The following is a 72,089-nucleotide window of genomic DNA, read 5'->3' on the forward strand; positions in this document are numbered from 1 at the left end:
GGAAATATAATTTATTGATTTCAATGATTTCATAAATATTCATATCGTGATCATTGCCATTCGACATATCCAAATGTACAGAATCATATTCCTGAATTGTGCATAGAATTTATTTCATAAAATTTTCGATTGCAGCTCTCCTCAAATAAAAAAGAAACAACAATAAAACGATAACATGTACCTATACGTAGCAATTATGGTTGTAACCACGGAAACGGCAGTATCCACTTTCTCCCGCCATTAGTGTTTCTGATGATCAGATAGTACGCCAAACACAGAGGCACAAAACGATAGACATTGCAAATTACCCAAAACTTAGTTTGCACACGAGTCGACGTATAATGATATCATAAGTTTAGATGGCCTGGCACAGGTAGCACTTGGGAACTATACGCAAAAATGTATGTCGATACTGACTTTTGATAGAACGATTTCAATGAAGTTGTCACGTGCAACAAATTATGCAGATAAACGAATGTACAAACAAATAGACAAACGCAGCATATGATTGCGTCGTTTTTCTCACATTCAATACACGAGCCCAAGAAATACGAATGCGTGAAGGTAATCCTATAGTTGTCAACGTCACTTCGTTGTGATTAGGCCGTATAAAAATGGTCTGAAATGAGGTTGTAATTGATACTCATTTCACAACCAGATTTTGAAATCTACGTAGACTTAGAACAGGAAGCAACCCTGCTGGAAAGAACTGAGTGTTCCACAGTGTGAGAAACACAGTGTGAACACATTGTGAAGACGGTGTGAATTCTCTTCACACTGTTAAATGTGAGTGTTTTAACACAGTGTGAACACTTGTGAATCATCAATTCACAGTGTGACACAGAACAATACCATGTGAACAATCTGTGAAAACCAAACCACAGTGTGAAATCATCTTCACACTGTCTTCTTTCCAGTACGAAAATGGTCAAGTTACATAAATGGTGAGGCCAACTAGAACATGTGCTTTTTGAAGCCAAGTATCATACGAGACAGAACAAATTTTACACTATAAACAAAGAACTTCTACCAATATTTTCCAACGCTTCAATCGAAATCATCGACCGTGTCGACTCGTATGACTATACTGACATGTGGTTCAACTGAATATAATGCAACAACAATAATAAACTTCTTGTTTGTGATAGTCTTTGGCACGATTGAACAGACATTGCTGAATCTTAAATAGGACAACACTCTTTCATGAATTGGAAATGCAACATAATCATTATATTCGGGAAAAATGGTCGGTTAGAAGTGGTGCAGACTAATATTTTAGAAATGAGGGTGTTTTAAAGCAGCTGAATAAAGTTGGCTACAAGATTTAAAATATTTTCAGTCGAGGAATAAGGCAGTCTTTGAAAAGGTAGGTAACAAGAATCTAAATCACCAAGTCTAACCATGAAATTGTGACGTCAGGAACATCGCCATCTTGGGGCAGCTCCACATGACTGTTTTCGTCTCTCTTACGTAGATCTGCTATTTTAAGTACATTATTCCATATAAATTTAATCTATAATAATTATACAAAAGCCAGTGTGGTCTGTAGTGTGTGAAAAACAGTTTTAAAAATTCTTCTTTTTTTAATGGAAAGCGAGAAATCGATGGATATCAAATTTAATATCAATATCCGTATCATACCCATACACTCAGAATACCTTATTCCGTCTATGGCTCTTCATGTAGGCCTGTCTGATTCTGACGAAATCTCGCTCGTATTGACAAGACAATGGAAATGAAAGACGCGTACGGCAAATTAAGAATTCCTATCTTACTGACACTCAACACATCTCTATTGGTTGATCAAAATCACGTGACTAGTTCACATAGTTATTTACGAAGACGGAAGATTTTCACTTTAAACCTAAAAACAGTTTTGCTCCAAGGACAACAGATATAGGCCCTACTCTGGAAATTAGCTTTGAAAAATTGATTGATTGATGATCAGCTGATGGTGATGTCGGTTAATTAAAGGATTATCACCTTCGTTTCGGGTTCTTGTTCTGCAGTGGAAAGACAGATTGCTTACACCTCTGATGAGAAGAACAATTAACCGCTTTAAAAGTACATCAACTGAAAAAAAAGGACAACTCTCTACAACGACCGTTTTTTTTTTTAAGAATAAAATACCATCCAGGAGAACTGGTCCATTCTAATACGGATCAATAAGGCCAAATCAACAGAATAATAAGTTGGTTTTCAAAATATGTAGAGTAGGGGCGGAAGTATGTGTGTGTGTGTGGGGGGGGGGGGGGTGTTCCCCAGCAAATGGTTCAAGCTTTTTAAGCACCATCAAAGAAAACATTACCGGATTCAACTCAAACCTTATTTCGGTTCCTCATACATGTCATATTAAATGTTTCAGAGTTGAAATGACTTGAATAAGTTCTATTTAAATTCTATTTAGATTAAATTAGTGAGTCTATTTAAACACATTAAGAAATGATAGAAAGAACACATGAATATATGAAATTTCTGATGTAATTACATTTTACATACACAGGAATACAAACGTGTTTATCAGTACGATCAAGACTTGTACAATCATATGAAAACAGTTTGCCTAAAAGTGGAATGTTTTAGCGTCATCAAAAATTAACAGAAACGATGATACAATCACTGGCAATTAAAACGTCTTGGTTTGTATTTCCAGAATTAGGCACATGGAAGGAAATTCACTCGTGTCAAAAGTGCAGCAATCAATGCGTTTTGCAGACCTTTACAGACAGACAGACATATAGACCAACAAACAGGTGGACAGACAACGCCCCAAACTTCAATGGACCATGCACGGGACAAGAAAAACTGATGAAGATTAATGCACTTTGGTTGCAACCTGCTTACGTCACTTTTCGTCGGTGGTTAAAGTCTGTCAAGCCTTAAGAAGATGACTATTCTCTGAATAATAATTGAAATATTTCTGATTACTATCCTATCAGAGTGTGTGTTTTTTTCCTAGTCAACAGAGCCTCTATATTCCAGTGATAAAAATAATTGCAGACCTACACTGTATGACAGCAATCCTATTTTTGCTACCTTATGTCACTACATTGATAGATTACTACTTTGTCAGCTGCAATAGTCTTAACCCATTCCCTACGAATATTCTGAATTTCCCACATACTTTGTAAATGGTCCACCAGATTCCAGAAAGGCAAAGGGTTAAATCGCTCTCTTTTAAAATGGTTTGGTCTACGTTGTGTAGAGGGTTTGTGCGCCTAAGTCAAACAGGGTCTTCTCTGAGGAGGCAGAAGGCGATGTGCTCAGTAACCACGCCGGAGTTACCGGGGCAGCGTACAGTGAGAGTACGATGCTCGTGTCCCGCTCGAACTGAAAACCAGAAGGAGACACGTAACACCTTACACGCGAGATGTTGCAGCTGTTGGAGCACCCCCAACAACATTCTATGACGCTGAAGTACTAATTCCCTAATTCTGTTGATAGTAAGTTTGCTCTAAGAGTGCGTTTGAGCGCTCTAAAGCGAACCAAAGCGAACTGAACCAAAGCGTACCGTACCGAACTGTGCCAGATTTGAAGCGTTCGAGCGCTCTGTCGAGAAAGCGTACCTCTCGAGTTGTTTTTAGAAAGGTCACGCATTTTTGTAGCAAGAATGTCATCAACCTGGCGATTGAACTACTTACAGCTGTCCCGAACAAAGAGAATGATGTCTTTGCATTGTGACGTATGCGCATGATACGCGCATGCTTTACAGCGAACTTTTGGTACGCTTTGGTACGCTTTTGGAGCACATCGGGAAGTGGTCCACTTTGGCTTGGTACAGTACGGTACACTTTAGGAGCGTTCGAGCGCTCCTCTGGCGCGGGTACGGTACGGTACAGTTCGCTTTTAATAGGAGAGCGCTCGAACGCACCCTACCTGAAATCAGTATACACATTCACAATCTCCTCCCAATGGTGATGATAGATAACTATCAGTGATGATATTGCACAACATAGAGCGTCCTGTTGATTTTTAATGTACTGTCAAATCATGGGAGTGAAGTCAAACTAATATATACACGCAACGAAAGATGCGTGCTTCTTATCAATCTAACTCCATCAGTATGCAAATTTTGCTCATTGAATGCCTGAGTAAATCTATTAAATTGAGCAAGAATACAGAATATATGGTACCGGCATTAAACGATAGCAATGTGGAGGGTTTCCGATAAACATTTTCGCTTTCATATCTCCATACTCAGAAATTTTCATGAGTAATTTTCGACAGAGAATAGCATGGTCATTAACGATTAATATTCTAAAGGATTTGACTGCGGCCTTCGCGAGTGAGTAGTAGTCAAATAGAAAACTTGCGCTTACGGCTATACATTATGTACCTCGAAAGTTAGAACTTTCGATAACGATGAGATTGTATGAGACTAAAACAATGTAGATGAAATGTCAACATACGAGCATTAAAACATTTTGGAAGATATAAAAAAGCACTAGGATTATGAGTGTTTATGTCCACAATGAAATAAGACAACAACAAAAAACTCCTGCCGTTCTTTATAAGACCAATACGGGAAACATAGCAAGCAATACTTGATAATCTAGAGCTAATCTGAATCTGAGTTTTGCAGATGTTGTTAAATCACTATCTCGTCAAATGTAATTTCATGCTGTAAACGTTGGATATAAAACGATATTTTTTTCCGATGGAAGTGTGGAATGCAATGTCTTTTGTTTTTCTATATACAAATAAAACACTACCCTGCGCTAGTTTTTACACATCTCCCGCTACACGTAAGGAACACAGACTTAGATATTAATCTGGAATATCCATTGACCAGGATATACATTTACATCTACATTTTTCTTTCTTTTGCACTGCCTGATGGCTGAAAGTCAAATAGTACAATTTGGAAAACATGTAGTATAAGATTCAGAAAATACTCTAGTCTTCATTCTCAAGTTATGACCGTAAGAATTCATATACTGTTTGCCTAGAATAATGCCGCAGACTTGGAATGCATTCGAGACCTAGAATCAAGAACAGCAGCCCACGGACAGGAAGGAAAAAATGAACATCTCAATTTACTTGGTCATGCTATTGCAGTACATACAATATCAAAAAAGTACTCTGAAAACAAGTTTTGAGTGCACAGGATTCAGGATTTAAACAACAGCAACAACAACAAAAACAACAACAACAACAATAAAAACCTCCTGTATAATACGACTATCCTGTCTGACCGTCAGAGATTTCTTTTTTCTATTTTCTATTGTTTAAGCAGAATGAGGTTTATGTTTATTGCTTTTGGTCAACGTTGGTTAAGGTAATTGAAGTCATAATATACGGAATGGTAGGCACAATGTAGCCTTAGATTATTTAATTGTTACTTTTTCTACGCATGATTATCACATTCAAAAGGCTTAATAGAAAAAAAAAAGCAAATTGAAATATATTAGTAAGTTCTGAGAGGTAGTATCCCTTATTTGCGAGCGAAGTACCGGGCGTTAGCAAGCTCTATAAGGCTTACCATCGGAAATGTAAACTGATATCTTGATTTAAGGTGACATTGGGTAGGAATAAAAAAAAATGAGATTTGCGTACTGAAAGGTGACTAGGTAGTTACCGTATATTATCATACCCTGATGAGCTAACGGCTAGAGCAAAGGTCAAAGCTTGTTCAAACCAATAATAAGGAAGAGAGAAGGGGGGGGGGGGCGGGAGAGGGACGTGGATGGAGCGGAGAGAGAGAATGAACACAGTTTAAGGAAAGAGATAAACAAAATCAGGATAAACAATTCGAGTTCTAACTGCCGCATTCTAGGAGGTAGATTTATCTACACAAGCCTAAGGAAAGCATCGTAATGAACTTTCCATATTCTTTCTTTGAAGTATTCATTCATTTCTCACATCTTGCCAGCTAAAGAGGAACAATGGATGCTACCTTTCAACAACAACAAAAAAAAACCTAAACACTGCGCAAAAAAAAAGTTTCATCACGAGCAATTACATCATACGTCAAGTCATTTATCAACACACACAAAAACGTGAAAGTCATCTCATCTGGTTTCATTGGTAAGGCATAAGGCAGTGCTCCCTTCGTGTGAAGAAAAAAAAAACACATTTGCTCATCATCGTGGTCGATGTCGAGCTCGTGTCTTCTGTCAATGCACCTTTGGTGAAAACATTTGACTTACTCTTCTGACAATCTCCTATATCATGAATGTAAGATTCCGAGTTGGTCCCCGCTCACTCACGCAGAAAATGGAATGATTGTTCTATTTTATCTTTCATCCTTGAAATATTATAGTTATTGATGTTTATACCTGCGGTGCGTTTTCGTCTACGTGGTCCTCCACGCGCGGGATTTCCGCGAGCTCCGCGCTGACCGTGGTCGGTGCGCTGTCGTCGTTCTTTTCTTCGTCGTCGCCGGGCGGCTTGTAGGTGACGAGGGCGAGGATGATGCAGAGGATGGAGAGGCCCTTGGCGGACTGGAGCATGATGAGGGTGTAGCGGCTGAACTCTTCGTTGTTGTAGAGCCAGCAGGTCCGGCTGTCGTCGCACTCCTCCTCCTCCCAGATGAGACAGGTGCGATCGATCAGCGAGCCGAAAATGATTGGGCCTGGAATGGAGCCTATAGTTTCCCACAGGAACGCAGGAATGAACGAAATGATAAAACAAGCCATTAGGGAAATCATGAAAACAAAACAAACAAACAACATACTATGCAACAATACATCAAAGACCCAAATACATACTTGTAATTATGCAAAGTCTATCTGATAAAAATTGTTTTTGCAATGGCCGAGATATAAAAAAAAAACAACAACAACAAAATAACAAAAGTGGTCTAATAAAAAGTAGGATCCATCTTTTATTAGGGGCCCTTTGTGGATCTGGATTATTTGAAAATCAATTTTCATCAAATAAACTTTGAATTCCTCTTAGGAGTGCATGCTCTTTATGCCATATAAGTGATTTCTAATTATCTCATGAAAAGTTCAAATCTAAATCCCAGTCTGGCTCAAAACCATGCCATCCCTTTTACGGCACGATCTATTGAATCTTAGGTCGCGTTTATAAGATTTTGCGTGCCGAGAATCACTGTTTTGAAACACTGATTCGGAACACTGATTTGAAACACGGTTTTTTTTCTCCCCCAGCGTGTTGGGGCTCTCGCTCAGACTGTGCCATTGCGCAACTCATTCTGCGCAATTTGTTCTTCAGCAAAAGGTCAAACAGGCCGCGCGCAAGGCAATGTGACGTCATTTAAACCGTGTTTGAGATCGCGGTCGCATATAAGACTTTTAAAACACTGTTTCTACAGAAACACTGTTTTGAAACGAACTGTTTTGTGCGTTTCAAAACAGTGTTTCAAAACACTGTTTCAAGTTACGGCTAGCGTTTCATAAGATTTTTTTTTTTCTTGCTAGGAACACTGTTTGGCCAGAAACAGTGTTTCAAAACACTGTTTCTGGCAAAAAAAAAAAAAAAAAAAAATTGATAAACGCACCCTAAGACTCACTGTTTGTAGAGATAGACCCCCTTGTGTGACCGACTCATAAACTTTGACTTACCTAAACACCTGTAAATGACGGACTGAACACCCAAGGCGAATGTCCTCTGTGAGGGCGCCACACATCTTTGAGAGAAACGCACAAACAGACAAACAGACGGGCAGAAAAAGAAAAACAAACGAAAGAAAGAAAACAAGAATGCATCAAAAAGCTGTCACAATTTCATGTAATTTCATCAGAAACAACCTTCCTAAGAATATATCATTTGTGTTTGATTAATTCGGTGCTTATTTACGTCGATGTATAGGGCAATTTGTCAATCAGTTGCAATAAACACAACTCGCCGAAAGAATTTCATAAGCTTGAATAATTGGCGTTATTGTTTTGTTTTTGTGTAGGTGCTGCGAGTGATCAAACATTATCATAAAATATCCACTGAAAAGTTTATTGACTGTCAATTGTAAAGAAACGATGGAGTGGCATTTATGTAATGATTTGGATTTCTTTTTGTCGTTATTTTTAAATGATAATAAAGCCTTGCGCTTGTCGTTATTTCTCCGCCACGGACGACGGAACGCGAATCCCTCCCCCCCCCCCCCCCACACACACACAATAAAGATTACATCAGGAATTATGGCTTACTGTATGAACAGAAATCGAGTTTGGCATTGCGAATCATTTGAGTGAGATTTTGATACAAACTACCATCGATCTAAACTCTCTAATTTATGAAGTGACTGATACGTTAAGGGGGAAGGAGGTTTCAGAGGCGTAATGGCCGTATACACCTTTTGCAAACGTCAGTAAATTTTGCATAGTTGACGAGTAATGTCTCCTAACATAGTGTATTCATCATAAAGGAGTTTCCAGTTTTATCATTCTAACGAAAGGTCTGATGAATTACCTATTTCTAAAATATACCGGCTTTTATGGAATCTAATTTTCATGGTTCGAAAAGGGACACACTTTAGTTGAGTGTGTGTGCTTACCTTAGCGTGGCGGTCAGTTGAGGAACAGCTATCATAGACGTGACTGTGATAAGAAGAAAGGCTATGACGACAAACATCGTTTGTGATTGGCAGCTGTATTCACACCGGCCCCCGGTCCCGTGGCCGTACCCGACCGTCTCGTTGGCGGCTGAAGGTATGCAAGCGCAGTCGTAGTATGTCTGTGAGATTTATCAAAAATGACGTGCAACATGGTCAAAGACGTTAGACACCACCACTATCACACACACACACACACAAATGAATAAATAAAAAATCATAACTACCACCACCACCACAACAACAACAACAACACCAAACAACAACAACAACAACAACAACAACAACAACAACAGCAGCAGCTGCAGCAACAACAACAATAATAACAAATCTACAGATAGGCTCGATACAGCATTCGAGTGCAAAAAAATAAATGAAGGGATCATCAGTGTGTCTCGATGTAGACAGTCCATGTCCCCCCCCCCCAAAAAAAAAAAAAATACAATCGGATTTTTGCATTGATAACACCCAATATATGATAATATGATAAAACTGTAAATGCTACTTCAGGGTCATAAAATATAACATCTCAGCTCTATTTTGCAGAAAAGCCCATTCAATTTGGTTAATCGGTCACAGAGAGATGTGGATTGTTGTAGAGCGCTTAGAGACATTTCATGTGATAACGCGCTATAGAAATGTTGTGAGCTATTATTATTATTATTATTAATATTATTATTATTATTATTATTATTATTATTATTATTATTATTAATATTATTATTATTATTATTATTATCATTATTATTATTATTATTATTATTATTATTATTATTATTATTATTATTATTATTATTATTATTATTATCATTATTATTATTAAAGCATGTCATGAGTCAGATTCTTCCAAGTTTCGCACTTGGATGCTCTGGAACTGCATATTAATGTGTAAGCAGAATATATAGACAGAACTTGGAGGGAAGGGATTCCTGACATGCTCTACAAAAATCATCATTTCTCTTTGACCACAGAAGCAAATTGAATGGGGTTTTGTCTTTTCTGTAAGATGTAGGCAATGAGTAATAGTTTCATACCCTGAAATTGTGCTTGCATTGAGTCACTATTTTTAAAGTTGACATACGGTAGAGTAAGAAATTTCCTACTTTTGTAAAATGATACAAAAATGTTTCCATGCAATTTTGGGCCATATTATGAAGGTAAGCTTATCGTCACGTTGAATAGACCGAGCATCGCGGAATACAAATTTATACTTGATCAGGTTTTTGTTTGCCGTATGAAACACTAACAGTGAGCGTTCAACATTAAAACAGACACAGCACCAAAGAACAGTCATGTGGGTATACTTGGACTCATCTGGGATAATTACAGTTGTTGTTGTCTTTGTTGTTTACTTTTTAAATCATGAAGGTGCTTACCACCAACGAGTCGTCTTGTGAGGAGTTTTTCAACGTGCATCCCGCGTGGCACGGGGAGTAGTACAACACGTCATCATGGCCACAGACGGGTTGGAAGTCTTGCATACATTTACAATCCTCATTGCAGGCATTGTCGACCTGGAAATCCTGACCGCCGGACCCGGGGCTGTTATGAGTGGAAACAGACAGACAGACACACACACACACACAGACACATAGAACATAACATGAAACAAGAGAGGAAGAAACCAAGTTAAACAGTTATAGTATACAGGAGGGAAGATGGAAAAATGGGATAAAATCAGATATCTTATCATTTATTGAAGTGGAATTAAGAAAACAAGTTTTTATAATCTCCATTTCAGACCTGAAATACCTTTTGGGATACAACTGAAGGTCTGGCTTTCAATGGTTATTCAACATTATTTCTCATCATCTTTGGAAACTATAAGTGAGTGTCCCAGTCAATGCGGACTTTCATCTGTTATTTTGTCCCTTTTCGTTGCTGTTATAGTGAAAAATTGCAAATGCACCTGTAATTAGATGGAATAATCATAATGTAAACAGTCAATGATTGCGAGGTTCTTGTTCGGTTTTCTGTCATGATTTTCATTGTCTGCTGGTTTCACCATCTAAAATAAACAGACATAACGGGTTATTGCAGCCCCCAAGTTTTACATAGAGTTGTCACTTGTCATCCACCTTGCTTTGAGTACTCCTCCAAGGTCCAATGTCCTTAATTTCCTGAAATGTGTTCACCTTTCCTTGTCACTTGTCATGACTGTTTGGATTTTGTCTTTCATCATAATTTTAATGAATTTGACGATATGACAAATTTAGAACGGCTCTGGTTCTGCAGTCGCAATAAAACCTACTTTGTTCTTTGATATCAAAAGTCGATAGTTAAGTCCATATCTTACGTAGATCTTCAATCTGTTGGAGACTTCAGAAAAATTGTCTTCTTTTTTTAATGGAGGGTATGCTTTGCCATTCTTAGTAATGGCTGATTTATTGCTGTTCTGAATCCCCCGTATTGTACTTAAAGAAAATTATTGTCTGTTGTTCAGTATTTCAAGTAAGCAGTGGACCTCAGTATAATCATATGCACGCATTGGTCATTAATACAAGGCGGATAAGAGAACTTCAAAAGGAAAATACATTACATCAATGAGCTTATGTAAAGGAGCATGCATGTCGCACATATTACTGCCCCGACGTTTAACGTATGAAAACTTTATGCTGGGATTACAAAGAACTAAAATCTCTGCGAGCAACCTCTTGACTAAAGGCAAAAGTACACTGAGCTTTGCCCATCTAACACTATGAAGTGGCATTAAACGCAAGAAAATTGCAAACTAAAGCATAAAAGGGATAGAAAAAGCTGGATAGAAAATTCTTTCCATTGATGAAGCGATGAGTCTACTTTCAAATGAAATAAAAAGTTGAAAAGCAAGATATTACTATCTCCCTTGACCCACAAAAACTGAATCACATAGGAGTAAAATCAGGCAAACAATGGTTACCTAATTTTGTAATCCACCGTAACTCCGGCAAAGTCGATGTTTGCACAGCTCATGAAGAAGACGAACTGAAGACCCAAACTACAGATGAGCACTCCAAGAGTAAACCTCAACATCCCTCTGTATTTCAGGTCAAATCTCTTCACCACCCAGCCACCGAAGAGGGCGCCTATGAAACTTGACGGAGTCACGATAATACCTGTGGGGAGTGGGGGGAGAGAGATATGGCTACATGATCCAAAATATTTGCCAGGAGAAAATAGGGACACAGGTCAGAGAAGGAAAAGACGGAGAACAAGAAGTAGGCAACTACTGAGCACTACAAGATTTATTATTCATATCCATCGCTGGAAACACTTATACATAATATAAATCCTAATTCACGACATTTTCTTCAACTGAATTGTCATCTTAATTGATGGTGATGCTGCAAAAATGTCGCCTATAGGGTAAAATATGCGAAGATTACTCTCAAAACACTGCAATCAATTTAACTCTCACAATGCAACAGACGATGGTTTTTTTGTTTTTTTTTAAACGGGAACGGTCCGAATTTGAACGTTTCAACCCTACGACGCGCAAAATGTCTTTTTTGGAGGATATTTTAGCCCCTTTGGAACGATCATTCTAAATATTCCGTCCAGTCCTTTTTAATGATGCACATCTTGTTAGGAGAACATTATGCTTTTATAATAAAGTTAACATAGGGAGCAAGCAAAATCAAATCAAATCAAATCAAATTAAAGTGCCCTGTCAGGAAATCAAATAAAAACGAATCAAATCAATATCAAACAATACAAAATACTGACATCGCAACGAGTTGAATTAAGTCGATTGAAATCACTATCGATATCCAGTCAGATTAGAGGAAATTATATCAAAATCACAATTACTCCGACCCCCTACCTACCTGCCAAAATGGCTGCCTGGCCCGACGTCAAGTTGAACTGCGACTCCATGTACTTTGGGCCGAAGACGCCCACGGCAACTAAGATGAAGGTCTCGCAGGCCGTGGAGATGTTGTTAAACATGTATGGCAGGTTCTTGATCAGCATCCACAAGGCGTGGGGAAACTGGGTGATGGACCCCCAGCCGGTCTTCGTCTCAAACTCCATCCCGCGTTGGGTCTCGTGCTTGCGCTGGGCGAAGACTTTTTTTCCGCCTTGTGGGTATTAAAAGAAGATTTGTTTTAATTATCATGATTATGTTAATAAGGTCATACCCAGGGTAGCCTCTTCAGTGTTGCCACTGTTCTACCAGAGGGCCCTGCCATTATTATCACCCTAGCGTTGACACGTACCCATGTATACACATGGGTCGAGAGAGACATAGTGGGTAAAAACATCTTGTCCAAAGACGTAAGCACTGGGAGGAAATCGAACTCGGGTCCTCATCGGGAGTCGGGAGTCATATAAATTGTATCCACTATGCCACAGCGCCCCCATAGTTTTTGAGCGGGGCAATGAGCATGAGGCTTTCGCAATGACTGCAAGCTGAATATCATCAGTCACTTCGAGCTTGTTTCTGTATTACGTGAGAACAAGCAGGGGGCAAGGATCGTTATCATTTAATGTGAAGACTAGATACTCTGTAGATCTCGATCTAGATCCTACATGAATTCTGTATTGGTCATTTTTAAATCAATTTTCGATATTCAAATCGCCGGCTTTGAGCCATGTTTCTTTCGGGGAACCTACTCCCCCAACCATCTGCTTTTATGTAGGTTCCTATGTCTGTATGTAGGTTTTTATTTATCCGTCCTGTATGTAGTGTACTTGAGAATGATTTCAATTGATTTTGTGCAATGTAAATGCTATTTGTATACAATGAAGTTAACAACTTATAATTTATGACTGATTGACAAATTGCCCTACATCGACGTAAATAAGCACTGAATTGATCAGTGTTTTAGTAGTAGCCATGATAAAAAATCATGGGCGTACATACTCGAGCAGGATTCGAACCTACGACCTCCTGATCACCGGACAGGCGTCGATGTAGGGCAATTTGTCAATCAGTTGCAATGAAAACATCTCGACGGAAGACTGATTTCATGAATTTGAATTATAATTTATGTGTTACTTTACATTGTCTTATGGATGGACGTTGTAAGCACAACTCTGTATAATTTGTGCGGAAACTTAATGAAAGGACATGGAAATGAAATGTTTGGGATATGCATGGGAGTGATCAACGCATACACGTACGTACTACATTATGTGTGCATAAATATGCGAATGTGAATTGCGAAACACGAAATATTGTGGCAATGACCTCGTTCACATAATGCGCGATATATTGCACGGTTGATTGACCAATCAAATCACAGAATCCAAAATCGCTGCTAATTCAATATCACCTCCAAGAGACAGACAACAGATCACTGAGCAAAAATACAATAAGATTATTAAAAACTATTGCCACTAATCAAACAGAGATTGCACGTCGCGTTCAGTAATAGTCTGGTTTTACTCATGACGGTGATACATTTTACTCACCCTTTTTCCTTCTCTCTCTCTCTTTCTCTTTCCCTCTCTCATCTATCCATCGATCAATCTATCTATCTATCTGTATACCAGTCATTATCTATCTATAAGATATATTTATCTATCTGTATCTATCTATCTACCTATCTATCTATCTATCTACCTATCTATCTATCTACCTATCTATCTATCTATCTTTCTATCTATCTATCTATCTATCTATCTATCTATCTATCTATCTATCCCTCTTTCTCGCTATCTAGATGTAGCCACTTTTTCTGTCTAACCAATCGCACTACTCTGCTAAAGTCATACTATATGTATCTGTACATACAGTACACACACACACACACACACACAAACACACACACACACACACACACCGATTGCATGAAATATTCCCTGTCGATTTCGTTTAGTCTAGAGTGCACAATAACAATCTCTGGTAAGAACGAAATTGTTGGATGGGTCGTCATGGCAACCAACCTGGAAGCGAACGCGGGAAGGCGAAGAAGGGGAACACGATTGAGAATGAGATTCCAGCAGCCACGATGAAGCCCAGCCACCACGCTCCGACCCAAGTTGGACTCGAAGGATCAATATCAAGTCTAACGTCATCACAGGATGACAGAATAAGAGAGAGAAAGAGAGTGTGTGTGTATCAGACAGACAGACCGACAGAGAGAACAGAGAAAAGAATGTTCCATTAAACAAAGATTTATGAACTTGGCATCATCGTTACTATCTCCATTATATTTCATTTGTTTTGTTTTTTATTTCGTTCTATTTCATTTCCAACCCATATGATTACTATATTTGAATACACAGAGATAACACAGTGCAATTGAAAACAAACTATGAACTGTGATTTACATTTTTTTTTAATTTCAAGACAAATACCGATAAATACATGCACCAAATGCAGATACCATAAAATACCAAAAAAAGTCATGAATATTATCTTCTTTCCTACTTCACTATCATAGTAATCATGACCATCTTCAGCTCATGCTATTGCAAGCCTTTGCGATTTAATCTCATTTACTTATTATTCATTTAATATTTTCATTAGTAACATGTTTTTAATATCATAGTTGAAATGACAGACGCACTTACTCGTTGGGGTCTTTTCGTATATCCACGTAAAAACCTAAAAATATTCCACCGATGATATAACCAGCCGCCGGACCAAGAATGGCCATAGATTTAAATATACCTGGAGTGAATCGGAGACAAAAAAAGAAGAAGAAAGAAATAACATGGAAACTTACTAACTTAGAAACACTAAAAGTGAATAGAGGAAAAAGCAAATCAGTTAACTATCGACAAGTGAAGGCCATACATGATCTTTATTTTTCTTCCAACACTTACACTAACATCAAATAATTACATCTGCATAGCAAATTAGTCTTTTAAAAAAATATTTGTGAAAACAGCAGCATCAGTTTTTTTTTTTTTTGTTTTTTTTTTTTGTTCTGGCGATCAGAATTTTGCCTTTTAATTGGACGCGTTTCTGATATCATCTGAAATCTACGCATTACACTGTTGTCAGTTCATATTGACCTACAATGCATTTGGAAGGCCAGGACTCATGGTTACACGTGCAATACGAAGACTTTTGTTTTATACACCTGATGAACGCCAGAAGTGTACCATAATTTGCCCATGCACAGCGGTGACATTGCTTGGACTTAAGAAATTATTTCTTAATCCGGCAACAATGAAATAACTGAAAACTTCGAAAGGAAAGTTTGCGTTACGGAAATGATTTACCTTCCCACTTACAAGGAAGATTACAAAAAAAAAAATAGTAAGTAAAGTGCTTCATTCTTCCATCTTTTTTTTTTCATCACGATTGTGACAATATCTTAATACATCAATCCTAAAGGTTCTGCCGACAGAGGGACTACAGAGGGCCTCCTCCCACCTTCAAAAAGGAGGAAATTGTCTTCCTACATACCTATGTAGATTCCGGATGCAGCCGAAGACACATTTTCGTCGATATACGTGATGCCGAGCGTGTAGAGGGGCGAGGCTCCGATCCCATGGAACACCTGGGCCAGAATGAAGACTCCGTAGTAGCTCGTGAGCCCCTCGTTAAGAGTGGACATATCCTCGCATCCACCGAAGTCTGGCCGGCTCGGGTCGCACATCTCAAAATCGGTGTTCTGTACTCAGGTGCAGAGGAGAATTCAAAGTAAAGGAAGGAAGAGGAGGAGGAGGACGATGAGGAGAAGGAGGAGGAGAAGAGAGAAGAAGAAGGAGGAGGAGGAGGAGGAGGAGGAGGAGAGGAAGAAGAAAAAGAAGAAGAAGAGAGAATAAGACAGATATTAGGAAGATGATGGTGGAGATGATGAGGAAGTGTACAAGAAGAAGGAGAATATGAGACCTCTACCGATATCAGATTCCTTCCATGTATGATGATTATACATATTACTAGATATAATTGAAACTGTCAATGTAACTCATATGAGCACCGGAGAGTCTATATCCACTGTGTAGTAACCTTTGGTATGAGCTTAAAAGGGAGCTTATATAGTTATGAAAAATAACAGTTCCCATTGAAATCTATGAAAAATGAAAGAGAAGGCATATCAACTTATATTTCAGAGTATGCCTATCTAGTTTAAGGCCGTGTCACACCTTTCCGGGCAAGCCTTGCGTACGACCTGCGAAGAACAATTTTTTACTACCCGGAGGTCCCCGGAGATGACCCGCACAAGACAGTTATACCTAGCACGTATCTCATCCGTAGACGCCCGGAGGTGCGCACGCAAATCTTTTTAACCGCAACTATGTTTAGGCCCTGTCACACCTTTCCGGGCAAGTTACGCGGGCTTGTTGAGTGTAGGGATTTTCCAGCATACCGGGCATTCCTGAGGGCGGACAAGGATTTGAGTGAGTCAGTGCATGTGTCTTACTTGCTGGATGCTTTCTGCTTAAATTCTACTTGCGAGTATACTGTGTGACCTTTGTACCAGTCGCCTGGGGGCTAACAACTCAGTGAAGGAATTCCTCTGAAGGAATGGCTGAAGTCACACAGAATGTCATTATCTTGGTTGCATACGGGACTGCGAAGTACCTGCGTGGGAGTTGCCTGCGAGGTGCTGTCGCTAAGGGCCTCCTACTGGCGTACTGCGTGGATCTCTCCGGGCATTCCCGCGACTCACGCGGAAAAAATTTTGGTCATGGTCAAAACTTGGCTGCGGTTAGATCGGACTTGCGTGCGCACCTCCGGGCAACTACAGGCGAGATACGTGCTAGGTACTGTCAGGTGCGGACTAAATACGGAGAGCTTCGAGTAGCAAATTCGTTTCCCCGCAAGTCAACCCGCAAAACTTCCCCAGATGTGGTATGACAAGGCCTTGAGCATGCTCAAAACTTGTTCCGAGTGAGTATTGGGGATTCGCTCGCAGAGGTACACGCAGAACACCAGTATGAGACCTTTACACCAGCAGCACCTCGCAGGCAACCCCAACGCAGGTACATCTCAGTACCTGTAAGTCGCTCGTAACAGAAAACGGATCGGTTTCAAAGCTCTCGCGCAGGTCACACGGAATACACGCAAGTAGAAGGTAAGTAGTACGTGTTTAGTAGGTAAGAAACAGGTGCGAAACACGCAAACATTCTTGTCCGCCCGCGGAAAATTCTCCTGCGTGCGGAAAATCCCTCCTCGCAACAAGCCCGGTTAGCTTGCCCGGAAAGGTGTGACACGGCCTTTAGTTCTTCAGATAATAGATGTAAGGACTGTCTGTTTCAACATGTATTGACATAAGATTTCTTCACGATTTTTCATACAGCCTAAGTTAATATTTCAGAGATAATTTTTTTCTTTGTACATTTTGTCTTCTTGGCAATTATAATTCAGCTGTTCTACTGACGTTCTTTCCATGATGGACCCACATTCTGCAAACTTTGTCATTTTAGTAGGTCTCTCCATTTTTCGCAGCATGCATATTGTTATTTCAGTTTCATCACTTTAGTTTTCATGACAACGTATAATTACTATAAGGTTCCAAAATTACTGTATACTCTTCTCATTTTGCTTTGTTTTGCTTATGGAACCTTGGGCTATTCTTTGTTACCAAAGAGAGTGAAATGTCTAAGTTCTCGTCGAAAAAGTGAAAATATGAATTGAATTGACAGGATTGAATTGAATTGAATTGAATTGAATTGAATTGAATTGAATTGAATTGAATTGAATTGAATTGAATTGAATTCAGTTCAATTCAATTCAATAGAATGCTAATGTCTCTTTGACTTAAGTCATCCTTGTTGACTTAAATCTTACCTGATACTGGTAGTCGCCCGTTATATAATGCGGAAGCGTGAATATGAGCGACCCTACACCGAAGATGAGTGCACCTATGCCCAGCCAGATGGGCTTGTGCGCCTTCTCGCCGAAGTACGTGACGAAGATGATGATGACCATGACGGTGAAATCGTAGCTGCTCGAGATCAGACCGCTCTTGACGCTGGGGAAGCCGAATCGCCGCTCGAGCGTGGTGATGACCACGTAGACGAGCCCGTTGACGGTCATGCCCTGGGCGATGACGAATACCGAGAGGAAGAACGTGTAACCGACGATGTTGTTGCAGCACTGCGGGAAAAAAATGGTGAGAGATTAAGAAAAGATTTCGTATTCACTATGAGCTGTATATGGATATATTAATTTATTACAGAATAAGAACATCCCGAATTGATATTATAAACAATACATGCGTGAATAAAATCACTAGTAGGGCAGATAATCACTACTATGTAGCAAAGATTGGTCGAGATGCTCATATCCGGCAGAGAGTATGGAGTTTTGCATATAGGGGTATTTTTGGGCGATGATTTCAACAACCGCCGGATCCAAGAGATCTGATCACTGGGTCGGCCGTCATTTTAAATTGAAATATGGCCGCCGTCCCGAGATATCTAACTATCCCTAACTTGGATTCTGTAGTGACCTGTTGCTCCTGTGTCGTACACACGTCGTACACACGCTCTTGTGTCGTACACACACGACACAAGAGCGTTACGACATGTGAAATTCAATGAGGGATTAAGTGTCTGACAAACATCGAATGACCGCCATTTTGAATTCCAATATGGCCCCCACGACGAAATGTTTGAAATCCCTATCTCGAGTTCTAAGTGACGAGTGACGCTGAAATTTGGTGAAAACAATTATCATAACATGCTGGGTTACAAATGGAATTTATAACAACGCTACAAGTCAGTCATTTTGAATTCCAATATGGCTGCCAAGACATACATCACGACTAACAATCACGGGCATGCAACAAAGTGCAGCAAAAATAAAGCATAATGCACTTTCACTGACGTCACAATGTACATACAATAGCGCGCACTCAATAAGTTACTAACGCGCACTCAATTAGGTAGCCTAATTTACAAACGCGATACAGAGATTTTCAACACTCCGACGTGGCAACAATGTAGGAAAATTCAAATTGGCTGCCGTGCAGCTTGTCAGACATGTCAAATTAATCTGTTAAAATTCAACTTATTATCACATGCTTTTATGTATCAAATTTCAATGGCCTATGTCATTAAAAAGTGAAGATAGGGATCTCTAAATGTTTTGTGACGACGGCCATATTAAAATTCAAAATGGCGGCCGACTCAGTGGTAAGATCTCTTGGATCCGGCAATTTGTTTTTTTTTTTTTTTAAATCAGCGCCTCAAAATGATCCTATATTCAAAATTTCATACACTCCGCCAGATATGAGTATCTTTTTTTTTTTCATTTCATCTGCCCCACTATAACAAAACACCTGATTGTACAGCTTGCATGCCGCCGATTGAGCCATCTTGTCACCTTTCTGAAATTCTGTATCAACCCAACTTGAGAACAGTGGAGAAACTTCTTCTGAAGTTACAAAAGCAGGTATTATCAAAACGTGTGAGATTTATAGCGAAGTGTCTCGAAATCCAGCGAGCTGGATTTGTATAGATGAGGAAAGATACCTGCACACAGTTTGGTCGCCATTTGTACCAGCCACAGTCTGGGTTGTCGTCTTCGTCGTCATCGACGCCATCGGACGGCGTCGAGACGTCGTTCTTGGGAGGTAACTCCTCGTTTGGCGAGGCAGCAGCACCGTTTGTCGTCGACGTCCCATTGGCAACGGCCGTGCCGTTAGCCTCGGGATGGTGAGCGTTCCCGTTGGTCTCGGTGTGCTTGACGGCTCCGTTGTCGAGCGACGTCTCGAGCTCGACATGGAGGGGGTTGTCGAAACCCTGTATCTCGTTATCGAAATTCGTCTGGGTTCCGATGGTCGACGGCGGTCGCAGGAGAATGCGATCGTCGGCGTTATTGCTTTTGTAAACCCCGTTCATGATGTCTCAGTTCTGTCTGGGTTTACGGACGATCTGTGGTCGATCGGTGGGTAATAAGTTCAAACCTACAAATACAACGATTGTTCCAAAAATCATTTCCCTTCCTTCTTGGTCGTATCCATGAGTACTCTAGCACTGGTTGAGGAAGAGATGTTTTTTTTTTTGGTTTTTTTTCTGTTGAAGGGAGAAAAGGAAAAGAAGAGAAGGGAGAAATGCATTAACTGATTAAGTGTTGATAACAGCACTATATATATATATCTAAAAAAAAAAAAAAAAAAACGGAAAAAAAAGGACATGACATGTCCAGAGATCGAAAAGAACCTTTTCTTTTTAATTATCACTCGGACATGTGGGGGGAGGGGATAACAATGCAAACAGGAGTTTCGGATTAGTTATTAAAAAAATTTCATTACCAAGTATTTGCGGAAATAATGTTGTAGGACATAGGCATATCCAGTTCATAGTTTGAAATTATTGTGAGAGTAAGAGAATAAACAGAGGTTTAGAGGGGAGGCAAATTCAAAAGAAGGTCGTAAGAATGTGCTTCATGTTGCGATTACAAGGACTTGATTTCTAATAGCTACGACATTACCATCTCTACGGCATATACTGGGCAGTCACAACTTTACCACCGTGCTCCAATGAAAATACTATAAGATACAATGTAGTTACAGAATTCCTTACTAGATGCGTTTTGAATTGAGGAGTGCAAAATTCTATTTTCCTAATTCAAAGGTACACGCAAAAGCAGTACGTGGATGTCACGTATGCTTTGATAGGTATCTTCGTTATTGTGAAAGATAGTAGCGAGGTGTGGCATATAGGCTCGATATTCGCTAGGTAGAAGAGCCCAGATGCATTGCAGATAAACGTCACCTGAGATGTTCAGGAACATTGACCGTTAGAGATATTCAGGAACATTGGCTATTCGAGATATTTAGGAACATTGACCATTATCCATTATTACCTGTCACATTCAATCAGCTGATACATAAACCTAGCTATTCGTTCCTTACCCCAACCAAATCAAAAACCCCAAACACCAATCTGAAAAGATAATACAAATAGAACAATGGTAGGAAGGAGGTATACTGAATGTTTACCTGGGAGCTGATTGCAGGTATCATCTAAACCTTCTTAACCATGGACTGTATCAGTACTATTTACCGTAACTCCTCAAGAGGGGTACAATAAGATAATTACCAGCAATGGGGGGGGGGGGGGGTGACGGAAGGGGCGCTGCATCCAGTGCTTGCTCCATATATACTCGATATATTCAAGTCACTGAACTTTATACAACAGGGACAAAGACAACCTGATTGTAACAGCTACTATAGATGGACCAAAACAGGTATTATCTCGATTATCATCCTCTTAATACAACAGCATCTTGTGATAACCAATGGGTTTGATGTTGGTGGACAAAGGTCAATGGTTAAACCGGAGATTACAATCAGAAACAGCAATCAACAACACAACACACATTGTGTCATGTGTTTTCCTCGCGAAAAAACCAACAAAGATCACACCATGGATATATCATACATGAGACCTGGTACTGATGGTTCGTACAGCTAGAGTGATAGAGTCAAGTTCCACCTCCCCGGTGTATGCGTGTGATGTCTGCCTTTTTGTATAGATAGGGAAAATTCCACTGACAAAATGATGATATATTGAAAATTGACAGGAAATAATTATATGAAACCCTCTCGTTGCAAGTCATTCCGATATTATGTTCTTACTATTACATTGTATAGGATGTGAACACATAGATTCATTGTATTCATCAATTCGAGACAGTTGACATGATTGATGGTCACATTAAAATGTATGAACCGCGTATTGATATAACGATCTCGGGTGGGGAAAATTATTCGAAGTTACAATATTGTACCATTATAGTGTTCCACTGGTTCTCTTCATCCACAAATTGCATTGTGATCACTGCTTCTTTTTGTGTTCTTGTGCTACGTTTAATTTCTTTACCTTTTTTTTCGGGGGGGGGGGGAGCCGGGGTCGTTTAAATATCACTCAGAAACTGTAAGAGACTCTACATTTAGAGTCAATTCATGTTCTTTGCACCCGAGAGAAGAGCGATTACAAGCCGTATTCTTGTGTGTGTGTATATATATATATATATATATATATATATATATATATATATATTGTGTGTGTGTGTGTGTATGTGTGTGTGTGTGTGTGTGTGTGTGTGTGTGCATTGTTCAAAGTAAGTAAATACACATCTCGAATATAAAAGGCGCACTGGATTTCCTTTAAATACGCCTGAAAAAAGGTATCACTTCTTTGGTCACGTGATTTGCACATGGCTGAGAGAGAGTGCGTGTGTGTGTGTGTGAGTGAGAATCGATCATTTTAAGCTAATTTTGTAGATGACAGTTCCTCATGGATAATTTGGGATAAAACTAGGAGATATGAATTGAACTGTCACGATCTTTGTCATGTGATAGGCACGTTGCTAGGACACTAACAGAATGAACGACCATACCATTTATCATGATTGCAAGGGAATTTTGCAAAGAACCCAGTGGGGTAAAACCGTTAGTTCAGAAGAGGATATTCATTATGAACGTCACGCCATATTTGAGAAATGCGCACTGTATGTGTGTACGCTGGGTGTTGTAAAGTGCGTCAAGGCACAAAGGTCGACTTGGGGCTCACCTAGCATGAAAGCAAACAAAAATGTATGACGATATTGATGACAGAGTCGAAAGCCTGGGCAAATATTGGCTGGCCGCGCATGCGCACACACACATGAAATTCCAGGCATATGCTAATTCTGCGGCTTGGAAGTGTGTGCTTACTTCATTTGCAAAACAAACAAGGATGTGTATTACATGTAAAAAAAAAAAATCAATCCTCGTTTATGATAAGATCTACATCGGCGGCGTTGCGGGACGAGGTATATATCACGATGAATCAGCAAGTGCGCATTCTGACACAACGTTACGAAAGAAATATGCTTAAATGACAATAGAGATCTGACTAATACTGAATAATTTCATTCCCGTTTTGAAAGCTGATTTTTCATTATCAGTAATTATGTGATATATATACACACTACCAATGAACAGACACACTAACCTTCTCGCTTTGTTTTTACGCATGTGAATATGTTCATTGTTTTCTTTGTCCGGGATGATTTGTGAAACAAAACATTTTGGTTTTGGTTTGTTTAATGGAAGGAAACGTATAAGGTTTGCGATTTGTTGTTAATGCGTTAAAGGCATTACTTACCATTTACAGATGAAACAAAAACCCAGCTCTAGTGCTTTAAAATAGTTCAAAAATGTGAGTTATGGACTGAAACAACCAATGTAAATATTTGAATCAGAAGTGAACAATGTTTATCTGTTTATAATAAAAATCTTTCTAGACTAAACCGTCTACAGTTATAGTTCAGTGGGAAAACATATGAAGAGTTTGTTTGCAAAAACCGATAAGTCCATTTTTGAAGATTTTGAAGTACGGTCTCTGTCATAAAGGACAAAATAATACCTTTTAATGATATATTGGTCACTATATATATTAAGGTATATTTGTGAAGTTATGGTCAAAAGAAGCAAAAATTTTCTTATTATTCTTGACCTTTAATCGAAAATATCTCCATTTGACAAATATGGACTTATCGGTTTTTGCAAACAAACTCTTCATATAGTGATATCTCCTTATATTTCAGGCTTTATTACAGATCTTTTATATAGTAGGATGTTTTGTGATACAACTGACCTAAACACATACATCAAATGTGATATCTCGAACATTTTTTAATCACTGCTCTCAATGGTAAACAATACTTTTAAAAGAAAATAAAGTATGGAAACAAGCATCAACAAGAATAAAAGATCAAAACAATTCCAAACATGCTGAGAATGGGAGTATCATTAAAACGATTTCTAGAATTGTTTAGAATCTCAACAATTCAGGTCCTTGTATAATTGAAGAGCCTGCTTCCAAAAGACGCTGAATCCATCATTCTTCAATGGAATTAGCGCCTTTTGGAAGCAAGCTCTTCAATTAGAGTCATGAATTAATCAATCATTAAAAGTCTTAAAGGCAGCATTTCCATTTCTACTATTATTGTACGTAAATGAGACCGCACTTCAGAAATCACAAATATCTGTTTCCCTGTTATTTTGTATATCGTACTGTATTGTATTGCCATTTAAAATTTTGTAATAATTGTACTTATATATTCCGTTTTAAGCTTTCGTGCTCTCTAGAATGTAGCCTTAAGTTGTGTCTATTATTTCAGGCGATAGATGACCCACACCTTCAAAATATGCATCGTTTGTAAATCATTTTTGGTACATATCCCAATATCTTTTGTTAGTTCGGAAGTGGTAACTTAATAAACGTGGTGGACATTGAATCATGGTTTGAAATACACTGGAGGTCAGTTTACATGTGCGCTTAATACGGTAAAAAGAAAAAAAATCAAGCAAAAATGCAAAACAAAGTAAGACTTTACATGAAAAGACCAATTGGAAACAAGCGTTTTAACGTTCGCTTGGTGTTAAGATTATCCCCACGTTGCTTGTGTTTAAAGTAGGACATACATTCCTATGTAACTGTTTAACAATACAGCTAATAATGGTGACGACATGGTTTTTGTTGTTGTTGTTGTTGTTGTTGAAGATGGAGAAAAGGTCAAGATTATGACCTATTGGGGATTCGTATATTGTACACATATTATATACATTATTTTACGCATTTTCATTTCCGCCACGATCATTCACGCAACAATAATCATGTCAACAAAGAAAGAACAAAAGAATACAGACACTCGTGCTACTAAATAAGTTACTATAATGCATCAGGGATATTTTTACAACTGTTAATTCACACTTACATGATTGCGTAGCTGCCGTAGTTGTAATCAGAACTAGTTTCTATTTGCCGTACGGCCGGTCAAACCCATTGATGCTCGTGTGTTATTCCACTGTATGACAGACGCTAACTTGTGTTAAAAATAATCCTTTACACCACCCGATTACGCAGCGGCGTGTAGATCCGAAGTCGGTTTATCGCGAAATGTCGGTCCGTGAATACTAGTATACACGCGTGGCGTTCAGTGCTCTATGAGGTAGCGGTAGTCTGCCTTTCAGATGATTTTTTTTTTATTCCATTCATATTCCTTACCGTGTGCATACCTGTACAAGCGTCAGGTAAGGAAGGGTGGGGAAGGGGTAACATAATATCTTACGATGTTATCTGTTGGTCCCCCAAAGCCAATGATACGGGTGTGTTCAACAAACCTGGAATGGTTCGGGAGTGACTGAGTGACCAATACGTCATAATAAACTTTGCTGTCAACTAGGTTATAACAGTAATACGGCTGGAAGACAGGCTAGCTCCAATATTGACGCAACTAACTGGTAATATATTAAGACGGACATTGCTCCCCGGGTTATCGTGTGTGAGGTGTGGTAGTAAGTCGAGCCACCACCGAACTTGCCTAACACATGCCTAAACCAGATACCAATGGGCGTGGTCTCTTTAGGAACCAATGGGGGTATCGCTTATCTCCTCAAAGGAAACTGCTATCAGTAACCTTTGAACTCCGAATGATGGGGCCATTTCAAAATGTCAATATTGAATTCCTCACCCTTTCCAAAAATTTATGACGTTAAATTTCTTCCATACATTCCAAGAAATGCAGCATTGGAACATTTGTCTAGAGTTATTTTTTCCCCTGATTTGTCCCAAGTTTCTTCAATAAATAGCATGAAATTTTAGAATGCAAATGTTGTTTAGCAGTGTTCTCTTCCTGTATGTGCAAGAAATGTTCAGCTGAATTATACGTGAGTACCAATTCGTTAACTGCATGATATACGTGTTTTTACCATAAACACTATGATTACTTTCCAAACGAACGTTCCAAAAGACAAAACAGAACGTTCCAGAAGTGACGAAAATCGGAAAAGAAATTAGGAAGATATGACATTTTGAAATGTCGCATTTTTTTGGAAAACATTTCTTGACTAATCCTTACGAATATTTTGAGCGATTTGATGATATTATGCCTCACAATTTGTATGTATATTACATAATAAAATTCGAAAAAAAAATGTTATTTTTAACTAATGCAGGTAAAAGCATATTTTGATATACTGAACTATTAGAGGTAACATTTGTTCTTTTTATTTTAGGTGGTGTTAAGGCAAGCTTTATATTTGAAAAGTTTTATCGCAAACGAGCTAAATCCATTCTTGTTATTAGAGTTGAGATATTTGTGATTAAAGCCGATAAAAACAAAGGAAATAATAAGAAAATACAGGATATTTGTAATCATACCTTCTATAAGATTCCTTGTTATGTTACAAGTGAGGTATTACTGGAAAGGTTAAATTTTGCTCTGATGATGGACTTACTTTGAAATGTTTGAAAATGGTGCGATAAAACTCTTCATTATACAGCTGAAATATGAGAGGGTTTTTTTTTGTCATTTCTGTGAAATGAATAGGAAATTGTAAGAGCTTGACATTATCAACTTGCTGATTTGAATATTTATCTATAACGACTGGCCAAGAAAAAGTTTAAAAATGACATTTGAGAATGTCATAACTTCCTCTTTTCTTTTCCGATTTTGATTATTTTTGCACTGGTTTGCAGGGTTTTTTTTTCTTTCTTACAACAATGATGTGGAGTGGATTTCTTCTCTCTTAACAGTGATTGGTTAAATAGGCCGTTAGAAGCAGATGGTGCTGGTTGATGTGCGTTGACGATTAAAATAGGAAACAAGCGGTGGAAGGAAAGATGCGATGCAATATCTAGTAATAATACAGTGTCTGATCACTGTCAATCGTGGAAAATTGGCACTGTGGAAGCCAACCACTTGGGCAAAGGGATTATATAGTTAATATTTTGAGTATTCTTTGGAAAGTAAGTATTCCTCTATGATATCGCGAAACTGAATTTGTTTGGATACATGTATTGTACTTCCTCATTTTGGCTTCTTGGTCCGGACTCCTGCTTCAGCAACATCCTGAGTAACCATGGTAACATCCTCAACATTCTCATGATTCGGCGATTAAGATAAGATGCACTGAAGAGTGACAGCCACAAAAGCGTCATGGACCATATCACTGGATTCTTTGTGTGCTTATTTTCAAATTCTACCAGAAACTCACATCCTTATACAACGTGCGAGAAAGCGAATCCACACAGAAATACCCGTAATACTTCTTGATACTTCTTAAATAACCATGCTATCTAAAATGTCTTTGCCAGAAAGAAGAATTCCCTGAATAGGGCTAAGAAGCAAACAAACAAACAAACAAAAGTGGCGCAAATTTAATGAGGGCCTGACGAGGTGTTTTATCGAGTTTTTTTTTTCAGTCACTGAGATATCAACACCTAATCTTGAACCATTGCATCGATGGTTCTAAGATAAATATCGTGCCAAACTTTGACGAAATAAATGATAACTATAGAAGTCAAGTGAGATAGAAAGTTCAATAGGGCTTCACAGTTTAGAAAATACATACATTGTACGATCTTATGATTAACACGGAAATTACTACCTCGAGTTATTATCACGCATATTGCAGTTATATCTATCCATGTCCATCTGTATAGATTTAGGTTTTGCAACTTGTGTATTCTGCACCATCGTGTGGAGTTATCTATACGCATTATTGACAATAATTATGAGCTGCCAGTAATTACTAGCTGTGGTGTTTTGAAAGGGGAACAAGACAATAACGACTCTGTAATATTTGTTCATCTTCTTCCCTGAGTATTTGCTCTCAGAGTTTCTACTTTTCATCTTTATTCTGCAACGATATGTCATAAGTTTGAAGAGCATCAAATTCGTTGGTGTTTTTTTTTTCAAAATGGCGTGCACATCATGTGCAAAAGGGTCTAACGTGACTTCTTTTATACATAATGCTTGCTCAAAGAGTCTCACTCTCAGCAATTACCAGCGGACCCAACCGAATCGACGCACGACATTAGACTGATCACGATGGTAGAGTGTGCCGACAGATTTGGCATTTTCCCTCGCAGCCGATTAATATTGACACTTGTCATCAAAAGCAAGCAGAGTCCCGCCAAAATATGTGTGTGTGGTTTTTTTTTATCCCTCCTATAGACATAAATCAAAATGAAAGAGCAAAAATACAAGCATAAAAGAGGAGAAAATGCGTGAACAAACTCAGCACCGAACGCCAGGTAATATTGTTATTCAGTATTGATAGCGCGTCATTTGAAAGAGGGGGGGGGGGGGAGGGAGAGGGGAGGATAGAAAAAGAATTGTTTATCTTTCTGTTTTTACCTCTCGATATACCGACATCTGCGTACATTGCGTACATTGCAGTGCAAACGAGTATTGCATTGAGCTGTACATATACTACACCGTGTAGAATTTACTCCATGTGACATAATGGTCCAAAATTCACGAAGATGGTACACCGACTGTACAAATTGAAAAGTAACAGACGCGCATTGATACGCGCATGTGAAAGTTAAGCCTATTTTACTCTTGTTTTAGACCATGGTCAAAACTTTGTCCCATGGTCTAGGCTTACACCACCTTCGTATAAATTCGGGCCATTATGTTTATCGGTATCTAACATATACAATACATACATACTATGCTTGTGTGTTTAGTGTGTTTATGCAGTATGTGTGCATTTTATCACACAGACACACAAAGAAAAGAGAAAAAATGGTGAGGCACTGTTCTATCATGTAGGCCTAAGTTATGTAAATAACCTTCTTGAAGCGCTTGATAAATTGTAATTATTACAACACACTTATTAAGACCCTTTCTGTCAAGATTTAGAGAATGATTATGTTAAAAACACACACACACACACACACACACACACAAAGACACATGCAGGCACGCACACACAAGCTTAGCATCACAAGACCCATGATATTATGTTCACACACACTCACACACAAATATCATACACAAAGGTTCATCCTATCCAGCGTTGTGAGCAATAGATGTTTTACATGTTAATAATGATTTTGTTGCACTGACATGCATGTCATCCGCGGCACCGTCCGCAACACGAATTGATTTGTCGGGCAGCACACAATGCGCAACCTTGGCGAGCGTAATAGTTTGAAAGGTGCATCAGTGCCGTAATGTTACAACCGGAACACATCACGTGACACCGTATGCACTGCCTTACAATGTATATGGCGCCCTTCTTTTGCGATAATGACATTCAGCTAGGACAAACACTGTATCGATTGACCTAGAGGAAGCTGCCAAAATTGATTCCACATCTGCGCGCTTACGCCTACTCCCTACATGCTCCACATGTTTCAGTCGAAATTATACAGGAGGCACGTATTCATAGCTATGTGGTTGTTTTTTGTTACTGATTGTATTGTTCGTTCCAAAACACGTTTTTAAAGCTATATGGTTGTATTTTGTTATTGTGTTGTTCGTTCCATAGCATTATAATAACAACAACGTCAGGTGAAATTAACTTTTAAGTTTTCCACTTTGATGCCTATAACTCGAGGGAAAAGGTTTACACAGTAGGGCTAAGACGCTATCACACATTTAGATGTCGTACTGACTTGTATTTTTAAATTGTGGAAACTGCTTGAAACAGAATCTGTTTCAACATTGCTATGAGTTGCGAGCTACACGCTATACCCGAATTTCATCAATATTTCAGGGCCTGCCTTTCGTATCGACACTTCTCTAAACAAGGAACAAGAATATGACACGTTCAATTATTCATCGCAGTATACACCACGTACGAAATTAGTCGGCGGCGCTATATCAAGTAACACTGTAGTATGTGAACAGCGTTTAATATCATTTACCTGTTCAGGTTGAGTGCGGATCCTTTTGTTTTTAATGTTAATGTCTGCGGCAGCCATAACTAGGACGGGGGGGGGGGGGGCTTCAATACGCCAAACAATAATTCATCTATGCACTGATCTTGGAGGTAGAAATAAATGTTATTCTACATCCCTACACAGTCTGATAGAGCAACACACCTGACTCAGTTCAGTTTATTTCAATTGAGATTTCCCTGCTTGAAAGAACACAGTGTTTCACAGTGTGTAACACAATGTGAAACACTTTGTGAACACATTGTAAACACAGTTTGAAATATTTTCACACTGTTAAATTCGAGCGTTTTAACCGTGTGAATCCATTGTGAAAAAGGTGAATCACTAATTTAAAGTGGGAATCATAAATTCACAATATGAAACAGAATATTACTATGTGAATACTCTGTGAAAAACCAAATCACAGTATGAGATCTTCACATGTTAAATTCAAGCGTTTTCACATAGTCGACTATGTGAACACAATGTGAACACACCGTAAACACACTGTGGGACACTGTGCTCTTTCCAGCAGGGTTATTTCCATTCGTTCACGAAAACCGCATTATAGCAAAATATGATTATAAAGTATACATTACACAATTATTATTTCATTATTATTTTCTAGAAAATACATAATAAGTGTTGATTGATTGATTGAATAGTTGACTTACTGATTGATTGATTGATTGATTGATTGATTGATTGATTGATTGATTGATTGATTGATTGATTGACTAACTGACTGACTGACTGAGCTGTGGGATTCCTTTCATTATTTGTTTTTATCCAACCTTGAATTTGTACAGAGGAATCAAATGCCAATATTTCATGGCAATTTCAAATCTCCAAACCACAAGAAAGAAAGTTCCAAAGTCAAGTAATAGCAGGAGCAGATTTCTAAAATGATTTGGGATGCCCGCCATTTTTTATTTGTGAGGGGGTGGGGTGGGGTGGAGCTAGGAATGAGAGGGTTACCATGACAACAGTACCGAGTTTGACGAGCCGCCTGAAAAGAATTTCATGTGTTGACATCAATGGAAATGGAAATTGAGAAGATGGTTATTATCCCATACATGACTGCTATCCGTCGCCATGACAACGAATCTTCCTCGCTTAGATTTCGCCGTCTCTCTCTCAGTCTCTCTCTCTCTCTCTCTCTCTGACACCACACACTCAAACAAACACGCACACAAACACACACACACACACACACACACACTTCTTTTTTCTCTCTCTCTATTGCTCTCTGTTTAAAGTCGGTTAACCCATTAATAGAGTAGGAGCAAAGAAGTCAAGGGATCAACATTATATTGTATTCCTCTATTCTTTCTCTTCTTTTTATAGTTTTTTTGATTTTCCTCGACCTTTACAAATATACCTAAATAAATGAAATGAGGATCCTGTCATGATCAGTAGAAACATCAGTCGAACATTACAGAACATAAATGTGTCAATGCAACCTGAGAATTATAGAAAATATGAAGTGAAAATGAGAAAGGATTGAGGTATAATTTTCGATGGTAAAAATGTTGATTTTATATTCTCATTTCACATCTGTTTTCAACAGCACACGTACAACAACGCACACACTGAACACCTGTAAATTGGGGCATAGTCAGACAGCGAATAACACATTGTACTCTCGCAAACAAGTCAATACGTGAAGTGTGCGGTCTAACAGCCATCCAAATTAACGAGTTTTCAACCTCATGCGTACAGTATGACTTCAAGCGAAGGGAAAATAGTATCTTTGCAGGGCGCACAGAACCTGCTATTACTTTTGGTTTTAAAGAACCTGCTGTATGAAGCTAGCAGATTATGATAATTGGGTAGGTTTTGCAGGAAAGGTTTCGAATGTACTTGATGGGAGAAAATCAACTTTTAATGCACATTTATATTCGCCTTACATAATAGCCCGTTCCACAGTTGCTTTGAAACTAATGATAGAGTCATTCGTGGAGGCGAATGGTTACATGGAGATGACCCCTACACGTATGTGAATCATAGCTCCTGGAAAAGAAAAGAAAAAGCCAAAAACACAGTGTCTCACATTATGAGAAACAGTGTAAACACACTGTGAACACTGTTTGAAATCTCTCCATACCTGTTATTTTTGAGCGTTTTAACCATGTGAACACAATGTGAGTCATCAATTCACAGTGTGAAACAAAGCGGTACTATGTGAACACTCTGTGAAAACCACACCACAGTGTGAAATCATCTCCACACTGTTAAATTCGAGCGTTTTCACATAGTCGAATGTGTGCACACACTGTGAACACACTGTGGGACACGGTGTTCTTACCAGTATGGAAGTGGATGCAGATAAAGACATCAGCGAATTTTGAGGAAAATTGGACCATCGAAAGTTACGATTTTTATAGTTTAGTTAGCATCCATACCTGGATAGGAAGACTCACGAGTCGCGCTGTCACAGTATACAAAGATGTAAGGAAAACATGAGGAGAATTCAACATATTTTCGCTTTTCTAGCATTATGAAAGGGCACTTAACTTACCTCCTTGAGAAGGCAAATGGAATAATATATTACCTTAAAGCCTAAATAAGTTTGCAATTAACTTGGGTGAAAAGAATGTATCCACTTGTCATATAACACAACCAAATCTTATGGAATCCTCTGGCGTGTTCCAGGAATATAATCGCTAACTCCACATATTTGAGATTTATTTGTGGTTAAACATCATTAGAAAAAAATATTCATGGCTATAGCGAAGAAGTAGAGTATAAGGGGGGGGGGGCGGGAGTAGAACAAACATATTCTCAAAATTGAGAGATTCATAATCCTTTGTGTCCAAAAGAGGCGAGTCGCACACACACACAACACACACACACACACACACACACACACACACACACACACACACACACACACACAAAACACCCACAGAGCTATACACAATGTCCAAAGTCCCTGGCACAAATAGGATTAGGCCACTGTAACCTTCTCACAGGAGCAGATTAGACTCTTTGAGAGATGCCATTTCATATTATTCGTATATATAAAATGGGCTTTAGAATCTCTGCAATCTGATTGGTCAATTGTCATGCATTGATTTTTACTGATCCACACTTGCCATGCGTCCGGTAAAATCCGAACGCATGGCTCAAGTCTTGTATAGTGTTGTAGTAGGTGTACCGGACGCATGACGGGGAAAATGGTTGTATTTCATGAATTCACGGGTCCATTTCATAACAAAAATGATGCTTAGGCCTATTTCGTGGATCAGTGAGAATTGGATGCTCTCGTTTAACTTTGAAACAGTCTAAAACCCACTGGCTGCCCTCGTGGGTTTACCAAAGTTAAACTCGCGCATCCAGTTCACACCGATCCACTCTGTCCTGTGCATCATTGGAACTTACTTTATTGATATCATACACACAGAAGACCCAGCGAAATACGAAATGTCCAAATTTGAATGACAAATCGCATCCCCCCTTTCTTGCAATTGGAGCATATCCACTTAGACCCATAGGCCTTGATATTAAATGTATATTTTGTACGCTCCGCGGTTCATTTATGCATGCTATAAAACAGTTGCCGAATTATCATCATGGAGCTATAGTATAAATTTCCATGATTACATTCTACTGTCGCGTTTTGTTTAAGAGCCGTGTGAGCGCTTTGCTCTCCAGTCCTTGTTAAGAATTATATTCCCTCGCTAGATATAACTTTATTACTGTAAAAGTTGTTATTTTCGCGCCAGCTTCTCGTTGCGGGAGATGTGTAAAAATTTCCACAGTAATGCTGCAGTAATACACAAAAAATATCTTTGTATGTTCATATAGAATTAAAATATGTACATAAATTATGTATATATATATATATATATATATATATATATATATATATATGTATACATAATTTATGTACATATTTTAATTCTATATATATGTATATGAGATTAAAACCTAAAAGCGTTTTAATGCCATTTTAGGTTTTAATCTCATATATATATATATATATATATATATAATTTAATTCTATATGAACATACATAAATATGTAGGCCTATGTACACATATATACGGTTTTATACACATACACTATTCTAAGTATAATTGTACTCACTGAGTGTGGCTGGTTACTAGTATTTGTGAGTGGAGCATATGCCACATGTTCTAGGCGTGTATGACGGGACGAAGTCTTGCACGTTTTTTGATCGATAGCCATAGATATATTAAGATGGACAGACGGAGAAAGCGTCTGCGAAAGATGATCGGCATTATGTTTGCCTTGCGTTCGCGGGTTTCCCTCCACGTGCCAAATAACAAACGCTGGTTGTCATGGCGACACCATCGATGTCCGAATAGAATCCGGACAATCAACCGCCGCTGCGTATACATATCCATGCACCACGGAGGACTTCACTCGCGCGTGCCGCTGTATACGGGGGCTATCAGACTGGTGATGGGGATTTCTGCTTTGGTTTCGCTTAGTCATCGCGACAGTTGGGGTTCTCTCCACCCCCCCCCCCCCATTTACAAACATACACACTCACATAATTACATACCCTCACTCCCTCCCCCTCCGTCCATTTCTTTTCTTCCCTTTCTTAATCTCTCATCCGTCGTACAAACACTGTCAACCGAGCACATGGAAATAGTGAGCTACTGTCTGACTGTTGCTTCCAATGAAATACAGTACCTACTTTAATATATTTGGACCGTGATACAACTTGCATAGATGGATACTACCGGAAGTGAAACATATATGTTTTGGGGAAAAATGAAATAAACTTTGAATTGAATTGAATTGAATTGAATTGAATTGAATTGAATTGAATTGAATTGAATTGAATTGAATTGAATTGATATTGAGTTGATATTGAATTGAATTGAATTGAATTGAATTGAATACCATTACTTCAACTTTCGTCATACTGTAAGTCACGATATCTATAAGCACCATTAGCCAAGATATTTTGTCATCAACAGTCTTGTCACTGTTACTATTGCCACGTGCATTTATAAATCATAGAAACGTAATCGATGTCCTCGTAAGCCACTCTGATAGTAGTAACTACTCGCTAAAGTCGATGCCAATATAGTAATTAGTGCTTATCGTTTTGGGAAACTACCTTAATCAGCTTAGGAGACAGTTGGGTTTATTTCATGGTTGAGCTAAGGCAACGAACCAACGTGACTTTACTTACGACAAAAAACAAAACAAAAATATTTCATTGAGCATTTTGTTGAGTCCATTTCATATCCACAACAAGCCATAATCTGAACCACACAACTCCTTAACCACTTTAACGTCTTGCAATGTATAGTCTCGCTTCATGAGCTCTGTGAGTTCTCAAAAAAAAAATATGCTAACATCATCTTATCCATCATCACATTACATTGTACATGTACCATGAAAAAAATCGTGATTCCTTTAACTGTAGAGACCGCAATATAGAATGAGTCGACTGAAATATAACTTTTAGATTGATTCAAATCAAAATTGTGATATCTAATTATTATCATAAAGTCTTGAAATGATTTCAAATTCGAAACACGCCAAGTTCTGTCTCGAAACACGCTGAACCTATCCTCCATGGTCTTTCTAAAGGATAGTGTGTTCTAACTCCATATCAGAGAATACCTCACATAAAAAAGCAATGGCCATAACGTTAATTGCTCATTTGCCTTATGGTTAATGGTTACGTATCATTCTGATCAATGACTCTTTTAAACGAGCATATTACATATATTTAGGCCCAAATAATGATAAGGCCTACTATCTACATGATCTATCTGTTAATGCATGATTTCCGTATTTTCACCATCCCGAATTCGGTGTTCATCGTCATTACCTATTGCAACAACCTGAAGCTGTCTCTTTTTTTTTTTCTTGCCCCTTTCTTCTACAGCCATTACCAGAAGGGTAAAATTCAGCACAGTTTCAATTAATTTACAGCAAGTACGCCTCATAGCATCAAAAGTGGATAATATAGTCTAATTAGGCAAATAATACACTAAGATGGGGGAGCTTTCTAACCAAAAATACACTGCTTTTACGGCCAACATCGTTAAAAAGATTCATTAACTCGTAAGCCACCTACGTCGATAAAAATGGGGCTTGAATTAAATTAACAAGTATAATAAAAGCTTTCAGTGAGGGTTGTAAAGTGAAGCTATTACATGCACTGAGCATTTCTCGTTTTGTTTGATTAAAGAAAGACACGCACTCAAACTAAACTGGCAGCAAAAGGATCAACACACAGCTATCACGAAAAGATCTACCCCCTGAATCTGCCACTTTGTAGTATGTAGGGCATTTTATATTTGTCAGGGACACCCATTGAGGAGAAACAACAACAACAGCAAGAACAACACAATCTCTGTCTTCTAGAGTTGACGAATCTTTTTAACGATGTTGCTGCGTACAACCAGTGTAATTTGGTTGGACAAAAATTTCATGAATATGAAACAACAATATCAACAACAACAACAACAGCAACAAAGAAAAACAATCTCTGACAAAAACAAATCTTTGAATGCTGAATGGAGACAATGGAGTGCACATGTTTTGCACCTGTGGATTTTATCGATCCATCGTATACAAAATCAACTGATGCCCTGGCAGCCCAAACATGAGTGGTAAATAACCAAAGCCCCAGGTAACACTGTGTTATTACTGTGAAGAAACCGTGCGGCAAGAATGCAGCAAGAATAAACGTAAGGCATTAAAAGAGCAAATGGAATGATCACATAGATTACAACAGCAATAAGAACTTAGAAAGCATTATGGGATGTAGTGGAAACACCTGCCATACTGAAGACACGATGTTGAAACAGCATCGAAGACTAAGTATTGCATAGACAGGGTGTGATGAGGTACATATCAATCTCTTTTTTCGTAATTCAGCGAATTCTCTGCATCCTAATGTGACAAAAGTGTGATACAGATGGAAATCAAGGAGGGTGAAGTGTATAGCTTTATTTAAAATCTAAACTGTCCTGCTGTAACCTAAAAGGAAACAGTAGTGAGACAGAAAACAGTTAACAAAGATTTAACATATAGCAATGTAAAATTCAGAGTTTAGTCCCTTGACTATATTAAAGACACCATCACTTCCGCCTTCTCTCATGCAGTAAAGAAATTATTGTATACGAAATGGTGGCTACACAAATATCATGTAATTAATGTGAGTTTTCTTTTTCCACCTCATTTGCTGGTGCTCTGATGCTTGCGGCTACCAGTCATCCAAACCAATTATTTCATGGCGCGGCTTGAAACTGCTTCTGATTGGTTTGATGGAGCTAACATACTGTACACTGCAATCTCGTTCGCTTGACACGGCTCCTATACGAACTTAGCCTTTTGATAAGGCCTCGCGTCTTGGGCTATTTTTCCACGTCGCGTGACGACTTAGACGAGACTAGGCTATACCGGGTGCGTTTTTTTTAAAGACGGCACAGATTGGGGCATGGCGCGTGTTAAACCTATGGGAAAAACGTTCTGTTAGGGTTTATGGTTAGGGTTAGGGTTAGGGTTGGGGTCAGGGTTAGGGTTAGGGTTAGGGTTTGATGGTTAGGGTTAGGATTAGGATTAGGGTTAGGTTTAGGGATAGGGTCCCCAATCTGTGCCGTCTAAAAAAACACGCATAGCGGGTGAACGCGAAGGCGAGTTGCAGCACGGCTGACGCCGTTCGCCCTCGCATTCACCCGGGGGCTTGTGATTAGTCTAATTTCAGCCGCCCTTATTTGTCGGATATAAACCTTAGCCATGAGGCCTTGTCAAAAGGGTAATACGAACTTGATTATCTTGTGTGGTGACTGAACCTTATATAGTATACCGCTCCCCTCTTTTGTTGGTTTGGTGTTTAAGTTTTTCTTTATCAAAGTGGCATGACTAATACATGTTGTACCCTGTATCCGTTGCTCGAGTATAGACGGACCACTCTGTTCATTTACGCGCAATTATTGTGCATAAAGAAATTATGCACCTTTGGCAATTTAGTTTGCGCCACTCAAGAACAGAACCAAATAAATCTTTATTAAGTCACTTACTCACACACAAACGTACACACATGTATGCGCATAGACTTCTGCAGAGTATACACGCCGTATAAAACCTACTTATAAACTATAGCGTTCTCCATAAATTAATCTGAATTTGCTCCATTAACATGCTCATTAACCAACAAGTTTGGATGATGCATGTAGGAAATGGGGCGCAGATTTCGAGGTGGAATTGCAGCCTGCAATTAGACGATCAAATGATTCATCATCAAGCCACTAGATTTCATCTCAGAATAAAGATTTCGACCCTTTTGGTGCGTTGTGAATTGAAGGGTAGCCTTGTCACAATCACGCTTTAATACCAACAACATAATCAGGAAGAGAAAACAGAAAGCTGGTTTGAAGCGACTCACAAAATCTATAGAAGAATTAGAAATAGAATCAGAAAAAATAATGCAAATCTTATATGAAGAAACAATAGAAGCATTAAATGCAGGAAATTATTTTAGGATAATTACTCAAAAAGAACTCACCCTAGAATGGCCCTCTTTAAAATTACGTCACGTTGACGTCACTCTTAATCTTACTCATGCGAATCTTACCAAAAAGAATGTTTACCAAAATACAATTCTGCATTAATCTGTGTGTCCAGTCGGGGAAAAAATCGCTCTCGTGGACAGGAAGCAAGAACTCAAATTCGTCGATATCGCTGGAAAATAGTACTGAATACCTACAAAAAAGAGGAATGTTCCTTCGTAGAAAGAGCATGATATCTACTTACTATAGGATGACGAGTATGCCTACTACTCCAGATAAATTACCGACAATACATTGACCACATACGTAATTCAACATGTTCACCAAGTGAAGATGCATAATGCCCCCATGCTAGGTGACGCACTTTTATTTGGGCGGAGATAACACTCTAGTTATATTGACCTCATTCATTATTTTCATGCAAAATTTCCATTCAAATTCTGGTGAATCCTCCTATATAAAGAGTCAATATTCATATCGCTTGGTTGCTTCTTAAATCAAGGCTGTCGGTAAAGTGACATGCGGCTCTAACGAAATGACTCATCACAGCTAAAACGGATAGAGAATGGCTTGCATTTGGTCATCTGTTCAACACGCATACAAAAAAAAAAAAAACACTTTTATTCGCATTACTTATTTGTCTTACGTTTGTTTGTGTGTCTCGTCCAAGCCAGACAGAAATGTCTTTTCACAGAATATTCGTCGGAGATTCTAGAGCGGTAATTGATTGCAGCACGTAATGTTCGTTTTGTATGTCGGCTATTGAAGACGACCTCCTTTGAAGATAAAGAAGAGAACGTCTTGCGAGAGGCGCTGTTTGAGTGGCTCCTCGGTAAAAACAGAACTTTTGCTTTGCTGACGTCAGCCTTACTGTTGAAGTGCAACCGTCATAACCACTTCAATATCTGTCAGTGTCTGTACGCACGTCTCTTTACGGAGGTGAATCCTTGCGAACACATAGCCATAATTATGATGAATAAATTTATGCCAATTCTTCAAATATTACATATCTCAGGACAACTCGCATCCGAACAGTTGCTCCTTTCCATGCAGGAGGTTGCTTTCCTAATTGTCATGAGACTAATCAGATTACAAAGAGGGTTGAAACCTCCTGTATAACAACCCAAGAGCCAAGATGGTGTAAACTTTGAAAACGTGCTTTTTACTTGCATACCAATGGTTAGAATTGTACTACAGTGTTGAATGCATCTACAATCAAAGTATATGCCACAGCACATCCCATCCCAGATTAGGATGGAAAGAGCTGTTTCAGGGACTCATCTAATCAAGGTTAAAGGATAATTAGTGCGATACAATAAATTATCTTATTCCTATTTCTCTTTAATAAGCGAGTGTCTGCGCAAGGCGTACCGGGATAAATGTTCGTCTCACTCACTAATGATTTATTTCACTAAAATGATATTTTGAAATGTTATGATCTACACCGTTTGCAATTAGGGTAATTCATATTGTATAAACTCACCAATCATTCTCTTCCCTTCGTATTTGATTCCATGTTTATTAAAAATGAAACTGTTCATGCATATCCGACTCAATCCTACATCGCCAGATTCAAATTCAAATTCAAATTCAAACTTTATTTTCACTCTTTTTCCAACAGAATGTACAAAAAAAAAACACAATATGATACATTTGGCATGCGAGTCGTTGATTATATACATACATATATACATAGTCAGACAGGGATAACAACATGCTCATGTCCTTATGTTTGGTACAAAAAGAAACATACACTCTATTTATACATTCTGGGGAAAAAAAAAGTGGAGGTACCCACTCAAAAGACTATGCTTGTAACATGTGGGCACCTCTGAGGGGAAAGAGGGGAAGTAAAGGGGGTGAAAAACTTACAACTACAAAGATTGCGGGAAATCTTTTGCCTTTGACTAGAGGACGGTTTTTGCAAAATCTTTATTTTCTTTTTCTGGACCAAAATTCTGGAATTCTCTTGATAATAGCTTAAAAGAAGCCTTAAGTTTTAAAGAATTATTTCAAAAAATCCTATGCAACACAGTAAGTTACTCTTTTGTTACTTTTGATGTTCAAAATTGTTGTTGCTCCGGTTTAATTTTACTACTTTTTGAACCTCAGCAAGCCCAAGCTTCTGTGCCTCTAGTGCCCTCGCATCCGAACAGTTGCTCCTTTCCATGCAGGAGATTGCTTTCCTATTTGTCATGAGACTAATCAGATTACAAAGAGGGTTGAAACCTCCTGTATAACAACCCAAGAGCCAAGATGGTGTAAACTTTGAAAACGTGCTTTTTACTTGCATACCAATGGTTAGAATTGTACTACAGTGTTGAATGCATCTACAATCAAAGTATATGCCACAGCACATCCCATCCCAGATTAGGATGGAAAGAGCTGTTTCAGGGACTCATCTAATCAAGGTTAAAGGATAATTAGTGCGATACAATAAATTATCTTTTTCCTATTTCTCTTTAATAAGCGAGTGTCTGCGCAAGGCGTACCGGGATAAATGTTCGTCTCACTCACTAATGATTTATTTCACTAAAATGATATTTTGAAATGTTATGATCTACACCGTTTGCAATTAGGGTAATTCATATTGTATAAACTCACCAATCATTCTCTTCCCTTCGTATTTGATTCCATGTTTATTAAAAATGAAACTGTTCATGCATATCCTACTCAATCCTACATCGCCAGATTCAAATTCAAATTCAAATTCAAATTCAAACTTTATTTTCACTCTTTTTCCAACAGAATGTACAAAAAAACAATATGATACATTTGGCATGCGAGTCGTTGATTATATACATACAAATATACATAGTCAGACAGGGATAACAACATGCTCATGTCCTTATGTTTGGTACAAAAAGAAACATACACTCTATTTATACATTCTGTGAAAAAAAAAAGTGGAGGTACCCACTCAAAAGACTATGCTTGTAACATGTGGGCACCTCTGAGGGGAAAGAGGGGAAGTAAAGGGGGTGAAAAACTTACAACTACAAAGATTGCGGGAAATCTTTTGCCTTTGACTAGAGGACGGTTTTTGCAAAATCTTTATTTTCTTTTTCTGGACCAAAATTCTGGAATTCTCTTGATAATAGCTTAAAAGAAGCCTTAAGTTTTAAAGAATTATTTTAAAAAAATCCCATGCAACACAGTAAGTTACTCTTTTGTTACTTTTGATGTTCAAAATTGTTGTTGCTCCGGTTTAATTTTACTACTTTTTGAACCTCAGCAAGTCCAAGCTTCTGTGCCTCTAGTGCCCTGGTTATGACCCACCATTTCCTTCTGCTTCCCCCTTTTCTTGTCCACCTCGGACTCTTCATAGCCATACCTTCCTCACCTATCTTGCTATCTACTTATCTTTTCTTCCTTTACAAGAGAGCTGCCTCGTGATTGTTAATGTGCGTCCTTGTGTGTGCATATAGTGTGTACTACTGTCTTTCTTCTATCTCTTAGGCAAATTGTCCTTTTTTGTGCAATTTGAATTTTTCTTTGTTTTTTTTATGAGGGGACTGCATACTACAAGCTCTGCTTTTTAGCAGTCCCCTCTATTTCCAACAATTTTGTTTTTGAGTTTACCATAATGACATAACATTTATTTGTATTTGCATACTCGAACAATATCATTGTATCCAAAATTATTTTGTTGGAAATGAAATAAATCAACTTGAACTTGAACTCAGGTGATACAAGAGGTGTGGTTGGATATATTTTGCTTAATAACATTATTGTATTTCCATGTATTTTTTATTCCACTTTTTTTTTTGCTTAAGAAAATAAAGCAATTGAATCCTACAGTCAAGGATGATTTAGTGTGTCCTTATGCATGTTATGTGCGTGTGTCAATTCAACTCGATTCAATAAATTGCATCTGCAATCCACAAAATAAAGCATTAAGCTAACATAAAACTGAAAAGAAAGTGAGGAACATAGCAAAATTATAACAACAAATAAAAATGAAAACAAAATGAAAATGCAATATAGGCCTATTATTGTAACCATCTTTGCAGTGCAACGCTCTCATGTACAGTTCCACCTCGATTATCCGGCCATGTCAGGACCGGCGCTCATCCGGATAAGCGAATTGGCCGGATATGGGACACACAATGTTAATGTATGTAGCTGCCGTCCAAGCTACCGTCCCAGTGCACTGGCAGATAGGCAGGTAGCGTACCCCGCAACAGTGGTGTAATCTATGCTAGCCTGCGCAAAAATTGTAGTCCCTTCTTCACAAAAATAAAGTATATCTTTATGTGAAAATCATACATGTTTTACCTCATTAGATATTGAGAAACCTATCATGCACATCTTATGAAATTAGTGAAATCGATCTATGAAAATATGTTAAAGTCACTGTTTTTCTCAATTTTTAGATGAAAAAAAAAAGTCCTTCAGTGGGTCCGGATAATAGAGATATCCGGATAAAAGGAGGCTGGATAATCGAGGTCGAACTGTATTTTTTTTTTTTTTTTTTTTTTTTTTACAAACTACAGTTCATGAAATTTAGCATACGACCTTACTATGACCTGTAATGTTCATTCTAGTCTTGTATGACCCTAAATTTCTTTCTTTCTCTCAGGCTCTGCGATATAGCTAATTCCTATAGGTACGTAAAATCTGAAAAAAAATTGTAATTTCAATACAAAGTGTACGGTTTATCAAATTTAGCTTCTAAGCTTCCATGGCCTCGTTTGCGGAAGGCACTATAAACAATTACATCTTTATTTACAGTCTCAAACCCCTCACCAGATAGACAACAACCAATCAGCTTTTTTTTTTTTATAAGTGCTTTGGTCATCGCCATGGGAACAGCAGTTATTGGAACTTAAACTTATTGCAGACCTCTTAATGGAACGGGATTGCAGGACGGTGTAGAGAAAATTTGTTCCCTCTTTTTTTTTTTTCATTTTTAGGGCTACAGTAACAATTACTTCATTCTCTTTCCAACCGCGTGACCTCATTTTATGCTTGACCGTTTCCTCACCCAGTACAGAAAGAAAAATAAGTACAATAGGTGAAAGCAGGCGTTGCTCTCAAATAAAAAAAAAAGTTTTGCATCCAGGTGAACGGATCAGCAGATGTCCCATCACACAAACTAATTGATATCATAAAGCACAGCCAACAAAACGGCCGTTTCTACGGTTACCGTATATAGTATACACTCTTATGCTAAAATGAACGCACGAGTCAATGCCACGTGAACACAGCAAGGCCAGAATTATGTGGGACACGAAAACACGCGTTTTATTTGGCAGCCGAAGACATTCTTTTTGCCCCCTCCCCCTTGCTTTCTTTCACGATGGTATATACACAAAACAAGCTGACGACTTTGGATAGAGAGCACCAAAACACTGTCACACTGCTTTGGTAACAGTATACGTCGATCATTACACACTGAGTGTCAACGCCTGTCTTGCATAAGATACAATTCTTAATCTGTTTCGACCTCTACACCCTGTCTTATTCAACAGTACGGTCTCTCTCTCTCTCTTAAATCAGTGGAACGTACTATTTTTGTTGAGCTATCGCAGTTCAGGTTTAATATTAAGCGATCACTTCAAAGATTACAATTCCCGGGTCAGCCGTTGACTTATTTAGAGTGACTGACCCATTTAATGACGCAGTTCAACTCATATTTTGTTTCATACTTCAAGTGAATGCCTAATGAGGGTATGAAAAAGGTCGTAAATAACTTATCTTCACTGACAGTGCAAGGTTATTCATAATAGTTATTCATATCAATTTCATTTTGTAAACTTTTAATGGCAATCTGGCAAATGTTCAAGGAGAGAGAGGATGAGAGAGAGAGAGAGAGAGAGAGAGTTTTCCAGCAACTTTTGAACAATCTTAAAGTTTAATACACAATTGCAATTGTCTGTTATCATACTGTTGACTGCTTAGATTCTATAACTATGGCTGTGTTTCTCTTGGACATGAACCAAATGAAGTAATAGTCTAGAACTATATAACAACCGCATTCTTACATTTGTTGACACACAAAATAGATGTCTTCATTCAAGTTAATAAGTATATCAATTCCCTTGAACAAACATGTACAAAAGCATTAACAAAATATATACTGACACAGAGACAATACAATAAAATACATTATACAATGAACGTTCAATACGCTCTTTCCAGGAGGCTCCGAGCACTTACAAAGTTACATCAATAAAAAAAAAAAGAGACTATCAAAACATTTTTGATATCCATCATTTGGACGCCAAACAATGGACAAACACAGGCATATACACACAATAATGTACACAATTCATATACTCATTGTATTCATAATAATACGCATTACATGCATACATACACATACACACAATATATATCTGTGCAGAGCTGAAGATTGGATTTAGAAAAGGTATGTTTTCAAAGCTTTTTTTTTTCAAGAGTTTGTGAATACAAAGTGCTTGATAATCAGGGGGAGATTATTCCACAGCTTTCATGCAGTAACTGTAAAGTTCCTGCCACCAGCTCGATTTCGAGTTATAGGGTTGGGTTGTCGAGTTTAGAGGATCTAGAATTTCTGTCAGGGATGTATACCACGAAGACACGTCAACAGTTCCTATACTCCTTGCCGGTTTCAATGTTCTTTGTTTGGTTAGGTTTGTTTGATGTTGTTTTGTCAGACCCAGATAACCACCAGGGTCTCTAGACCAGGGTTTCTCTCGACCACTTCGTCAAGATTAAGAGAAAATAATCGTTGAAGACGGTGCTCAAGTGATAACCATCCAGGTTATCTCGTAATGTCTATTGCCACTTCAGACCTTAAGATTATCTCGCAAAATGTCAATTGTTCAAAGGGGCGTGAAATTCTGTCAGTACCAAAGGTTGGAGGACCCCCCCCAAAAAAAAAAAAAAAATACAACAACAACAACAAACAAACACCAACAATAACAACCAACAACAACAACAACAACAACAACAACAAGAAGAAGAAGAAGAAGAAGAACAAGAACAAGTATGCACTTGTTCCTCAACTTTTCAAAAGACATGCTGAAACTTTGATTTGTCGGTAAGGGTCTATGTTGACAAACTTTCTTTGGCAATAAAGCGGTTCACTTAGACTCTGTGCTATCCCGCCACACACACACATACACTCACAAATAACCTCACAAATAATAATCTTGAAGTGTTCAACCACTGAGTGATGTGTGCATTATTAGCACCTGTCTGTGCAATATATAACTCGAGGCCTTTGTACAGGTAGACCAACAGAGCAAATAGCCAATTGCGAACGCAGAGGATTTCGTTTGGAAGCAGATTAAATAAAAGCACCTCGTTATGAGAAACAGTTAAGCTACTGTTATTGTTATTTTTATTGTTATTGTTATTATTATCATCATCATTATCATTATTATTACTGTTATTATCACTGTCATTCTTATTATTATTCATTCCATGTGCTATTATTGTGATAATGATGATTATAATGATAATAATAATAATAATAATAATAATAATAATAATAATAATAATGATAATAACAATAACGATAAAGTGCTAATGAAAGCTCATGTCACTACCGTAGTGTTTCCATGCGTTTTAAGGGAGTGGGCTAAAAATTGAAAATGAACTGTACTGTCTGTACCTTAAACGTGTTAGATGGTGCAGTTTGCAAGACCAAAACTCATGGTCATTTGAAATACTTTTTAAACAGAAATGTCTTGAGAAAGGTTCTGAACTTTAACACTGTGGAAACTTCCTTTCATATAACATAACGTGTAGGAGCAACATGAGCAAAAGATCGCTCACCATGAAATTTAGTTGTAATTGCATTACATTTGAGGAGATTTAAAAGATTGTGCACTGCAGAGAGTCTTTGAACTTTGGAATCTCAAACTCAGACCATGGAGCTACAGTATAGCGCCATGCTCAAACTGTTTGTGTGTGTGTGTGTGTGTGTGTGTGTGTGTGTGTGTGTGTGTGTGTGTGGGTGTGTTTGTGTGTGGGTGTGTTATTTGAAAGTTTAGATGGTGATGTAAAGGACAAGGGGAGGTTTGCGGTGACACCATGTGTATGTAATCCTTGAAAGGACTGTTGGTTGCCAAAAGGAGACCCTACAAAATGAAGGGTGGAGGAGGGAAGTGACATTATACAGGAAGTGTGAGTGTGAATAGTGACAGTCCAAGTTGAAGACACCTACTTCCACTTCTATGTTTTCCTCCTTTGTCTCTTCCTCCCTCCACTCTCCTCTTCAAGTGTCTTCTTTGCCAACCAATTGTCCTTCAAAGGACTACACGCACATGGTGTTACGGCAAACTTCTCTGTCTTGGTTGTGTGTGTTCACTGCTCAAGATGAGGTAAGGAGATCGTAAATCAAAGACGCTGCAAAAGATTGTGGAATCAACCATGAACTGAAATTTCCGACAATAATAACATTCATTTCATTTTTAAGATTCGTATGGAAATTGATGTATTTGATATGTCTGGTCGTAGGCCTATGTTATCCAAACGAAGAACAAGAACGTCTCTATCGCTATTTCTGACAAGGAACATGATATTGATTCTGTCAAGGAACAAACACTGATTCTGTAAGGAACACACATTCACTCTATCAAGGAACGCTCACTGATTTTGTCAAGGAACACACACTGATTCTGTCAAGGAACACACACTGATTCTGTCAAGAAACACACATTCACTCTGTCAAGGAACATACATTAATTCTGTCAAGGAATACACTGAATCTGTCAAGGAACGCTCACTGATTCCGTCAAGGAACACACAGTGATTCTATCAAGGTACACGCACTGATTCTGTCAAGGAACACACACTGATTCTGTCTAGGAACACACACTGATTCTATCAAGGTACACGCACTGATTCTGTCAAGGAACACACACTAATTCTGCTAAAGAACACACCTGATTCTATCAAGGTAACGCACTGATTCTGTCAAGGACCACACACTGATTCTGTAAGGAACTACACACTTTCATTCTGTCAAGGACCACACTGATTCTGTCAAGGAACACACATTGATTCTGTCAAGGAACACACGCTGATTCTGTCAAGGAACGCGCACTGATTCTGTTTATGAACACACGCTGATTCTGTCAAGGAACGCGCACTGATTCTACTGATTCTGTTTATGAACACACGCTGATTCTGTCAAGGAACGCGCACTGATTCTACTGATTCTGTTTATGAACACACGCTGATTCTGTCAAGGAACGCGCACTGATTCTGTATATGAACACACGCTGATTCTGTCAAGGAACGCGCACTGATTCTGTTTATGAACACACGCTGATTCTGTCAAGGAACGCGCATTGATTCTGCAAAGTTCAGGAAACGAACTGATGCTTGTCAGTCCTTTCCCTCCGAGTGTCTGAAATTTCCACAGACTCTCCATAGACCATAATAGACCATACGTTTGCTAATGATATAATAATTCACCCTTCCTAATATATCTTTTACATAGTAACACGACAAAGCATGCCATGAATACATGAAGAGTAAAAGAAAGTAAAAGTAAAGAAATAGCTTTAAAATAAGATTATTTCATTGATACATTGTAATAGTACAGAATGGCCCGGGTTGAAACAATCATTGTAAGAGGATGAACATCAATTTGTGAACACAGTCGTCAAGACGTACCCGCTGAGGCTCCCAATGCATATACAACAGGTTGATATCAGCTTCTGAGTGGATTCTTTACCCGAGTCAAGAACAAATTGATCATACGTTCACGCACCTGCTCAGTTTCCTGGTAATGGCATACTTGGCCTATTACGAATTATTGTACATTGTACCACTGTAAAAAGATTGGATGGCCTTGGTTCATTTATAAACTGACTGATCATGGAAGCGGAATATATGCCAGCATTAACTGCAAAGAGGAAACTGTGGTCATTTTATAGCGGTAAATGGGTTAAAGATTACTCCCGGATTGTATCTCCCCATTGCAGGTACAAGGTTGAGTATATATTGGGCACTGGTAGTAGCTCGCTCCTTTCTGCGAGGTCCTTTTGTGCATTAAGCCATTCACTCCCGATCAATACAAAATTAGTGCCTGCGATGCACTTATGGGGTTTCCTGCATGACTGGACTGCTTTTTGCAGCACACCTCTGCCGCACATGGAGTTGATCTAATACAGGAGTACTCTAAATGATGATAGTATAGTTGGTAGTACTAATCTGCTTATCGAATAATGATAATGTGATTATTATTATTATTATTATTATTATTATTATTATTATTATCATCATCATCATCATCATTATCATTATTACCATCATTGATAATATACTACAGCAGTAGTACTAGTAATGAAATATAGTTGTGGTAGCATCAAACCTAGTATGAATGAAGTCATCAATAGTAATGGTAATGACGAATGAAATAATAATGTCATACTTTTGTGGCCTAATATATCTTGGGTATTGTCCTCAGTGTACACATATTCTCTCCGACAGGTTTAGGCACTCGACCTCTACACGTTATTGTCCCAACAACGCACTTGCTATCAGAGTTGGACATAATAATATCTTTTTCGCTAATCGTGGTAGCAAAACAATGCATTGTCATATGATGATCGAGTGTGATGTTTGAATCAATGCAGCCATTGCAATGCCGCAGCAAATAACCCGTTTGGTGTTACAAGGGAAAACACAAAAGTGCAGGTTCCACACTGGTTTCGAAAAAAAAAAAGAAGAAGAAGAAGAAGAAAATCAATACCAGATTGAGCAAGCAACGGATTCGGTCACTGCGACTGAACAAAATAATGTTCTGTATATCATTGTACGTCTTCGCTGCACACCGCCACCTATAGCTACAGAATTAATTCAAAGCAAACAGGGTGTAACGAGTCCTGCCGAAGCCTTGGACATACAAAAGCAGATATGTGTATCATGTGATACTACCTTTAAAACTAAATACAACTTACAACGTTGCTAAAGCTTTTTACACATGAAAGGCAGCAGCACGCCTGAAAATAAGCCATGCACTTAGCCACTTAGCAGCCATTCCATGTTGCGTTTCGGCTAATCGTGATATTATGGAGCGATCATTATTTTTATATAAAGCCCCTTTCGCGAATAGACTGTAGTTTGCTATTCTATTTGAATGAAGTATACTGCAGACGAATGGGAGGTACCTGACAATCATAAACACTGAAAAGAAAGCCCCTGCAGTGGTCGAAATCTAGTGTCGCATCATTATTCGGATCGTATGCATGGAACAAGGTCATGTTCGTGGAATCCTGCAGTGTATAAACAATTTTACATCGTGAAAACCATAATAATATGCAACAGATCATCACATGAGAGAGACCTATGGCAGTGATATAATATGCATATTTTGTAGTAGGAGTAGTAGTGGTAGTAGTATAGTAGTAGTAGTAGTAGTAGTAGTAGTAGTAGTAGTAGTAGTAGTAGTAGTAGTAGTAGTAGTAGTAGTACTATGGTCTTCTTTATCCATAGTAGTCTCTTCAATGTTGCCCCTACTCTACCAGAGGGCCCTGCCATTATTCTAGCCTCCCCGTTTTATCCTAGCGTTGCCAGGTACCTATTTTATACACCTGGGTCGATAGGGACGTGGCCGGTAAAACATCTTGTCCAAGGACGTAAGCACTGAGCGGGAATCGAACTCGGGTCCTGCGGTTGGGAGTCGGCAGTCTTATCCACTGTGCCACAGCACCCCACATGCATAAAAATCTATCACGATAGATATGTATGACTGTATATAATATGTAAATTTCCATGTGCACAAGCATGTCATAGCTGTAGGTCAGTCACACACACAAACACATACACAAGAACAAAAACACATGTAGCGTGATATGAAGTAGGTGACAGAGATTGACAAAGGTTTGAATTGTCTACAGACTCTATTTATGTCTCAGCTTTTGGTCCAGGTTCCCGGTCAGTGGTCAAAACTGACAGCAATAAGTAACGATGTTGGATGCAGGTACCATTCAGCTGGACAGTACAAGATCACACCGATTATTAATCTAATGGCGTATCCAGAGATCTATGCTGAAACTACATTAAAATGAATTTTTTGTTCAAACGAGTCATAACTATAGACAAGTTTTTTTGTGTGTGTGTGTATGTGTAAATGTATAAAACAACATGTTAAAGGGAATGAGTGATTGCGGGATAGTCAATACATCGAATATCCCCTACACCCCCCTTTTTTTCACCTCTCCCTTGTGACCATTCGGACACTCACGATGGACGCTACACTCTCCTCTTATACCGAAAAACATGATCACCCAGCTACTGATAAACTATACAGAAGTGTGTATGTGAGTGTGTATGTGTGTGTGTGTGTGTGTGTGATGTGTGTGTGTTTATATGTTTATAGTTCAAGTTTCCTATGTTATGTGTGTCATGATGATAAGTGGTACATTTTGTTTCCAAGTCATTGCCGCCATTGCCCACATTCTATACATAGCTATAATACCCAAATTCCTTACAACTGTGTCGAGTTGAAAAAGTGTTTGCGTGCTGGTGCTTAGCCTATATGAAAACGAGTTGTTTTGTGTAGACATAATGATCGACGTTTCGCAACGCTTGCGAATCCTTGTTGCTACAAATAACCTGGTGGTCGTATTGGCCTTGAGATGGCACGGATGGCCTGACGGCGAATATTTCAGTTCTGTATGCACTGAAGTTTGTTTTTGTCGTTTTCTCATAATAAAAAATGACGAAGGCTACCTTGACTCGCGGGGATTCGCCCGCAGACGTACGCGCAGAACACCAGTAGGAGACCCTTACCGGCAGCACCTCGCAGGCAACTCCAACGCAGGTAATTCGCAGTACGCGTAAGCCGCTCGTAACAGAAAACGGATCGGTTTCAAAGCTCTCACCAGGTCACACGGACTACCTGCAAGCAGAAGGTAAGTGGCACGCGTCTAGCAGGTAAGTCACAAGTGCGAAACTCGCAAACATTCTTGTCCGCCCGCAGAAAACTCTCATGCGTGCTGGAAAATTCCTACTCGCAATACGCCCGCGTAGCTTGCCCGGAAAGATGTGACACGGCCTTTAGATTGTAAAGTTAATCAGGATTTCTAAATTGTTGTGTAAGCTATCAAAAAGGAACTTTCCCAACACATTCGAGAGGATTATACTCAGTCTTTGGGCAGGTCAAACTTATCCAACAACAATTATGTACGTCTATTACATGACAAATTTGTATCTCTCTACATACTTTAACAGATGAAAGAAAAAGATTGTCAGTGTGCATAATTAATGTCCAACATATTCAATGGTTGCACCTAATTTTCGTCGCCGTCATGCGTGGGAAATTTGGTGCTATTAATGCATTGTTATCCCTACTCTTCAACTTTTCTATACTGAAACCAAAAATATCCCCCTTTCTCCATCTCTCACGAGGAAGAGAGACAGACACTACTACATGGTTGCATAACTCACCAGGATAAGAACGAGATGAATTAAGAAAAACCTCTTTCCATGGAACACTCTTTTTGTTTTTTAGAAGATAATTATCTCCACTAGCTATTGTGTTTAAGAAGAATTCAAATCAAACGAGTTCCCTCATTTCACCGATCAATGAAAAATGCTCTTCACGCTGTACATTTTCTCCTTTTGAATGCTTTGTCAAAAGAAGAATATCAAGTTGGCTATTGTGAAAGTCCCATTAGGATATTGCATATAAAAATAGTATCTCACATGAAATGTGGAACTTCAAATGAACCACTGGCACTATAATCATGATAATATGCGCAGAGGTCATGGTAGTAAATAATGCAAAGTTGTGGAGAGTTTGTGCCTATCAAAATTTATGATTTCACGTAATTGCGGTTCAAAAAACAAATTAAAGGTCCAGTTTACCTTTGGGAGCAGTGATTTCAAAAATTTTCACGATATCATATTTGATGTATATGTGTAGGTCTGTTGTATCATAAAACATCCTACCATATGAAATATTTGCAATAAAACCTAAAATATAAGGAGATATCAGGGTTTTTCTCAATAAACCGTAACTGTATACGGTTTAGTTTGGAATTTTTTTTATTATAACTATTGTTCACATTTTGTGTATTTAACAACACTTAACATCGATTATATGGATTCAAATTTTGACAGTGGTTGTTTCTATCCCTAACTCACATTTTAGAACTATTTTATAGCACTAATGCTTTCATCTGCAAATGGTAAATTATGCCTTTAAGCAAATCTAAGTGAAATATAATGCAAGAGACCATTATAAACAGATCCTCGACGATGATAATGGCCTCAGAAGTGCACAGTTATAATTTTATACACTGCGACAAAACATACTGATAATAGATTAATAATAATATATATGATAATAATACCCCCCCCCCTATTCACAGATTAGAGGGAAATACTGCATAGAGCAAAAGTGTGGAGAGTTTGTGTAGCGAGGAGTTGTGCATAAGACATGTAATATGAGATAATGAATGTATGTTATATTTATGGTCATGTTTGGTCTGTGCGCAAAGATCGGCAGCGTCTAATACTGTATGGACGTGTAAAAACTTTGGGATGTATATAGAACGCAGCACCAACCATAAGGACATTCTTACATTATCGAGAATGTTGACTTACTTTCGAACGATGTTGAGTAATAATAATTCTATAGCAGCCTGAATTTCATCTGCACCAAACCTCACGTTTTGTTATTGATTTCATTTTACTTCGGTTGTCCTGCTCACACTTACTCCACATAATTCGCTATCTTCTTTTATAGTCGATTTTTTTTTCTGATATGTGAGGCTTTGTACTGAACAAACAACACTCATCGACTATCTTCCAATACACACACACAGACAGACAGACAGACACACAAACACGCACACACACGCACAAACATCTAATGTCAGGTCTGCTTTCAAACTACATTCACGCGGGTGACATTGAATGACCTAAAATAAGGTGTTGAAACTCCCCCATGGGTGAATGCTGCGTTTCATGGCCATGTTGAAAGAGGGGCGACAATACGGATGAAAAGACATTTTTTGATACATTTTTCTGCGTAATCGGACCGTGACTGCTTTGCATTGTCATAATCATAACTACAAGGACCATAGTTGTGACCAAAATCAGAGATTATGACATTCATAGAATTATATCAAATACAACAACAACAGCAAGAAAGAGAGGATTGATTATTTCATTTTCACACATCTTAAAGGGGATGGCTAGTAAATGATCAGTGGGAATCAGTGGGAATGCTGGGGATGATTGTTCCAGTCCTTGTGGGATTCATTTAAGAGTACATTATGTATCTATTGTTGTGTGAAAATTTGCTTCAGAATGGTTTCATATTCAAGTAATGTGCAGTTTAATGTGTCCAGGTTAGCATGCCTGTACACTCTAAAAACGCAAATGTTGAATCAACATTTAAAAGGGCCGAGGAGTGACAGCATTTTTTGAAGTGTTGCATCCAACTTTTAAAATAACATTTTAAATGTTGAATCTAGCAGGAAAACCAACACTTTCAAAATGTTGTCACTCCTCGGCCCTTTTAAATGCTAATTTAACATTTGTGTTTTTAGAGTGTACAGTGACGGGGCGATTAAACTGCACATTACTTGAATGTGAGACCATTTTGAAGCAAATAGTTTTCACACAGCAATAGATATATAATGCAATCTTAAATGAATCCAACAAGGATTGGAACAATCATCCCCAGCATTCTCATTGATTCCCACTGATCACTTGTTACTAGCCATCCCTTTAAAAGAAATTCACGCAAAAACAATATCACAATATCATTATCAATTGTATAAAGAGATAAGACCATGTTTACTGCTGTTTCCCTCAGAAAACTGCTATTACCCTATAGATACTCAGGCAGATATATAAAGGCGACAGTAAATTCGTACCTAGAGGCACTCGGCTGGTGTCAATCCGCGCCATTATTATAGCCATAGGTCACTAACGCATGGCTTATACACGTCTTTCTTGGGGGAAAAAAATCCTGGATCCCCATTCGGGTCCGGATCATGATTACGACCCTTTAATTTTTCAATCTTATAACACCAAACATAATTTGAAAATAATTACGATGAAGATCATGTAATCAATTCCAGATTACTATTGCTGAGAGGCAAGCGGTCAAAATACAACGGATAAGCCCGCAAAATTATAATCATAAATTCTCTTTGGCAGAGATATAGAGGGATTGTTGAAGTTAAGTTCTCTGTTATTAATGGTCGTGTAATCTTATGATTACAAAAGAATATCGGGTTTCATTATAGGGATAATATATGTCGTTCATAACACAAGGGCACATGAAACACTTTCCCTCTTATTCCAACACGTCGACAAATAATATAGCATGTATCTACGTGTACTAATACCAATGTCGCGACATAAATTTTCCTGGAACGGAACCAGTCCCTTGTTTTTCCTGTCACGTTGTATGATATTATGTCTGCTAATCATCTGCATATTAGCTCGATAAAACGAATCGATTGCGGAGCGACAAATGATCCCACCACTACGGGGATACGTCCGGGGATGTGTGTACATCTCCCTGGTGTGACGAAACGTGTTACCATCCACGTACAGTGTGTATAATTATTGCCTCGTCCGGATGCACCCAGTTATGTAACGCTCTGTCAACATCTCCCCCAAAAGACAATTGAATCTGCAAATGTCAGGACAGTTGGGACAAAAAGATACTTGGAGGCGTCTAGATCCTTTTTCGTAGACTCGCGATTCGCGTCCATGCACTCTTTTGTGGGTGTGTATTTGTGTGTGTGGGTCTGTGTTCCCCCCCCCCAAAAAAAAAAAATAAAAATAAAATGTCCAGATAAAAATTACTGTTACTGATTTTTGCTCGAAGTTGTTCTTTGAAAACAATACATATATATTCATGAAAATAGCATGCGCTGCGTTAAGCGTAAATCACGGTTTGGGTAAGACATTAGATTTAGAAATACTCTGAAAGATTCCGTCAATCTTTAAGAGACTATATGAACGCTTAACTGTATCGTATCATATATTATGTTTTACTATTCTTTTGTATCTTGTCTTGAGATAACATTGTAATGCTTCATTATACAACATACAATTGATCAAGGCTCCTATGGTGACTTGAAACACATGCTACATTGAGGGCTGATACCCGTATGCTATTCCAAAACAATCAAATAAGCAAACACGAAAGCAGAATAAAACATTAAACCCATAAAATTATAATCATGAAAGTTAGCACATACCAGCGAGGTTGTATATATCCGGGTTTAAGTTTCACGACCAGCCTTCATACGATGTGCCTGCATGTGCTATGACGTGCTGCTGACGCTGCACAGCGCATTAAAGTTCGTTTGACGTGTAGTAATCCAGCTCACCCGAGTTATATTCAACTGTCCCCCGTCAGCTGCGGCGGAGGCTGAGCTCGATGTGGCGTACCGTGCTTGGCTTGGCGCCTCTTTTAATGTCCTCTGTGTTGTATACACCGACGTGCGTGCGTGCATGTGGACTTGATTCCGTTCGTGAAGGCGCCGTTTTATTTTATTTGGCGTGTATGTATAGTCCCACCTGCGTGTGGATCCTTCGTGCGTTCATTTTTTTTTAATCGGTTTTGATTTCCCATTGCCTCGCCTAACGGTCGGTTGCTGGAGTGATAACGCCAATAAAAAACGACGAGGGAAGCTCGCTAAAAGCTCATTCGCACATCCAGGGCGTGGTACTAAATGAAATCCTCTGTTGATGAGCACTCATAAAAGAAGAGGGGGGGGGGGGGGAAGAGAGATAGATAGATACATTATGTAGATAGATAGATAAATAGATAGATAGATAGATAGATAGATAGATAGATAGATAGATAGATAGATGGACAGACAGATAGATAGATATAGATAGATAGATAGATAGATAGATAGATAGATAAATATACAGATAGATAGGTATATGGATAGATAAACAGGTAGTTAGATAGAAAGGTAGATAGATAGATAGATAGATAGATAGATAGACAGGTAGATATCATAGATAGATAAATAGGTAGGTAGATAGATAAATACATGTAGATAGATAGATAGATAGATAGATAGAAAAATAGGTAGATATTTGATAGATAGATAGATAGATAGATAGATAGGGGAGGAGAAAATAAAATGAGATGAAAGGAGGTGGACCGTCTGCTCACCATTTCGTAGCAACTGCATGCACAAACACCTGCAATTTATTCTGCTCCTAAACTTCGCAGCGACACGTGTACAAAATAATTATATACACTCTTAGCGATACATAAGTGGATAACGGTAGTTGTCTTTACTTTCTGGTGTTTGCACAGAGAAGTGTAAGCCAGGTAGAGGAAAGTCTGGTCGAATTTCTCACATAACAGTGGCCGAAAATATTTCATTTCTCAGAGACAGGTTGAACAGTTTCCTACTGATGAGTATATAGTTAACGGTATGGGCGCGCTTCCTTTTGTCCCGTGAGCTATTCTGCATGTCATTGCGTCAGATGCCGGGGATCAGATGCCAAGACAACTAGACAAGTACAACAGCTAGCGGTACTTTTTAAGCACGTATTATGAAATGTTACAATCTCAAGTGAACATGTAATGTACAATTTCAAATTCATTTATTCGTTTTTGGCTTGTACTAATAGCAAAAATCATTCATCATTGTTTACATTTCGGGTGATTTCGGGTGATAAGCTTAGTAAAGAGAGAGTCTCGTGCTATTCATTTTCGGCGATTAGTTTTCGAAGCTGTCTTTATGATGTTAATTGAAAACGAGTGCATTTTAGTCAGACGTTGGTGAAAGTGTTCAGAGCTTTCATAGATGATGATTAATTTTACTTTTATTCAATGAAGAAGATTACGACGAGACTATGCGGTTATCCTTGGTCCACATTGATTAAGCTAATGAATTATCTAACATTTTTTTTTCTCATTCTATATTTGATTGACAGAAAACGTTCCGTCATAAGGGAATGGATAATGTATTTTCTCTTCCTGAAGAAAATACTTCATGAAGAAGAAGAAGAAAAAAAAAATAAGAAGAAATAATTAAATATTTCAAAAGTCATAAAAAGAAATAAGAAGTCTACGCCGGCAATCTACTACTCTGGGCACTCACAATATTGAATTAGAACTTGAAGCTACCTGAGGCACTTAGCGTGGCAGACTTTTAGAAACTCGTTAGAATTATGCATAATCTGATTTTATCGCCAGGATGATAAAGAATAAAAATGAACTATGGTTGATAGATTCTACTTATTTTATGACTTTCTATAGACGTTTACTTCCTTATTATCCAGGAGAGGATCATAAATCACAAAGTTACTACATTTTCCCCGAAATGGATTACATAAAATCCCTGTCTACCGGTCATTTACATTGTCTGGGGAATGTAAAAACTCGTATAAGGAACGAATTATGAGACAGACCATTATTCATACATGGCATTTTTGAACGCGCTTCACAGTACATATTGCTTTTAAGGTATGCCCAATTTATCGATTGCTTTATACCAGAACATAATGTCTGTATTGGCGCTCTTCTTTATGGTTGCCATCATGTCTGTGAGACAACATATCACCTAAGATAAAACTGTTGTGATGAAAATGATGATGATGCAAAGATGATGATGATGATAGTAATAGTAGTAGTAGTAGTGATAATAATAATAATAATAATAATAATAATAATAATAATAATAATAATAATAATAATAATAATAATGATAATAACAATAATAATAAGAAGAAGAAGAGGAAGAAGAAGAAGAAGAAGGATGATAGTAAAGATATATTATGATTTCTAAGCATAACGATAATTATTTTCGTCAAATCAATTTATTTGGATCACCTGATGGCATATATCAAATGGAATTAGTTTGATTATATCGAGATATACAGAAGAAAAAAAAAAACCTTCATACACCTAATAAATTTGGTAGGTTCCAGCCCAACGATTCCCAGGAATAGTTGGAAAAGAAATAATTTGGCATAAAAGTCTTGAGCCATCAAGTACACCTCAACAATTCAATTTAATTCAGTTTTTATTTTTTCCATCAAGCAAGGAGTGAAACAAAGTATAACATAACAATGTAATATAATATAAAACATGAGTGAAAGGATCACATTGTTTGAATAGTTTCAATCACTTCGTTATCAATATTTTATTGATAATCAACCTTAGCCATATTCTTTGATTATGCAATTTTTGCAGGTCAAATTTAGTGTTTCTAATTGGCAATTTACTGAATTTAAGCAGCTCCATCTAATCTTCTATATATGTAGGATATATAGCAATATGCGCTTAGTCAACTTAACGAGGACAAGACATGTTTAATGCGACGTTGATTCAAATTAGTATAAGGCATACTCTAGACATATTTCAATCCATTCTTTAGCATATGATAATACATTTTGTATACACTGAAATTTCAACTATGTTCTTTTTTTTCTTTTTACTATTCATTGATCGTGAGATGTATGTTGAAGTGTAATTCATGTGGAAAACTTCATGAATTAATGAATGATTAATTCTGATTCAGATAATCATGTTTTACTTCCGTTTGTGTGTTTAATTTTTTTTTGTGGAAAATGAAAAAAAAATATAAATGAAATAAAATGAACGGAAACGAAATGAAATGAAACGTAATGAAATGAAACGAAATGAAATGGGAAATAAATCTGCTGCAAATCTGATCTCATGATATTTTGAAGATTTAACCATGTTGATTAGGTTCTTGAAGAAGACTGGGTAGAGAGAAGGAGGGAGAGAGAGAGAGAGAGAGAAAGTAAAGGGATACGGGATAGAGAGAGTGGGAGAGAGAGAGAGTTGCGTCTTGCTAGAAAAGCTGAAGCGGCAGACGTGTCATCACAAATCAATATGATTGATGTGACAGAGACACTTCCAGTTCATTAGCGACCTACTGACAGTCCCCTTTAATCATCGTAATAACATGACATCGGTCCAACACCTGAGCACAGAATAATCTCTTCACCTATGAACGACACTCGTCCCGATCCGCTGGAATAGTGAGCTTTAGATTTGCTACGCGGACGTCCAAGACGACGACTGCGTTGGCTGTTCTCCTCTCTCTCCCTCTCTCTCTCTCTCTCTCTCTCTCTCTCTCTCTTAAAATCCTCTCTCTTTCTCTCTCTCTCTCTTCTTCTTCTTCTTCTCTCTACGTTGTGTTGCTAAATAGCTTTAGATTACGCGAGGACGCAATTGATAAAAAGTAAACTGGCGCCGCCATATGATCAGTGCATCATGTCATGAAGTAGCTCTCTGCGTCGTAAATTGAGTGGACGTAAGAGTAGCCCAGAACGCGTTGTAAAAACTCAGACAACGCGAGATTTATTTTGATAAGCAATTTTGCGCATGCGCAGAACATGTTTATTTTCTTTTCTTTTCTCCGAATGTCCGCGTCGTCACAATCTAAAGCTCCCTATAGTGATGAAATGGCGCGGCTCTGATTTTTGCTGTGATCTCCCCCCCCCCCCCCCCAACAGAACAACAACAACAACAAAACAAATCAAAACAAAACAAAATAAAATAAAACCTCAACAACATCAGCATCCAAGTCGAAAAGAAAAAGAAAAAAGAAAAGAATCGTCCACGAATGCCAATGTCAACAGATGTATAGTTTAATGACGGTTAGACAGGAAATATTTCAAAACACATATTAGTTTCGATTTCAAACAAAGTTACGATACATCTTTCGTTGCTCAAACATTTCTATAGTCTTTAAACTCTGTCCCCTGTAAAAGCAGACTCCAGGGTCCCGTTTATCAAAACTTGTTATCAGTGACAACTGCCACATTTCTGTCATGTCTGTGACAAATTTGCTCTTAGCCAATCAGATACAAGGATTTCAGTAAGATATAACAACTATGACCACTTGTCACTGATAACAAGTTTTATGAAACGGGCAGGTCTATAAGAGATTTCTAGCTTGTTATTCTTTGTCATTATCGTTGTTGTTGATTTTAATGTTTCTGTGATTGTGATTACACCTATACCCATCAGCTTCACAATGCTACGATGCGGAGATTGCTATGGTAGACTTTGGACGTCAGTTTCTGTTACGTGTCCTTTTAAAGGGGTAGTATTGTATTTGCTGAGATGAGGATTGGGCTTTTAACTTTTTCCAAGATACCAAGAAACCACATATGAAATAGTATAGAGCATACCATTCTACATTCTAAGAGGAATTCAAAATTGATTAGATGAAAATCGGTTTTGGAATGGCTGAGATATCCAACAACAAAGTAAAACAAAGCGATCCTAATAAAATGTTGGTTCCACCTTTTATCAGGATCGATCAGTTTGGATATCTCAGCCATGTCAAAACCAATTTTCATCAAGTAAACGTTGAATTCCTCTTGGAATTACATGTTCTTTCATATTCATGAGAGGCTTCTCATTCTCTCACAAAAAAGTCGGTATCCTGAAGTTAGGTCTTTACCAAAACTATACGATTCCTTATTTATTGATGCAATGAACATACAGGGTAACATGAGAAATAGGTAAAGTTTGCAAACTGTTATGGGGTGGGGGGGGGGGGGAGGTGGTAGGGTATACAGCTCTAGAAACACATGGTATAGGGACAGAAAAAGAGCGAGGGAGATAGGGATACCACTGTCCTCCCCAGACCTCAAGTCCTCCCCAGATGTTCCTGTTATTGTAAGGTATATCATTGTGTCTATTGTCTTTTTTTATGTCTGCTCTTCTGCATTCTTACTGGTATAATGTACACAACATTATTCTTCGCAATATGTTCAATCCAGGGTGCGTCTTGTTACTCTTACATCGTGGAGTCCAGTTTGCTTGAGTCCACGATGGCGCTGTTGTAGTTTCACTTTTCTCCCTTTTTCTTCGTTTTCCTTTTTTCCTTCCCAGTTTGATTTTATGTCAGTTGACATTAGTTCCTTTCATTTTGTTTTATATATCTGTAGTTTCATTAATTTATTATTCATTCTCTTATGTTTTTCTGATGGTCCCATATCGTACAAGCTTGGCTTTTTAGTGCGTGGGACCCTCCATTTCTATTCCCATTCTTATTTAATGTGTACTATGCATATGCATATACTTTAAAAAATACAATTATGTTGTTACTCATTATCACATGTATTTAATTTACGTTTTTGAAATTATTACAAACATGTTCTGCTTATGCACTATATATAATTTTCCCTGCTTATTTGATGGAAATGAAAATAAATTTGAACCTTTGAACCTTTGAAGACAGAGATCGAGAGGAAGAGCATTTAAAGTAATTCTACCAAGACAATGTCTCTCTCTCTCACACCTCTACAGCTCCATCGTGTGAAAACCGATCCAATAGGGAGGAATCGTATTGAGTGCGCTGCGGCCATTCCACCTGCTGCCCAATCATGTTTCCTATGATCAAACTCGGCCTGATTGATTGGTAGGGGAGCAGGATGACCATCATAGCATCTTGACCTGTATGACAAGATGGGAATGGGAAAACGACTTCGATCATCACCATGTCCAGAAAAATCGGCAAGGTTAATCATCTTGGTATTTGAATACTCTGATAACAAATCGAAGGGAATATCTGAAACTAAGGCTACCATCATAAAGCTTTGAAATGATGCCAAGAAAAATGCAATCGGATGTACTCCGATTTTATATTCTTTACCTCATAATGAGGGGGTTTCTCTTTTCCCTTTAACAATAATTAAGGACCGAGTTAGAAGCGTTTGTGATCTTGTGTATAGTTGTTTGCCATGAATGCCGATTTGTTAGGTCGGCCTGCCTGCTGTTCGCCTGTACTGTACAGTCAAAACAGCCTCATCAGTACATGAGTGCAATGTGTATCACTGGTCTAGGGCTATTACCCCCTGGGCAATTAACCCGGACCCTTCCCCTGACCCTAGCCCTAATCCTAATCCTGAAACTAATCCTAACCCAAACCCAAACTCCGAACCCTAAACCTAACCCTAATCTTTGCTCTCACCTTATCACTAACCAGTAATAGCCGGCGGCTATTGCCCTCGGGGGTAATTGCCCTGAATTTGAATTTGAATTTGAATTTGAATTTGAATTTGAATTTGAATTTGAATTCGAATTTGAATTTGAATTTGAATATGAATATGAATATGAATATGAATATGAATATGAATTCGAATTTGAATTTGAATTTGAATTTTAAATTTGAATTTGATTCGGTCATAGTGGAAATTGCAAATCCGATTATCATCTCGCACATGCACGCATTGCTCAGACATGTAGCGGAATCACAGGCGCAAGTTTTAGTGCATTGTGTTTATTAATGGTAAGTAAACATAACATTACATTTGCCATCAAATCATTATGACTGAACCTACCTCACACTATCACATATCTCAAATCAAAGGTAACAGTAAAGCTTGAAAAACAAACAAAAAAGTGTTTTATCGTGCAGTTATTTACATAAGATAACAATGATAATGGCAATAATGATAAGACAACTATATAGGACGGTTTGGTAAATTTTCTCCTATATAACGGTGGTTTGACGCAACGTGTTGCTCTTCTTAACAGGTAGGGAAGTAACAAATAAAAAAAAAGATAAAGATCGTAAATACTGTATACCTTAAAGCCCAACTAACGTTATCTGACTAGTTAGCTCAACTGAACGACAACAACAACAACAAAAACCATGATAATAGTAATAATAATGATAACAACAACAACAAAGAGGAGGAGGAGAGAAAGACAAATATAAGCATAATCAGTCAAAAATGATAGCAGAAAATAGAATATATCAACCATCTCAATAATGGGATGGTACAGTTTCGGTTGAGATGGGGCTTCAGGTTTCCAACTTTTTTACAATGATTTTTTGAGATAGTAAGAAAGTTGTTATGAAATACTAAAGAACATATAATTCTAAAAGGGATGCAAAGTTTACTTGAAGAAAATTGTTTTTGAAATGGCTGAGATATCCCAAACAAAAAGATACTCATAAAAGGTGGGACCCACCTTTTGATTAAAGGGGACGCTAACCTGGAAGCATCAAACTGCACATTACTTGAATATGAGACCATTCTGAAGCAAATCATTTTCACACAACAATAGATATACAATGAATTCTTGAATGAATCCCATAAGGATTGGAACAATCAACTCCCAGCATTTCCACTGATTCCCACTGATCAGTTACTAGCCTTCCCCTTTAAAGGATTGCTTTGTTTTACTTTGGTTTTGGATATCTCAGCCGTTTCAAAAGCAATTTTCATCAAATAAAGTTCGAATTCCTTGTAGAATAATGTGTATGCTCTTTAACATCTCAGAAAGTGGTTCCAAAGTATCTCTCTAGAAATTAAAAACTGAATGCTCACATCAACCAAATGTATACTATAGGCCTACTATCCCTGAAATTCATAATAGGATCTTCTTTTAATAGCCAGGGCAGCCTCTTCCGTGTTACCACTGCTCTACCAGAGGGCCCTGTCATTATCACTGCACAGCCCAGCACTGTCAGGTACGCATTTACACCAGGGTCAAGAGGGACATGGTGGGTAATGGAGTAGTACTATGAATGGATTTGAACTCGCGACGTCCGATTGTAAGTATTGTGCACTATATGCCGCAGTACCCCCACCAAAACACTTTGACAATTCTGTTCTGCTGATATCGTCATAATGGTTAACATATTATCATTGCCATTGTAATCACTATGGCGACTTCGGTGGAGCATCAAAAGCATTTTTGCAGTGGTGTCACAATGATGGCGAGAATAATGACAATATCGATAAGCGAATGCATGTTCTTTCTCGTGTTTGATTTGATTTAATTTGATTTGATTTATTGGTTTCTGCATTATCATTGCACGTGCAGATACATTGTTGGTGCCATAACGATAATGTCGATGAGCGAATGCATGTTCTTTCTCGTGTTTGATTTGATTTGATTTGATTCGATTTGATTTATTGGTTTCTGCATTATCATTGCACATGCAGATACATACACATGTATATATATATATATATATATATATATATATATATATATATATATATATACGTATATATACATACATTGTTGGTGCCATAACATTAGTTGTTAACAAAGTAAATTTTTTCATTCGAAATAATACAGCAATACAGTTTCTTCATTGCATTGACAATGTCCGACAAAACATTGTTAATGTTATTTTTTTTTTGTTTCATATCATATTGAGTCGGTTTTTTGCACGTAATCTCATAATATACGGACTCACTGAAAACAACCCTGAGCCTGAAAGTGCTTTTTTACCTTGTTGAAATAAAAGAAACAAACAAATAAGCATACATACACACAGACAAACACACCCTAACACACACAAATAATTAAAAAAAATCCCACACAAGTTTGCTCGTTCAACTGATGGCATTATGCCAGATACGTATTTACAATCACCATCTGGATGTATCAGTAAATATGAATACTACATAACACTCACCTTTTCAATAGTAAAACCTTGACATAGCTTGGCGAATTGCGTTCGTTGAAGATCCCTCCTCTGATAAGATTAGCCTTCGTTCAAGTCTGTTGATGCGTCAGATTTGGCGATTTTAAAGGCTAGCTGGTTACGTGTCTTGTGATCATGGAACACCGTGTGAGACTGTTACAAAAGAATATTGTCTCGGCATATTGTGCATACATAAATGTGAAAATTAATTTATGTGAAATCCAATGCAATCAGTTAGTTTTCATCCCGTGTACAAAAAAAAAAAAAAAAATGTACATTCATAGTGCTTACGGCTTAAGCACAAAGTTGTTTGCAACCGATGTCGCCTGACTTACGGGCTTCTGTATTATAGCATGCGATTTTCCCTCCTTACAGTGCATGAAACATCACATACTTGAACTTAGAATTAATCTTTTCTTTTTCTTCAATTCAATTCAAACTTCATTTTTTCCCCACCATAGAACATTATAAAGTAATGATTGAATTTGGACATAAGCATGCATTTGAATAATACACAGGAAGCAAAAATAACAGTGTTCATGTCGCTGATCATTAAAGGTAGGGGATACCTTTTACAGACCTCCCAAAATGCAGCAAAACATTAAATATGAACCTCAGGGGACTTGTTTAGGCCACTGCTGAGAAATTTGGAAGTCAACAGTTATCTACAGTTTGAATAATGCACAAAACTCAACTACTAAATAGTTCTGTGTGTCAGCCACACTTAAGCCTTTTTGTTGCAGTCTTCTGTATTTTTTTATCTATAAACACAAACCTAAAAGTATAAGAGCTGATGTAATATCATATAGAGTGTGTGGCAAGAATGTATATAGAAATGTCTGTAAGTTTTGATGAACTTTCTTCACAAAATATACATGATGGACACACATGCAGTGCATGGGTCTGCAAAGGTAGCCTAGTAATGTACTGGAATATTTACGGTGAGCCCCGAAAGAAAAAATTCAATTCAAAATCTAACGGTCAAAAAAAAAATGTACTTAATGTTACCTTCCACTTTCAATACTTTATGGGAGTTTCTAAAATGATACTCTCTTCAACATACCACTGTATTTATACAACTCTTCATTTAAGGCATGCAAATGGGATTCCCTACCTTTAAAGAAGTACAGACATAGTATATTTTATACAGACACACTTGAATTATTCTGCTAACAGATGGAGGAAACGAATACCCACTCAGACGATAAAGCTTTTAATAATTATGTTAGTACCTCGGAAAGCATAAGGGGGAAAGAGTGTAAAGATTACTGCTTTAAAGAGTGCGGAAATAAATGAGGAAAGGAAGAACAAGATCGAAATAAAGTGTTAAAAAAAAGCAAGATAAGAGGAAACAGAAAATTGAAGGGAGGAAATACGTGAGCATTACGTCATTAAGAAAACCAACTATCTAATCTTGCCACACTCCGTCACACACTATTCCGATGAGTGGTGAATTCGGGATGACGATAATGCGTATTGATGCAAGGCTAACCTCTGCGTGTTGTCGGAGCAAATATGCCGCTTTCTGTTGGAACTATAGGCAACGGTAAACAAGCCGTACAAATGATAGGTCGTAATAAATGTATTTTGTCGGTCTGTGTGTGATGGTGAGTGTGTGCGTGTGTGTAAATGTGTGTGTGCGTGTATGCATATGTGTGTGTATGTTTGTGTGTTTGTTTATATTGTGTTATGATGTGGGTATTGTGGTGTGCTAGTGTAATAAGGTGTGCATTTTGTATGTTGGTAAGAGAGACAGAGATAGATAGATCGATAGATAGATAAAAAAAAAGATGGATAGATAGATTATAGATAGATACATAGACACATAGATGCATACATACATACATACATACATACATACATACAGACAGACAGACAGACATAAATGGAGAGAGACAGAGGGGGGGGGGGGGAGGGAGAGAGAGACTGGACAACCTGAAAAAACCCTTGACTATAAATAAATCAGTGATTGGTTACCGTAACCTTTTTTCTTGCATATACACGTGTTGTACTCCCAAAATCAGAATTTGCACACAGAAAATTTAATGCGCGTTGCCTTTCTCATCGCTTATTGATAAAATAACTTTTGACTATTAAACCACAGTGTGTAAGTTTGAAGATGTGCATTTCAACGAATACGTCCGAATAGTGGCAGAGTTATCTGTTTGTTTAATTGTTTTCGTCCTTTTGTTTGTTTGTTTGTTTGATTTCTTTTTCTTCCAACATAATTTCATACATAAATTCAAGATTCTTTTTGATAATATCACATAAAATAGCAGTATACAGATTACAATTCATGTATACATGATTCGAAGAAGGGAAATAAATATGTAAATTAATTCAATTAGCAAAATATATATCGTATTAACACACTACTGAACATATAAATGTATCATGTTTTATAGTCTAGTGAATAGATACTAATAGGATAAAGTGAATTATGATTAAGATGACAACAGGCTGATGGTGAGAAAAAAAAACCCGTGATAATAAAGATGAAAGTGATGGTGGTGATGATGAAGATATTAAATGGGAATGTAATGAAATGGTTATCCTGGTCATTTGAAGACGCCGTTAATGTTGTTGTTATTGTTATTGTTATTGTTATTGTTATTGTTATTGTTATTGTTGTTGTTGCTGTTATTGTTGCGGCATTCTCTACTTTTGGGAATGTGCACGCATCTATCTGCATGGATATCTGAACTTCCTATGGACCATTAGAGTGTAGATGGTGTCAAGTTACAATAACATAGAGCTAGTACAAACAGCTAGACTAGCTTATTGCTGGTCTGGCCCTTTTGACTAGCTTTCACCAAACCTAGTCCAGCATGCGTGCAAGCGAAAGCTAGTCATGGTCTCGGATATTAATCTGAAATGAAATTACATGTATGCAGATAATGTAACTGTGACGAAAATACATTAAAACAAAAGCAATAATATCAGGTTAAAAATCTCAAATTTTATTCATCCATCGAATGCAGCAAATAATGTAGGCATCATGAATATCACAAATGAATTTTACATAATTGAAAAGAAATTGAATTGCAGCATTGAATAAACAAATGAATATACAGGGTTACATAAAAACACTCAATGCACAATGGGAAGCATGAAATAAATCAAGAGTCGAGCTCTACAACTGCATATCTCCTTATATACAACATTTATATAAAATTGAACCCGTAAATGGCCATGTGTTGTGAACTTGCAACCCAAAGGGTGGACAAAAAAAACAACAACTTTCTGTTATGATTCATTGTTATATGAGCTCATTAAGCACATGAAATTGTGACACGGCAAGTGACAGAATAAAAACTAGAAATGTCGCCTTGGCGACTGGTATGCCTCCGTCATAATGCATGATTTTCCCAAAAGGTCTAGATAGTACATGTGGACAATGTGTGATTACATTTTCACAAAATTGGCAAAATATTGAAATGACAAGTTTGTCACAAATGTGTTGAATGTTCACCTTCCTTGACCAATTGAATGAATAGGAGAGCATGTATCTAGGGATTTAAGGACTTTAACTCGACTTTGACCCATTCATACATTTAAGCATTGAGTAATTGTCAAGGTACAGGTGTCGAGAAAAAGTGCAATTTCTGAATTGAATAGTAAATTGTTACCATTTTCATCTGGCCCTTGACCCTAAAATTCATAGGATAATCACTTTCAGGTAGAACATACATAATATGTACTAAGTTTCAAGATAACTTGAGCCACTTCCGAGATATGGAGGAAAAAGTTAGTTCAGCACTTTCACTTGATCTTTGACCTTTTGACCTTTGAGGCAAACAAAGAAGAAAAAAAAAACTTTCCAGAGAATTTCTATTAGGTTACACATGTATGCATACACCAAGTGTAAAAAAAAAATAACCCTGCTGGCATTGCATGATAGGAGGGAAATAGTAAAATTTTGAAGTGTTGCACTTGACCTCTGACCCCTGACCTTTGACCCCATGAACCCTACATTCTCTAGATAATCACTTCCAGTCAGTATATGTATATACTATGTTCCATGAAGATACCTTGAACAATTTTCCAAGGTACGGAGAAAAAAAAGAAGTTTTAATATTTTTACTTGACCTTTTGACCTTTGACCTTTGACCTCATGACCAAAACTTTCACCAGAGAATCTTAATTGGGTAATACATGTATACATTAAGTTTCAAAAAAATATCTTCAGGCATTCAATAGATATGGTGGAAATAGGAAATCTTATGTATTTGACCCTGACCTTTTGACCTTTGACCTTTGACCTCATGACCCAAACTTTCACCAGAGAATCTTAATTGGGTAATACATGTATACACTAAGTTTCAAGAAAATATCTTCAGGCATTCAATAGATATGGTGGAAATAGTGAAATTTTATGTATTTGACCTTGACCTTTTGACCTTTGACCTTGAGCATGTGCACTCAAAAGTTGATAGGCACAACTTCACCCCCTAATACACATACATGCCAAGTTTCATTAGGATACCTCAACAGGTTTTGATAGTTACCTTGTCCACAAAATTCATTACGGACGGACGGACGGACGGACGGACAACCCGAAAACATAATGCCTCCGGCACCATTTCGTGGCATACAGAGGCATAAAAACGATGGAGGTGTGGGGGAGGGGAGGGGGAGAGGGGAGAGAAACGGTACACATAAAGTCTATGGGAGCGATTTTTCTAATCATGTGAATAACTTTGCTCTACTTGGAACTATGCAGTTGATTTTGGTTTTATCTCACAGCTAGGACAGGTATAATAATCCAACTCCAAATGCATTATAAATTTCTCAATAATTATCTCAAATCAAGTCACAAAAGCCTTAATCATATGACCAAGTCAACTTAACACCATGAGAGCAAAAATTTCTATGATTATAATTCATAATTTTGGTATAATATGGGCTACAAACTTGATTTGAGTCTTTCTCATCCTTCTCATTATTTCAGCTTCATGTTTTATTGTACAGTGTATTAAGAACTATAAATTATATGTGGCTATACAACTCGAAATCTGTGTCAAGAAGTAGCCGCAAGGCAAAGTCTGAAACTAAAGCATAAATTCATTCCCAAGGATTGTGTACTAAACATGTACCGTATATGCATTTTGGAATTTAATTAGAGAAATCTGACTCTGGTTGCTTTCTTACAAATAGGCATATAGTAATAACTCATTGAGATAATGTGTGTGGTTCCTATACAATTTCGTTATTACAGAGTATATTTCATAAACTTTCACACACAAACACATTATTGCCCACAAGGATAAGATGTAATGAGGCTTGCAGTGATGTAACATCCAATACAAATGTAGGTACATGTAATGTATTAATCTGATCTAAAAATACAACAAACGGAAGAAATTCTCTAAAAATTTCAGATTTTGACTTTCTTTTTATATCATGCCTTTTTGTACAGAAAGGATGCATTTCTTAAGGTGGTATCAAGGTATGAAATCAGACTAGCACAAGACCGATTTTAGTACACAAAACAGTCTGTCCAAAGGGGTTTTCCGAGGCATTGTCATGAACAACATTTCATGAATATTCTTTATCTTTAAGGTATCTACTTAAAACGTATCTTGACTGTAATGCTTTCGGGACTGGAGAGCAAGATTTTTTTTTCTCTCTCTCGGGGGCCCTATCTTCTGCCCCCCCCCCCCCCGAGCTCCAAGGGGGTTATCATAGGTATTGAGGCATTGCCATGAACGTATATTCTTCACCTATAAAGATATCCACATACAACATATCTTGCCTATAATGCTTTTGGATCTGGAGCACAATAGTTTCTCCCATCTTCCCTTGCCCCCCCCCCCCCCCCCCGACCACATGCTCAACATGAACAACCTTGGGACCCTACCCACTAAGGATGATCCCAACCAAGTTTGACTGAAATCTGGACTCCGGTTCTGAAGAAGATGGACATGTGTTTTTCCTCTTGGCCCCCACCACAGAAACTTGGGTCTTTCCATGAACAAACTATATTCTTTATAGATAACAGTATAGATCTACAAATAACATATTAACTGCATTGTTTAGGGGTCTGGAGAAGAAGATTCTTAAAGATTACCCCCTTTTTCCCTTGGGGGCCGTCCCCCTGGGCCACGTGCTCCACATGAACAACTTTTGGTCCCTACCCCCTAAGAATGATCCCCACCAAGTTTGGTTGATATCCGCCCACCAGTTCTTGAGAAGAAGATGAAAATGTAAAAGTCTATGTACGACGCATGACGAACAAAAAGCGATCGATCGCAATAGCTCACTCAAGCCTTTGGCTCAGTTGAGTTTAAAATAGACACTATGAACATTACCCACTTCACTAGCAGTTGTTAAGACCACATTTTGAAAACAGTACAGGGATGGACCAATCTGTGTCCTAAAAATAGATCATTTTTTTTTTTCACCAGAAAGCCAGTTTCTGACTAAAGGCAGTTTATTGTGTTACTGATATTTGATCATCTAATATTCAAATTAAATATCAACTAGCACTAATTGACAAAAAACTTCTTCAAATGGGAGCAATTTGAAACAGTTAACCAAAATGAACTAACAATTATACCTCAAATGACCTTGTCTTTTGACCTTTGAGGCTTTGACCCTGTCATGTGACTTCAAAGTGTGTCATAAGGGGAAAGTTAACATAGTGCACCTATTATCCAAGTTTGGTTATAATTGAAGTTCAAAAAAGTTACTGAAACTGTAACAGATGGACACATGGAAGGAAGCATGGATGAACATTTAGAATTTGGATGGTTATGTGTCATCACAATATTTGGTGAATACTGCCAGTTGTTTGGGAAAATACAATCTTCCCTATAATAAGGTTGTTTTCAGGGCAGCTTGAAGTTTCAAAACAAACACTTTTCATCGACGAGCCCTGTTCTACTTTTAGTGTTGAAGTGCTGCAGTACGTCCTGGTAACAGCTTCATGTTCAACTACAGATGAGCCTGATGAGGCTGACTCTTCAACAAGAATGTAAGTTCCAACTTCAGAGGAGCATATACTGTATCTCAAAAGAGGAAAAAGCAAGGATATGTAGGCCTATACACCGATGGTAGCTAGCTGTCTCTTCTCTTTGGGCTTCTAATCTAACGTTGGAATTGTGTTCAGTCAGGGG

The 72,089-nt window shown here is 37.9% G+C and overlaps 1 protein-coding gene across 1 annotated transcript; it reads right to left on the minus strand.

Annotated features, from left to right (window-relative positions):
- Positions 1-3,192: 3,192 nt before the first annotated feature.
- Positions 3,193-20,245, minus strand: LOC140240068 (solute carrier organic anion transporter family member 4A1-like). Its single transcript, XM_072319877.1, has 12 exons — positions 19,877-20,245; positions 18,189-18,497; positions 15,858-16,065; positions 15,014-15,113; positions 14,384-14,505; positions 12,322-12,573; positions 11,415-11,610; positions 9,892-10,057; positions 8,459-8,637; positions 7,530-7,594; positions 6,279-6,586; positions 3,193-3,330 (listed from the first exon to the last, which is right to left on the minus strand). The coding sequence occupies exons 1-12, from the start codon at positions 20,243-20,245 to the stop codon at positions 3,193-3,195; spliced, it is 2,412 nt and encodes an 803-aa protein (XP_072175978.1).
- Positions 20,246-72,089: the final 51,844 nt, after the last annotated feature.

This window comes from Diadema setosum, chromosome 16, assembly GCF_964275005.1.
Source record: "Diadema setosum chromosome 16, eeDiaSeto1, whole genome shotgun sequence".
In the NCBI taxonomy this organism is placed as follows: Eukaryota; Metazoa; Echinodermata; class Echinoidea; order Diadematoida; family Diadematidae; genus Diadema; species Diadema setosum.

What these genes read in the sequence shown, in the direction of transcription:
- LOC140240068 (XM_072319877.1), bottom strand. Translation starts at nt 20,245, where the DNA reads ATGAACGGGGTTTACAAAAGCAATAACGCCGACGATCGCATTCTCCTG. An exon ending in GGCGACCAAACTGTGTGCAG is followed by an intron (nt 18,498 to 19,876) that starts GTATCTTTCCTC and finishes TTTTTCCCGCAG; the next exon opens with TGCTGCAACAACATCGTCGG. An exon ending in ATACGAAAAGACCCCAACGA is followed by an intron (nt 14,506 to 15,013) that starts GTAAGTGCGTCT and finishes TGATGACGTTAG; the next exon opens with ACTTGATATTGATCCTTCGA.